The 72,089-nt window shown below is 46.5% G+C and overlaps 2 long non-coding RNA genes across 51 annotated transcripts; both read right to left on the bottom strand.

Moving 5' to 3' along the window:
* Positions 1-30,991: 30,991 nt before the first annotated feature.
* Positions 30,992-33,158, bottom strand: LOC123151425 (uncharacterized). 3 transcript variants are annotated; one of them, XR_006475641.1, is made up of 4 exons: positions 32,539-33,158; positions 31,994-32,323; positions 31,452-31,909; positions 30,992-31,354 (listed from the first exon to the last, which is right to left on the bottom strand). It is a non-coding gene; the product is annotated as an uncharacterized lncRNA (long non-coding RNA). The 3 variants fall into 3 exon arrangements; XR_006475643.1 differs by having other exon boundaries at positions 31,994-32,242; positions 32,539-33,157; XR_006475642.1 differs by having other exon boundaries at positions 31,994-32,242; positions 32,928-33,152.
* A 2,488-nt stretch (positions 33,159-35,646) lies between these two features.
* On the bottom strand, positions 35,647-59,958 carry LOC123149130 (uncharacterized). 48 transcript variants are annotated; one of them, XR_006474400.1, is made up of 17 exons: positions 59,389-59,958; positions 58,979-59,271; positions 57,973-58,391; positions 57,784-57,872; positions 57,541-57,669; positions 57,216-57,391; positions 56,536-56,899; positions 55,850-55,928; positions 55,689-55,758; positions 55,499-55,549; positions 54,312-54,935; positions 37,723-39,336; positions 37,088-37,154; positions 36,912-36,979; positions 36,736-36,803; positions 36,343-36,380; positions 35,647-36,014 (listed from the first exon to the last, which is right to left on the bottom strand). It is a non-coding gene; the product is annotated as an uncharacterized lncRNA (long non-coding RNA). The 48 variants fall into 48 exon arrangements; XR_006474404.1 differs by having other exon boundaries at positions 56,598-56,899; XR_006474383.1 differs by adding an exon at positions 55,097-55,271 and having other exon boundaries at positions 55,689-56,899.
* Between the last annotated feature and the right edge of the window lie 12,131 nt (positions 59,959-72,089).

Raw genomic sequence — 72,089 nt, 5'->3', positions numbered from 1 at the left:
CTAGTAGCACCAGGGTATAAGATACCGGTTCGGTTACTAAGTGTTAGTAACTCGAAATAAAAGTTACGGAATAAACGGAGACTAGCTAAAGGTGAGCTGACGATATGTGTTGGAAGTGTTTCCAAGGTTGATATGATCAAGCATCGCACGCTCCCTTTACCATCGAGATTGGTGTTTGCGTTGAGCATAGACATGATTGGATTATGTCTATCGCAATACGGTTATTCATTTAAGGAGAATAATGGTTACTCTGTTTATTTGAATAATACCTTCAATGGTCTTACACCTGAAATGAATGGTTTAATTGAATCTCGATCGTAGTGATACACATGTTCATGCCAAAAGATATAAGATAGTAATGATAGTACCACCTACTTGTGGCACTGCCACGCAAGTCATATCGGTATAAAACGCATGAAGAAGCTCCATGTTGATGGATCTTTGGGCTCACTTGTTTTTGAAAAGTTTGAGACATGCGAACCATGTCTATTGGTGTATATGCATGAAGAAACTCCATGCAAATGGACCGTTTGGACTCACTTGATTTTGAATCACTTGACACATGCAAATCATACCACATGGGCAAGATGACTGAAAGCCTCGTTTTCAGTAAAATGGAACTAGAAAGCAACTTGTTGGAAGTAATACATTTTGATGTGTGCAGTCCAATGAGTGCTGAGGCATGTAGTGGATATCATTATGTTCTTACTTCACAGATGATTTGAGTAGATGTTGAGTACATTTACTTGATGAATCACGAGTCTGAATTATTGAAAGGTTCAATTAATTTCAGGGTGAAGTTGAAAGATCGTCGTGACAAGAGGATAAAATATCTATGATATGATCATAGAGATGAATATCTGAATTACGAGTTTGGCACAGAATTAAGACATTGTGGAAATTGTTTCACAACTAATACAGCCTGGAACACCATAGTGTGATGGTGTGTCCGAACATCATAACTGCACCCTATTGGATATGATGCATACCATGATGTCTCTTATCGAATTACCACAATAGTTTATGGGTTAGGCATTAGAGACAACCACATTCACTTTAAAAGGGGCACCACGTAATTCCGATGAGATGACACCGTCTGAACTATGGTTTAGGGAAACCTAAGCTGTCATTTCTTAAAAGTTTGGGGCTGCGACGCTTATGTGAAAAAGTTTCAGGCTGATAAGCTCGAACCCAAAGCGGATAAATGCATCTTCATAGTGTTGGAAATATGCCCTAGAGGCAATAATAAATTGATTATTATTATATTTCCTTATTCATGATAATCGTTTATTATCCATGCTAGAATTGTATTGATAGGAAACTCAGATACATGTGTGGATACATAGACAACACCATGTCCCTAGTAAGCCTCTAGTTGACTAGCTCGTTGATCAATAGATGGTTACAGTTTCCTGACCATGGACATTGGATGTCGTTGATAACGGGATCACATCATTAGGAGAATGATGTGATGGACAAGACCCAATCCTAAGCCTAGCACAAGATCATGTAGTTCGTATGCTAAAGCTTTTCTAATGTCAAGTATCATTTCCTTAGACCATGAGATTGTGCAACTCCCGTATACCGTAGGAGTGCTTTGGGTGTGCCAAACGTCATAACGTAACTGGGTGGCTATAAAGGTACACTACAGGTATCTCCGGAAGTGTCTGTTGGGTTGGCACGAATCGAGACTGGGATTTGTCACTCCGTGTAAACGGAGAGGTATCTCTGGGCCCACTCGGTAGGACATCATCATAATGTGCACAATGTGATCAAGGAGTTGATCACGGGATGATGTGTTACGAAACGAGTAAAGAGACTTGTCGGTAACGAGATTGAACAAGGTATCGGGATACCGACAATCGAATCTCGGGCAAGTATCGTACCGCTAGACAAAGGGAATTGTATACGGGATTGATTAAGTCCTTGACATCGTGGTTCATCCGATGAGATCATCGTGGAACATGTGGGAGCCAACATGGGTATCCAGATCCCGCTGTTGGTTATTGACCGGAGAGTCATCTCGGTCATGTCTGCATGTCTCCCGAACCCGTAGGGTCTACACACTTAAGGTACGGTGACGCTAGGGTTATAGAGATATTAGTATGCGGTAACCCGAAAGTTGTTCGGAGTCCCAGATGAGATCTCGGACGTCACGAGGAGTTCCGGAATGGTCCGGAGGTAAAGAATTATATATAGGAAGTGCTATTTCGGCCGTCGGGACAAGTTTCGGGGTCACCGGTATTGTACCAGGACCACCGGAAGGGTCCCGGGGGTCTACCGGGTGGGGCCACCTGCCTCGGGGGGCCACATGGGCTGTAGTGGTGTGTGCCTTGGCCTACATGGGCCAAGGGCACCAGCCCCAAGAGGCCCATGCGCCAAGAGAGCAAGAAAGGAAGAGTCCTAAAGGGGGAAGGCACCTCCTAGGTGCCTTGGGGGGGATGGACTCCTCCCTTGGCCGCACCCTTCCTTGGAGGAAGGGCCAAGGCTGCGCCCCCCCCCCTCTCCCTTGGCCCTATATATAGTGGGGAGAAGGGAGGGTAGCCACACCTAAGCCCTGGCGCCTCCCTCTCCCTCCCATGACACATCTCCCTCCTCCCGCAGCGCTTGGCGAAGCCCTGTTGGAATCCCGCTACTTCCACCACCACGCCGTCGTGCTGCTGGATCTCCATCAACCTCTCCTCCCCCCTTGCTAGATCAAGAAGGAGGATACGTCGCTGCTCTGTACGTGTGTTGAACGCGGAGGTGCCGTCCGTTCGGCGCTAGGATCATCGGTGATTTGGATCACGACGAGTACGACTCCATCAACCCCGTTCTCTTGAACGCTTCCGCAGGCGATCTACAAGGGTATGTAGATCCACTCCTCCCTCGTTGCTAGATGACTCCATAGATAGATCTTGGTGACACGTAGGAAAATTTTGAATTTATGCTACGTTCCCCAACAGTGGCATCATGAGCTAGGTCTATGCGTAGTTTCTATGCACGAGTAGAACACAAAGTAGTTGTGGGCGTTGATTTTGTTCAATATGCTTACCGTTACTAGTCCAATCTTGATTCGGTGGCATTGTGGGATGAAGCGGCCCGGACCAACCTTACACGTACTCTTACGTGAGACTGGTTCCACCGACTGACATGCACTAGTTGCATAAAGGTGGCTAGCGGGTGTCTGTCTCTCCCACTTTAGTCGGATCGGATTCGATGAAAAGGGTCCTTATGAAGGGTAAATAGCAATTGGCATATCACGTTGTGGTTTTTGCGTAGGTAAGAAACGTTCTTGCTAGAAACCCATAGCAGCCACGTAAAACATGCAAACAACAATTAGAGGACGTCTAACTTGTTTTTGCAGGGTATGCTATGTGATGTGATATGGCCAAAAGGATGTGATGAATGATATATGTGATGTATGAGATTGATCATGTTCTTGTAATAGGAATCACGACTTGCATGTCGATGAGTATGACAACCGGCAGGAGCCATAGGAGTTGTCTTAATTTATTTATGACCTGCGTGTCAACATAAACGTCATGTAATTACTTTACTTTATTGCTAACCGTTAGCTATAGTAGTAGAAGTAATAGTTGACGAGACAACTTCATGAAGACACGATGATAGAGATCATGATGATGGAGATCGTGGTGTCATGCCGGTGACAAGATGATCATGGAGCCCCAAGATGGAGATCAAAGGAGCTATATGATATTGGCCATATCATGTCACTATTATTTGATTGCATGTGATGTTTATCATGTTTATACATCTTATTTGCTTAGAACGACGGTAGTAAATAAGATGATCCCTCATTAAAATTTCAAGAATGTGTTCCCCCTAACTGTGCACCGTTGCAAAAGTTCGTCGTTCCGAAGCACCACGTGATGATCGGGTGTGATAGATTCTTACGTTCGAATACAACGGGTGTTGACGAGCCTAGCATGTACAGACATGGCCTCGGAACACATGCAAAACACTTAGGTTGACTTGATGAGCCTAGCATGTACAGACATGGCCTCGGAACACAAGAGACCGAAAGGTCGAGCATGAGTCGTATGGTAGATACGATCAACATGAAGATGTTCACCAATGATGACTAGTCCGTCTCACGTGATGATCGGACACGGCCTAGTTGACTCGGATCATGTAATCACTTAGATGACTAGAGGGATGTCTATCTGAGTGGGAGTTCATAAGATGAACTTAATTATCCTGAACATAGTCAAAAGGTCTTCGCAAATTATGTCGTAGCTCGCGCTTCAGTTCTACTGTTTAGTTATGTTCCTAGAGAAAATTTAGTTGAAAGTTGATAGTAGTAATTATGCGGACTAGGTCCGTAAACTGAGGTTTGTCCTCATTGCTTCATAGACGGCTTATGTCCTTTATGCACCGCTCAGTGTGCTGAACCTCGAACGTTGTCTGTGGATGTTGCGAACATCTGACATACACATTTTGATAACTACGTGATAGTTCAGTTAAACGGCTTAGAGTTGAGGCACCGAAGACATTTTGAAACGTCGCGAAACATATGAGATGTTTTCGAGGGCTGAAATTGGGATTTCAGGCTTGTGCCCATGTCAAGAGGTATAAGACCTCCGACGATTTTCTTAGCCTGCAAACTAAGGGAGAAAAGCTCAATTGTTGAACTTGTGCTCAGATTGTCTGAGTACAACAATCGCTTGAATCGAGTGGGAGTTGATCTTCCAGATGAAATAGTGATGGTTCTCCGAAGTCATTACCACCAAGCTGCTTGAGCTTCGTGATGAACTATAATATATTAGGGACATATATGATGATCCTTGAGATATTCGCGATGTTTGACACCACTAAAGTAGAGATCAAGAAGGAGCATCAATTGTTGATGGTTGGTGAAACCACTAGTTTCAAGAAGGGCAAGGGCACGAAGGGATACTTCATGAAACGGCAATTCAGATGCTGCTCTAGTGAAGAAACCCAAGGTTGAACCCAAACCCAAGACTAAGTGCTTCTGTAATAAAGGGAACAGCCACTAGAGCAGAATTACCCTAGATACTTGGTAGATGAGAAGGCTGGCAAGGTCGATGGAAGTATATTGGATATACATTGTGTTGATGTGTACTTTACTAGTACTCCTGGTAGCACCAGGGTATTAGATACCGGTTCGGTTGCTAAGTGTTAGTAACTCGAAATAAAAGCTACGGTAAACGGAGACTAGCTAAAGGTGAGCTGACGATATGTGTTGGAAGTGTTTCCAATGTTAATATGATCAAGCATCGCACGCTCCCTCTACCATCGAGATTGGTGTTTGTGTTGAGCATAGATATAATTGGATTATGTCTATCGCAATACAGTTATTCATTTAAGGAGAATAATGGTTACTCTGTTTATGTGAATAATACCTTCAATGGTCTTGCACCTAAAATGAATGGTTCATTGAATCTTGATCGTAGTGATACACATGTTCATGCCAAAAGATAGTAATGATAGTACCACCTACTTGTGCACTACCACGTAAGTCATATCGGTATAAAACGCATGACGAAGCTCCATGTTGATGGATCTTTGGGCTCACTCGTTTTTGAAAGGTTTGAGACATGCGAACCATGTCTATTGGTGTATGTGCATGAAGAAACTCCATGCAAATGGACTGTTTGGACTCACTTGATTTTGAATCACTTGAGCCATGCAAATCATACCACATGGGCAAGATGACTGAAAGCCTCGTTTTTCAGTAAAATGGAACTAGAAAGCAACTTGTTGGAAGTAATACATTTTGATGTGTGCAGTCCAATGAGTGCTGAGGCGTGTAGTGGATATTGTTATGTTCTTACTTCACAAATGATTTGAGTAGATATTGAGTATATTTACTTGATGAATCACGAGTCTGAATTATTGAAAGGTTCAAGTAATTTCAAGGTGAAGTTGAAAGATCATCGTGACAAGAGGATAAAATGTCTATGATATGATCATAGAGATGAATATCTGAATTACGAGTTTGGCACAGAATTGAGACATTGTGAAAACTATTTCACAACTAATATAGCCTGGAACACCATAGTGTGATGGTGTGTCCGAACATCATAACTGCACCCTATTGGATATGATGCATACCATGATGTCTCTTATCGAATTACCACGATAGTTTATGGGTTAGGCATTAAAGACAACCACATTCACTTTAAATAGGGCACCACGTAATTCCGATGAGATGACACCGTATAAACTATGGTTTAGAGAAACTTAAGCTGTCATTTCTTAAAAGTTTGGGGCTGCGACGCTTATGTGAAAAAGTTTCAGGCTGATAAGCTCGAACCTAAAGCGGATAAATGCATCTTCATAGGACACCAAAAACAGTTGGGTATACCTCCTGTCTCAGATTCGAAAGCAATAAGGGATTGTTTCTAGAATCGGGTCCTTTCTCGAGGAAAAGTTTCTCTCGAAAGAATTGAGTGGAAGGATGGTGGAGACTTGATGAGGTTATTGAACCGTCTCTTCAACTAGTGTGTGGCAGGGCACAGGAGTTGTTCCTGTGGCACCTACACCAATTGAAGTGGAAGCTTATGATAGTGATCATGAAACTTCAGATCAAGTCACTACCAAACCTCGTGGGATGACAAGGATGCGTACTACTTCAGAGTGGTACGTAATCCTGTCTTGGAAGTCATGTTGCTAGACAACAATGAACCTACGAGCTATGGAGAAGCGATGGTGGGCCTGGATTCCAAAATGGCTCGAGGCCATATAATCCGAGAGAGGATCCACATATGAAAACAAAGTGTAGACTTTGGAAGAGCTACTTGATGGTCGTAAGGCTGTTAGGTACATATGGATTTTTAAAAGGAAGACAGACAATGATGGTAAGTGTCACCATTAAGAAAGCTCGACTTGTCGTTAAGATGTTTTCTGACAAGTTCAAGGAGTTGACTACGATGAGACTTTCTCACTCATAGCGATGCTAAGAGTCTGTTGGAATTATATTAGCAATTACTGCATTATTTGTGAAATCTTGCAGATAGGATGCCAAAAACCATTGTTTCCTCGACAATTTTTTAAGGAAAGGTTGTATGTGATACAACCGGAAGGTTTTGTCAATCCTGAAAGATGCTAACAAGTATGCCAAGCTCCAGCAATCATTCTAAGGACTGGAGTAAGCATCTCGGAGTTGGAATGTATGCTTTGATAAGATGATCAAAGTTTTGGGTATATACAAAGTTTATGAGAAACTTGTATTTCCAAAGAAGTGAGTGGGAGCACTATAGAATTTCTGATGAGTATATGTTGTCGACATATTATAGATCAGAAATGATGTAGAATTTCTGAAAAGCATATAGGGTTATTTGGAAAGTGTTTTTCAATGGAAAGCCTGGATTAAGCTACTTGAACATTGAGCATCAAGATCTATAAGGATAGATCAAAACGCTTAATGGTACTTTCAAATGAGCACATACCTTGACATGATCTTGAAGGTGTTCAAGATGGATCAGTCAAAGAAGGAGTTCTTGCCTGAGTTGTAAGGTATGAAGTTAAGACTTAAAGCTCAACCACGGAAGAATAGAGAGAAAGGACGAAGGTCATCCCCTATGCTTAAGACATAGGCCCTACAGTATGCTATGCTATGTACCGCACCTGAAATGTGCCTTGCCATGAGTCAGTCAAGGGGTACAAGAGTGATCCAAGAATGGATCACAAGACAGCAGTCAAAGTTATCCTTAGTAACTAGTGGACTAAGGAATTTTCTCGGTTATGGAGGTGATAAAGAGTTCGACGTAAAGAGTTACGTCGATGCAAGCTTAACACCTATCCGGATAGCTCTGAGTAGAGATACCGGATACGTATAATGGAGCAACAATTTAGAATAGCTCCAAGTAGAACAGTTATTTGAAATGGCTCCAAATATAGCGTAGTAGCTGCATCTACAAGATGACATAGAGATTTGCGAAGTACATACGGATCTGAAAGATTCAGACCCGTTGACTATAACATCTCTCACAAACATAACATGTTCAAACCCAGAACTCATCGAGTGTTAATCACATGGTAATGTGAACTAGATTATTGATTCTAGTAAACTCTTTGGGTGTTAGTCACATGGGGATGTGACCTTGAGTGTAAGTCACATAGCGATGTGAACTGGATTATTGACTCTAGTGCAAGTGGGAGACTGTTGGAAATATGCCCTAGAGGCAATAATAAATTGGTTATTATTATATTTCCTTATTCATGATAATCGTTTATTATCCATGCTAGAATTGTATTGATAGGAAACTCAGATACATGTGTGGATACATAGACAACACCATGTCCCTAGTAAGCCTCTAGTTGACTAGCTCGTTGATCAATAGATGGTTACGGTTTCCTGACCATGGACATTGGATGTCGTTGATAACGGGATCACATCATTAGGAGAATGATGTGATGGACAAGACCCAATCCTAAGCCTAGCACAAGATCATGTAGTTCGTATGCTAAAGCTTTTCTAATGTGCTGCTGGATCCCGCTACTTCCACCACCACGCCATCGTGCTGCTGGATCTCCATCAACCTCTCCTCCCCCCTTGCTGGATCAAGAAGGAGGAGACGTCGCTGCTCCGTACGTGTGTTGAACGCGGAGGTGTCGTCCGTTCGGTGCTAGGATCATCGGTGATTTGGATCACGACGAGTACGACTCCATCAACCCCGTTCTCTTGAACGCTTCCGCGCGCGATCTACAAGGGTATGTAGATCCACTCCTCCCTCGTTGCTAGATGACTCCGTAGATAGATATTTGTGACGCCCGGTTAATCAAGCTACAGTAACCCTCTGGTAATGATGCCATGTCACCACGATTACTGTTGCTAATCCCGCGTTAGTTCGAAACCGATTCAAATTCAAAGTCAAAATCAAGCAAACAATAAAAGTTTTCAAATATCAAAACTAAAATGTTCATCATGTGGCAATTAATCCCTAACTAGTTTTTGTGGTGGAACCAACCTTTTACAAAGTGTTTAAATGCCCTAAACTATTTAAAAACAGTGGCTAAAATAATAATTTAATTGCTTTTGAAAAATAAAAAAATATATTAAACTAATTTATTTTGGGTCCAACTAGGTTTGGCAGTGGCCTATTTTGATGACACTAATTTAGGTGCTAACTTGGTATTTTAAAGAAACTAAAATAATTAGGAGCTAAAAGAAAACAGAAAAGAAAATAAGAAAAAGAAAAAGAAAACAAAACAAACAAACAAAAAAAAGGGCCTCGTGGCCAACTGGACCTCGGCCCAGCCGGTGACCCAGCTGGTCCCAGCCGCCCGAATGGGCCGGCCCACCCCGCGCCCTAGCCTACTAATCCCCCCCCCCCCACGACCGAAACCCTAACCTACCCCCACCCCCGCTCTCCCCACGACGCCCCCTCCTCTCTCCCGATCTGGATCGGCATTCAGAGGAGGCCGACGCCGCTCGGCGCCGCCCCGCGCCCGGAGCTCGCCGCCCCCCACGCCAGGACGCTGCCACCTCGCCGTCCTCCTCCTCACCGTCGCCTTCCTGTCTCCTCCCCACGCCGAGCCTCCTCGTCCTCCTCCCCGCGTCGCTCCCCGCGCCCCATGGCCCGGTCCCTACTCCCCCGCTGTGAACGCGCGCCCTTCCTCCTCCTCCTCTTTCTCGCGACCTCACTCGCTCACCGTGTCGCTCCGGCGTCGCCGCGCGCACACGTGCTCGCTGCGCGCCTCGGCCCTGCTGCTCGCCTCTGCCCGCCGCTGCACTGCTGCCTGCCGCCGTCCGCAAGCACGCCGCACCCGCCGGCGGCAGCTCGTCCCCGCACGCCTCCTTCCCCTCCCCGTCCTCCGCGCGCGCCCACCCTTGCCGTTTTCGCCATCGCCGCATCGGCCAAGGCCTCAGCCGCAGGCCCCGCGCGCGCTCGTCGCTGTGCGCAGCCACCGCGCCCGCCCGTGCCTACTCCCACCGCTACTCCCGCTGCTGCATGGCTCCGCCGCCCTACGCCACTCCGGCCGGCCGTGCCTCGCCGGCGCCAAACGCCGAGCCCCACCCCGCGGCTGGCCTTGCCCAGTGCCCAGTCGGGCTCACGCTCGCACAGGCGCCCGCTAACCCGCGACGGCCCCCTGGCCCTATGACGAACGGGGCCCCCGCCCAGAAAAAAAAAGAGGATTTAAAAAAAATAAAAAAATAAATAAAATAAACTTAATTAAATAATTAATTAATTAAGTTAATTAATCCTAGTTAATTAATCTAATTAATTTGTTAGTTTAATTAAACAGTAGTTTGATTAGCCTAATCCCTAATTAACTAAAATAGTCAATGACATGGGGGTCCCACCCCTGTTGACCAGTCAAACGTTGACTGGTCAACTAGGTCCCTCTGGCCCACCTGTCAGTCACTGGGTACACTTTTGTGTACACTGTGCTGGGGCGCCTAGCAATTTAGCAATTATTTTCGAATTAAAAATAATTTCAGAAATTAGTAAAATCCATAGAAAATCATATCTTTTAATCCGTAACTCGGATGAAAATACTTTGTACATGAAAGTTGCTCAAAACGACGAGACGAATTCGAATACGCAGCCCGTTCATCCGCCACGCATCCCTAGCATAGCAAACACGCAACTTTCCCCCTCCGGTTCGTCTGTCCGAAAACGCGAAACATCGGGGATAATTTCCCGAATGTTTTCCTCCTTCATCGGTACCACCTCGTACCACGTTAGGCCACACCTAGCATCACGCTTTGTCATGTCATGCTTCGTCATGCATTTGTTTGCATTATATTTATTGTTTCTTCCCCCTCTTCTCTCGCTAGACACCGAGACCGACGCCGCTGCTACCCAGTACGACTACGGTGTTGACGACCACTCTCTCTTGCCAGAGCAACCAGGCAAGCCCCCCCTTTGATCACTAGATATCGCCTACTCTTTTCTCTATACTGCTTGCATTAGAGTTGTGTAGCATGTTACTGCTTTCCGTTATTCCTATCCTGATGCATAGCCTGTCCTTGCTACTACTGTTGTTACCATTACCTGCTATCCTACTGCTTAGTATAGGATGCTAGTGTTCCATCAGTGGCCCTACACTCTTGTCCGTCTGCCATGCTATACTACTGGGCCGTGATCACTTCGGGAGGTGATCACGGGCATATACGATATACTTTACACAGTTACATTACCTGTGATACTGTTCGGAGATGGGGGCTGAAGGGGCAGGTGGCTCCATCCCGGTAGAGGTGGGCCTGGGTTCCCGACGGCCCCCGACTGTTACTTTGAGGCGGAGCGACAGGGCAGGTTGAGACCACCTAGGAGAGGGGTGGGCCTGGCCCTGGTCGGCGTTCGCAGATACTTAACACGTTTAACGAGATCTTGGTATTTGATCTGAGTCTGGCTACTGGCCTATACGCACTAACCATCTACGCGGGGATAGTTATGGGCACTCGACGTCGTGGTATCAGCCGAAGCCTTCGTGACGTCAGCAATGGAGCGGCGCGCGCTGGATTGGACTGGAACGCCTACTAGGCTAGGTCTGCTTCCGGCCGCCCACGCAACGTGCAGGTGTGCTAAGGGCGATGGGCCCAGACCCCTGGGCGCTTAGGTTTAGACCGGTGTGCTGACCTCTCTGTTGGTCTAGGTGGGGCTGTGACGTGTTGATCTTCCGAGGTCGGGCATGACCCAGAAAAGTGTGTCCGGCCAAATGGGATCGAGCGTGTTGGGTTATGTGGTGCACCACTGCAGGGAAGTTAATCTATTCGAATAGCCGTGATCTTCGGTAACAGGACGACTTGGAGTTGTACCTTGACCTTATGACAACTAGAACCGGATACTTAATAAAACACACCCTTCCAAGTGCCAGATACAACCGGTGGTCGCTCTCTCACAGGTCGACGAGGGGAGGATCATCGGTTAGGATTATGCTATGCGATGCTACTTGGAGGACTTCAGTCTACTCTCTTCTATATGTTGCAAGACGGAGGCTGCCAGAAGCGTAGTCTTCGAAAGGACTAGCTATCCCCCTCTTATTCTGGCTTTCTGCAGTTCAGTCCACCGATATGGCCCTTTACACATTTACCCATGCATATGTAGTGTAGCTCCTTGCTTGCGAGTACTTTGGATGAGTACTCACGGTTGCTTTCTCCCTCTTTTCCCCATATCCCTTCTACCTGGTTGTCGCAACCAGATGTTGGAGCCCAGGATCCAGACGCCACCGTCGACGATGACTCTTACTGCACCGGAGGTGCCTACTACTACGTGTTGCCCGCTGACGACGACCAGGAGTAGTTAGGAGGATCCCAGGCAGGAGGCCTACACCTCTTTCGATCTGTATCCCAGTTTGTGCTAGCCTTCTTAAGGCAAACTTGTTTAACTTATGTCTGTACTCAGATATTGTTGCTTCCGCTGACTCGTCTATGATCGAGCTCTTGTATTCGAGCCCTCGAGGCCCCTGGCTTGTAATATGATGCTTGTATGACTTATTTTATTTGTAGAGTTGTGTTGTGATATCTTCCCGTGAGTCCTTGATCTTGATCGTACACATTTGCGTGCATGATTAGTGTATGGTCAAATCGGGGGCGTCACAAGTTGGTATCAGAGCCCACTGCCTGTAGGAATCCCCCTTTCCAACTCCTTGGCCGAAGTCGAGTCTAGTCATTGAAAAACTTTTACTAACATGGTTGTGCGGCTTACGGGCCCACGTCGCCATCTGGGTGGTAATAGGATCTTTTACTCCTCGATCCTTACTCTGGGACTCTGAACTCTCTTCTATTCGGGTTAAATGAATTTTGCTAAATCTAACATTAGGATCTCGTTATCACTTTCACCCGGAGAGCCCCTTATTACTGATGATCGTCTGCTGCACGTGAAGACCCTGAAGATACTCACCGCTGTTAACCCGAGAACTTGTGTTCATCGCGTTTACAATTCCCCTTCCACCGTCAACCCTTATGGATAAATACTTGCAGTTGTTATGCTTACATACACCCCTAGTTGGTCTTGTTATTACAAGATACCCCGAAATACTCGTCGTATTTTCGAGAATCCTTTGAGCTTACTGCCTTGCTGTTCTTTGTCACCTGAATACCCCGACAGATAATTCTCGCACTTATCGAGTATCCGCTTATTCCCAGTTGTTCAGGTGTTTCGCCAAAGACTTCAAAATATCATTCGATCTTCCGAAAATCCCGAGCAGCCTATTGCTCTTGAAATTCTCGCTTGCTTGCATTATGGTTAATCCCATAAGTTTCATAATCTTATTGGCCTCCCTTGTCTTTATCATTTTAAATCTGTTGATTCAATATGTTGAGGATGCTCGCATTCCTCAGTCGAATCCTAGGATTCATCCTTCCGGCTCAGACGTCATTTGGATATGAGCTGGTTCTTGACCAATCAATGCCTTGATCGTTTGTGCTTCCAAGTCTGTTGAACTTATTCATTTTCAATCAGAACGATTGCTTATGATCCCTTGATTTGGAGATCATAAAGTTTCTTTGCATTAAGCTTTGAATTAGTCAGTTGTTTCTATAACCCGATGCCATGGCATTCCTTCTTCCTTTGATTGAGTACCGATACTCACATCAGCCCCGTTGTGGATCGCCATACCCATTGCCGGGTTATTATCCGACAATGTCCTTCACAACCAAAATTATTGTGAGTTCTTTACCTGATACATAATGCCCTTGGTAAATGGTATCATCTGCTTGGCCAACCATGCTCTGCTTTCGAGCTGGTCGTATTTACTATTGAAGCTTGTGTTATATGTTTCCACGATACCCTGACGGGTTGAACCTATGCCTTCCTTTATGTGTGTGAACTCGGAAGTTTTCACGAGTCATACTCATCTGGTATTACACCAGATAAAACTTTCAACACTAATGCCTTTATCAAAGTGAAAAGTGAATGGAAGGTTATATATTGAAGAAGTGGGAGTCGACCTTGAACTTTGTGTTCATGCCCATGGACACGATGTAGATCTTATCATTAAAGTTTTTCTTAAATTAAGTATTCCCTTGGTATAAGTTCATCTTATCTTTGGGATCTGGCCTTTTGCAATCGTGGTTCTGACCATGTTCTCCTTTAAATAACATTTCTCGTGCAAGTTTAAGCATTTGTCTTCTGCAGAGCAATACCCTAGTCCAATCTCTACTTTGATCTGTCGTCGAGCATTACCCCCCTGGTACCTCGAGATTATCATGGAACTGCATACTTATTATGAGTTCTTCATCAAGTGCTAGATTCTCACTGATTCTAATTTTTCACGGGCTCTGAGTTATTAAACACTAAAAGACACCTATAATTGACTCAAGTCCGCACCACGATTAAACAAATCTTGGTAACCTTCATTACTTACAAGTTTGTACCCGATCACGTCCTTCCTACCCTATTTGGCTATATCATTATTGTGATTATTTTAAATGTGCTACCTAGTGCTTATTCCCGGAGCACAACTTTCGATGATGAGCTAAGCTTACGTTGACCTTCCTCATCATACCATTTCGCCTTAAACAACGAGCTTGGTTTCGTTTGTGTCATACCCTTGGTTTCAGTAACCTTTCGCTTCATCATTCCTTTGGCTTGATGTCATCGTCGACCGATTACATCTTCATGAAATCTCTCAACAATTGTGTCATGATCATCATCGGCATTCTAAGCTCTTCCAGGATGTCAATTGAGTTCATGATGAGGAATACCATCTTTGCCCTCGATGATCTGTATTATCATCGCCCACTTTATTGACTTCCCTCCAACACAAACTTGTTCGTGTTGTGTGTTATACCTTGAGATCCTTGCTATCCGGCAATTATTCTTCTTTACCCTGGAGTATTACTATCTTATATGTCAAGAATGTCGTGAGAATTTCACCACCTCTTAAGAATTCGTGCTACAGTGATGCTTCTCGCCATCACCATTCTTTACTTGGTCCCCGTGTTGAGTGAACTCCATTGTGCAAATTTAATATCTCCAGCAACCCTATTGCTTCAGAGTTATTGGATAATGATTCCAATTTGGTGTGTTGGTTGCCCAATCGCCATTCCGACGTTGGTCGTACAACCCAACCCATATTTTGGGTGCACCTTTCAACCAATGTTTAATTATTTATGGTTTCCTCCAGCATACATCATTAAGTCATTTGATCTGACTAATGTTATCTCCTTGTTCACATAATTGTGGAAATCCATCTTTTGGAAATCTCATTGAAATGTCGCTGAGTTGATCAGCCACCTCCTCATTCTCTCCTTGATTTAATGACGAACTCTTGTTTCAGAACTCGCTTCCATAGTTCAATTCCCGAGAATCTTACAATGTCATCTCGGCAATTTGTGTTGCACCTTCTTCTCAGGCATACCGAGTCTGAGTTATTCTGACACCAATCATATCTGAATCTCGGTCAGATATGATGGTTGGGACTTATTTCCAAGAGTTATAACATTGGTCCTTATATATCGGTAAGGTGAGGTCATACCTATCACCCCTGGCCGGAGGACCTATTGTTATAGTTCCCTTTTTTAGCAAGCTTAGCGATTCTTCCCTGAGGAAATCATAAGACTTATGCTATAAGTTCTTCCTGATGGACCCTTTTTGTTTCCAAAGTCTGAACTTGCTTGAAGACCATGTAATGCTATCTCGAAGCATGTTTGTGGTACTCCGATTGTCAACAAGGACATTTGAAGCCAATGCTAAATGTTTCCTGCTAAATTATCCAAACACCGCTGTATGGGTAATGTCATGAAATTTCTCTCCCTTACCTAAAGAGCTTTTCTACGTTATATCCTATCATGGATATCATGCTCTGCTTGTCCTTGGGAAGGATATACCCCTGAAAGATGTGTTTAAACACATTTTTCCTTTCCATTGTTCTGTTTAACCTGAGGATCACATTTTCCTTTCCATTGGTTTGTTTAACCTTTCTTGTGATCTATATGATCTAAACAGTAAGGTTATTCTGCTCATGTAAACACATCGGTGTACGATTCTGTCAGCAAGACCCTGTTACTATTGTTTATGGCATTCCGGTAGCCACCGATGGATGAGAACTTTGCCTATTGGCCTGCCTCGTTCAACGAGCAGGAAAATGGTTCTCTTTGTCCCTCTCCCTTGGTACGGATGTTGTTGCTGACATAAATGATAGGCTATCCTCTGACATACCTTGCTTACATGATCGTGCAAGACGTCACCGCCCTTCCTACTTTTAACCCACATGGTGGGCCCATAAACCACAGTTCCACAGGATCGAAACCTGACTCTCCTGTACATCCCTGCTTCAAAGTTATCCCTTATGCTTGGCTTCGTAGGTAATTCGCGAGCCACCTTCCTACTGCTCTATTCTGATATCAGACGCAATGCTTACTCTCGCCGCTCTGAACCCTTTTCTCACTCTGGTTCAGACTTTGAGCAGCTATCTATCTGCTTGGACCCTCACATTGTACCTTCGTATTGTACTCTCGATGTATTTTATATGTTCAACTCGAGAGATAATCTTATGCTAAATCATGGTTAACCCCAGATTGTTTCCCTCGTAAGCATGCTGTCGTAGCCGAGCTGCCGCTTACCTATTTGTAAGTATGTTGGAATTCCCGAAGAAAAGAATGATGACTTCCTGATGATGACCTGAAGCATGAGGAATGAAGGCGTCGATGTAAAGGATCGACCTCTCCGAGAAGAGCAACCAAGACCGAGAAGACTCGATAGAATTTCGTAGCCACATCTTTCTCGTACTCCTCTCTTAAATCTCGGGACGAGATTTCTTGTAGTGGAGGAGAATTGTGACGCCCGGTTAATCAAGCTACAGTAACCCTCTGGTAATGATGCCATGTCACCACGATTACTGTTGCTAATCCCGCGTTAGTTCGAAACCGATTCAAATTCAAAGTCAAAATCAAGCAAACAATAAAAGTTTTCAAATATCAAAACTAAAATGTTCATCATGTGGCAATTAATCCCTAACTAGTTTTGGTGGTGGAACCAACCTTTTACAAAGTGTTTAAATGCCCTAAACTATTTAAAAACAGTGGCTAAAATAATAATTTAATTGCTTTTGAAAAATAAAAAAAAATATTAAACTAATTTATTTTGGGTCCAACTAGGTTTGGCAGTGGCCTATTTTGATGACACTAATTTAGGTGCTAACTTGGTATTTTAAAGAAACTAAAATAATTAGGAGCTAAAAGAAAACAGAAAAGAAAATAAGAAAAAGAAAAGGAAAACAAAACAAACAAACAAAAAAAGGGCCTCGTGGCCAACTGGACCTCGGCCCAGCCGGTGACCCAGCTGGTCCCAGCCGCCCGAATGGGCCGGCCCACCCCGCGCCCTAGCCTACTAATCCCCCCCCCCACGACCGAAACCCTAACCTACCCCCACCCCCGCTCTCCCCACGACGCCCCCCTCCTCTCTCCCGATCTGGATCGGGATCCAGAGGAGGCCGACGCCGCTCGGCGCCGCCCCGCGCCCGGAGCTCGCCACCCCCCACGCCAGGACACCGCCACCTCGCCGTCCTCCTCCTCACCGTCACCTCCCTGTCTCCTCCCCACGCCGAGCCTCCTCGTCCTCCTCCCCGCGTTGCTCCCCGCGCCCCATGGCCCGGTCCCTACTCCCCCGCTGTGAGCGCGCGCCCTTCCTCCTCCTCCTCTCTCTCGCGACCTCACTCGCTCACCGTGTCGCTCCGGCGTCGCCGCGCGGGCACGTGCTCGCTGCGCGCCTCGGCCCTGCTGCATGCCTCTGCCCGCCGCTGCACTGCTGCCTGCCGCCATCCGCAAGCACGCCGCACCCGCCGGCGGCAGCTCGTCCCCGCACGCCTCCTTCCCCCCCCCCCCGTCCTCCGCGCGCGCTCGCCCTTGCCGTTTTCGCCATCGCCGCATCGGCCAAGACCTCGGTCGCAGGCCCCGCGCGCGCTCGTCGCCGTGCGCAGCCACCGCGCCCGCCCGTGCCTACTCCCGCCGCTACTCCCGCTGCTGCATGGCTCCGCCGCCCTACGCCACTCCGGCCGGCTGTGCCTCGCCGGCGCCAAACGCCGAGCCCCACCCCGCGGCTGGCCTTGCCCAGTGCCCAGTCGGGCTCACGCTCGCACAGGCGCCCGCTAACCCGCAACGGCCCCCTGGCCCTATGACGAACGGGGCCCCCGCCCAGAAAAAAAAGAGGATTTAAAAAAAATTAAAAATTAAAAATAAATAAACTTAAATAAATAATTAATTAATTAAGTTAATTAATCCTAGTTAATTAATCTAATTAATCTGTTAGTTTAATTAAACAGTAGTTTGATTAGCCTAATCCCTAATTAACTAAAATAGTCAATGACATGGGGGTCCCACCCCTGTTGACCAGTCAAACGTTGACTGGTCAACTGGGTCCCTCTGGCCCACCTGTCAGTCACTGGGTACACTTTTGTGTACACTGTGCTGGGTGCGCCTAGCAATTTAGCAATTATTTTCGAATTAAAAATAATTTCAGAAATTAGTAAAATCCATAGAAAATCATATCTTTTAATCCGTAACTCGGATGAAAATACTTTGTACATGAAAGTTGCTCAGAACGACGAGACAAATTCGAATACGCAGCCCGTTCATCCGCCACGCATCCCTAGCATAGCAAACACGCAACTTTCCCCCTCCGGTTCGTTTGTCCGAAAACGCGAAACACCGAGGATAATTTCCCGAATGTTTTCCTCCTTCATCGGTACCACCTCGTACCACGTTAGGGCACACCTAGCATCACACTTTGTCATGTCATGCATCGTCATGCATTTGTTTGCATTATATTTATTGTTTCTTCCCCCTCTTCTCTCGCTAGACACCGAGACCGACGCCGCTGCTACCCAGTACGACTACGGTGTTGACGACCACTCTCTCTTGCCAGAGCAACCAGGCAAGCCCCCCCTTTGATCACCAGATATCGCCTACTCTTTTCTCTATACTGCTTGCATTAGAGTAGTGTAGCATGTTACTGCTTTCCGTTATTCCTATCCTGATGCATAGCCTATCCTTGCTACTACTGTTGTTGCCATTACCTGCTATCCTACTGCTTAGTATAGGATGCTAGTGTTCCATTAGTGGCCCTACACTCTTGTCCGTCCGCCATGCTATACTATTGGGCCGTGATCACTTCGGGAGGTGATCACGGGCATATACGATATACTTTACACAGTTACATTACCTGTGATACTGTTCGGAGATGGGGGCTGAAGGGGCAGGTGGCTCCATCCCGGTAGAGGTGGGCCTGGGTTCCCGACGGCCCCCGACTGTTACTTTGAGGCAGAGCGACAGGGCAGGTTGAGACCACCTAGGAGAGAGGTGGGCCTGGCCCTGGTCGGCGTTCGCAGATACTTAACACGTTTAACGAGATCTTGGTATTTGATCTGAGTCTGGCTACTCGCCTATATACACTAACCATCTACGCGGGGATAGTTATGGGCACTCGACGTCGTGGTATCAGCCGAAGCCTTCGTGACGTCAGCAACGGAGCGGCGCGCGCTGGATTGGACTGGAACGCCTACTAGGCTAGGTCTGCTTCCGGCCGCCCACGCAACGTGCAGGTGTGCTAAGGGCGATGGGCCCAGACCCCTGGGCGCTTAGGTTTAGACCGACGTGCTGACCTCTCTGTTGGTCTAGGTGGGGCTGCGACGTGTTGATCTTCCGAGGCCGGGCATGACCCAGAAAAGTGTGTCCGGCCAAATGGGATCAAGCGTGTTGGGTTATGTGGTGCACCCCTGCAGGGAAGTTAATCTATTCGAATAGCTGTGATCTTCGGTAACAGGACGACTTGGAGTTGTACCTTGACCTTATGACAACTAGAACCGGATACTTAATAAAACACACCCTTCCAAGTGCCAGATACAACCAGTGGTCGCTCTCTCATAGGGCGACGAGGGGAGGATCATCGGTTAGGATTATGCTATGCGATGCTACTTGGAGGACTTCAGTCTACTCTCTTCTATATGTTGCAGGACGGAGGCTGCCAGAAGCGTAGTCTTCGAAAGGACTAGCTATCCCCCTCTTATTCTGGCTTTCTGCAGTTCAGTCCACCGATATGGCCCTTTACACATTTACCCATGCATGTGTAGTGTAGCTCCTTGCTTGCGAGTACTTTGGATGAGTACTCACGGTTGCTTTCTCCCTCTTTTCCCCATATCCCTTCTACCTGGTTGTCGCAACCAGATGTTGGAGCCCAGGATCGAGACGCCACCGTCGACGATGACTCTTACTGCACCGGAGGTGCCTACTACTACGTGCTGCCCGCTAACGACGACCAGGAGTAGTTAGGAGGATCCCAGGCAGGAGGCCTACACCTCTTTCGATCTGTATCCCAGTTTGTGCTAGCCTTCTTAAGGCAAACTTGTTTAACTTATGTCTGTACTCAGATATTGTTGCTTCCGCTGACTCGTCTATGATCGAGCTCTTGTATTCGAGCCCTCGAGGCCCCTGGCTTGTAATATGATGCTTGTATGACTTATTTTATTTGTAGAGTTGTGTTGTGATATCTTCCCGTGAGTCCTTAATCTTGATCGTACACATTTGCGTGCATGATTAGTGTACGGTCAAATCGGGGGCGTCACAATATTGGTGACACGTAGGAAAATTTTGAATTTATGCTACGTTCCCCAACACATAGGACACCCAAAAAACAGTTGGGTATACCTCCTGTCTCAGATCCGAAAGCAATAAGGGATTGTTTCTGGAATCGGGTCCTTTTTCGAGGAAAAGTTTCTCTCGAAAGAATTGAGTGGGAGGGTGGTGGAGACTTGATGAGGTTATTGAACCGTCTCTTCAACTAGTGTGTGGCAGGGCACAGGAAGTTGTTCCTGTGGCACCTACACCAATTGAAGTGGAAGCTTATGATAGTTATCATGAAACTTCAGATCAAGTCACTACCAAACCTCGTGGGATGACAAGGATGCGTACTACTTCAGAGTGGTACGTAATCCTATCTTGGAAGTCATGTTGCTAGACAACAATGAACCTACAAGCTATGGAGAAGCGATGGTGGGCCCAGATTCCGATAAATGGCTCGAGGCCATAAAATCCGAGAGAGGATCCATGTATGAAAACAGAGTGAAGACTTTGGAAGAACTACTTGATGGTCGTAAGGCTGTTAGGTACATATGGATTTTAAAAGGAAGAAGGACAATGATGGTAAGTATCACCATTAAGAAAGCTCGACTTGTCGTTAAGATGTTTTCCGACAAGTTCAAGGAGTTGACTACGATGAGACTTTCTCACTCGTAGCGATGCTAAGAGTCTATTGGAATTATATTAGCGATTACTGCATTATTTATAAAATCTTGCAGATAGGATGTCAAAAAACATTGTTTCCTCGACGATTTTCTTGAGGAAAGGTTGTATGTGATACAACCGGAAGGTTTTGTCAATCTTGAAAGATGCTAATAAGTATGCAAAGCTCCAGCAATCCTTCTAAGGACTGGAGTAAGCATCTCGGAGTTGGAATGTATGCTTTGATGAGATGATCAAAGATTTTGGGTGTATACAAAGTTTATGAGAAACTTGTATTTCCAAAGAAGTGAGTGGGAGCACTATGGAATTTCTGATAAGTATATGTTGACATATTGTTGATCAGAAATGACGTAGAATTTCTGGAAAGCATATAGGGTTATTTGGAAAGTGTTTTTCGATGGAAAGCCTGGATCAAGCTACTTGAACATTGAGCATCAAGATCTATAAGGATAGATCAAAACGCTTAATGGTACTTTCAAATGAGCACATACCTTGACATGATCTTGAAGGTGTTCAAGATGGATCAGTCAAAGAAGGAGTTCTTGCCTGAGTTGTAAGGTATGAAGTTAAGACTTAAAGCTCGACCACGGCAGAATAGAGAGAAAGGACGAAGGTCGTCCCCTATGCTTTAGTCATAGGCTCTATACGGTATGCCATGCTGAGTACCGCACCTGATGTGTGCCTTGCCACATATCTGGCAAGAGGGTACAAAGGTAATCTAGGAGTAGATCACCAGATAGCGGTCTAAATTATCCTTAGAGGAATAAGGATATGTTTCTCGGTTATGGAGGTGATAAAGAGTTCGACGTAAAGAGTTACGTCGATGCAAGCTTAACACCTATCCGGATAGCTTTGAGTAGAGATACCGGATACGTATAATGGAGCAACAATTTAGAATAGCTCCATGTAGAACAGTTATTTGAAACGGCTCTAAATATAGCGTAGTAGCTGCATCTACAAGATGACATAGAGATTTGTGAAGTACATACGGATCTGAAAGATTCAGACCCGTTGACTATAACATCTCTCACAAGCATAACATGATCAAACCCAGAACTCATCGAGTGTTAATCACATGGTAATGTGAACTAGATTATTGACTCTAGTAAACTCTTTGGATGTTGGTCACATGGCGATGTGACCTGTGAGTGTTAATCACATGACGATGTGAACTAGATTATTGACTCTAGTGCAAGTGGGAGACTGTTGGAAATATGCCCTAGAGGCAATAATAAATTAGTTATTATTATATTTCCTTGTTCATGATAATCGTTTATTATCCATGCTAGAATTGTATTGATAGGAAACTCAGATACATGTGTGGATACATAGACAACACCATGTCCCTAGTAAGCCTCTAGTTGACTAGCTCGTTGATCAATAGATGGTTACGGTTTCCTGACCATGGACATTGGATGTGGTTGATAACGGGATCACATCATTAGGAGAATGATGTGACGGACAAGACCCAATCCTAAGCCTAGCACAAGATCATGTAGTTCGTATGCTAAAGCTTTTCTAATATCAAGTATCATTTCATTAGACCATGAGATTGTGCAACTCCCGGATACCGTAGGAGTGCTTTGGGTGTGCCAAACATCACAACGTAACTGGGTGGCTATAAAGGTACACTACAGGTATCTCCGAAAGTGTCTGTTGGGTTGGCACGAATCGAGACTGTGATTTGTCACTCCGTGTAAACAGAAAGGTATCTCTGGGCCCACTCGGTAGGACATCATCATAATGTGCACAATGTGATCAAGGAGTTGATCACGGGATGATGTGTTACGAAACGAGTAAAGAGACTTGCCGGTAACGAGATTGAACAAGGTATCGGGATACTGACGATCGAATCTCGGGCAAGTATCGTACCGCTAGACAAAGGAAATTGTATACGGGATTGATTGAATCCTCGACATCATGGTTCATCCGATGAGATCATCGTGGAACATGTGGGAGCCAACATGGGTATCCAGATCCCGCTGTTGGTTATTGACCGGAGAACATCTCGGTCATGTCTGCATGTCTCCCAAACCCGTAGGGTCTACACACTTAAGGTTCGGTGACGCTAGGGTTATAGAGATATTAGTATGTGGTAACCCGAAAGTTGTTTGGAGTCCCGGATGAGATCCCGGACGTCACGAGGAGTTCCGGAATGGTCCGGAGGTAAAGAATTATATATAGGAAGTGCTATTTCGGCCATCGGGACAAGTTTCGGGGTCACCGGTATTGTACCGGGACCACCGGAAGGGTCCCGGGGGTCCACCGGGTGGGGCCACCTGCCCCGGGGGGGCCACATGGGCTGTAGGGGGTGCGCCTTGGCCTATATGGGCCAAGGGCACCAGCCCAAGAGGCTCATGCGCCAAGAGAAGAGGAAAAGGAAGAGTCCTAAAGGGGGAAGGCACCTCCGAGGTGCCTTGGGGAGGAGGGACTCCTCCCTTGGCCGCACCCTTCCTTGGAGGAAGGGACAAAGGCTGCGCGCCCCCTCTCCCTTGGCCCTATATATAGTGGGGGGAAGGGAGGGCAGCACCACCCTGAGCCCTGGCGCCTCCCTCTCCCTCCCATGACACATCTCCTCCTCCCGCAGCGCTTGGCGAAGCCCTGTTGGAATCTCGCTACTTCCACCACCACGCCATCGTGCTGCTGGATCTCCATCAACCTCTCCTTCCCCCTTGCTGGATCAAGAAGGAAGAGACATCGCTGCTCCGTACGTGTGTTGAACGCGGAGGTGCCGTCCGTTCGGCGCTAGGATCATCGGTGATTTGGATCACGACGAGTACGACTCCATCAACCCCGTTCTTTTGAACGCTTCCATGCGCGATCTACAAGGGTATGTAGATCCACTCCTCCCTCGTTGCTAGATGACTCCATAGATAGATCTTGGTGACACGTAGGAAAATTTTGAATTTATGCTACGTTCCCCAACAGTAGCGTGGGGTATAAGACCCGCTACAGCTAATTAGCAGTAGCGCTGTTTGCAATGCACGCTACAGCTAACCATGTATAGCAATAGCGTGTGTCAACACGCACTACTGCTACAAGTTAGCTGTGGCGTCGTATCAGTAGCGCGGGCACCCGCGCTACTGATACACCCAAAACCCGCGCTGCTGCTAGGCTTTTCCCTAGTAGTGGGAGAGGACGACGAGACCCCGCCGCAGCTTGGAAACTACAAGGGTTGGGTGCTGCTATGGCCAAAGAATCTTCTTCGTCTGGAGCCGGCCGAGAGCACACCAATAACCACACATCAGCAAGCAGGTATGAACATCACCACCTCGCCTACGCAATTACCAGCGGCTGTAGTTACGGGTGAGAGCGGCGGACTACGCGAGGAAGCGGGCCCAATAGTGGCTGATGTAATCGCCCCCATAGAACAAAGAATGGATGATGAGATGGACGAGGATGACCCTTTAGGTTCCTCAATACGGGCGCCTATGACGATGACTTAGAAATGATGAGTCATTCATATGACGACTCGGGCTATCAGCATGCTGATGAGGAGATGGATGATCTGCCCAAGCAGGAACGTCCTAGCAGGGTTGATTGCAAGAAGTCTCTCTTCATGCAATCCTCACAGCACACGCCTGAAGATGCCACCTCAACACAGGCTCAACTAGCCAAGAGTCTTACAGTGCTTAGCCCGACAACACTAGAGCGAGGGTTAAGGAAGGGTATGGAAGGTCAGCCCAAGAAAAAGGAGAGGAGGAGACTGGCAAAGAAAGGCTCTACTGCCTACAAACAAGCCAGAGCACATAGCAGTCAGACAGCGGGTTTTGAAGAGTGTGTACCCATCAAAGGTGAGGTCATGTTCCATGTCACGGGCGAGCTGATGCTACCGACGAAACCGCTGGAGGAAATATCAGGGCATCTCAGGAGACTGCACGACCATGTGTTGTCGACTGAGAAAATCCTACTAGCCTCGAAGGATCCAGGATATCCGACATACACGGCTCGTGTGCCTGAGGGGAAGTGCTACCTCGACACCCGGCCCGCGGAGGTGTTCTCCCTGCGGTTTGAGCATATCTTCGAGATGTTTCTGACAAGGCGGATCAATTTTACAATCGTCCGCCTTTTTGTGCTACATATGAGCTCCGTCATGAAGAGAGAAGTCTCGCAAATCTGTATGGCGGATCCATACTACATGCACGAGTCCTTCTTGATTATATCCGCAAGTGGGTAGAATCTTAAGGAGAAGCGGATTATAAACTTAGAGATGACTTCTTTCGCATCCAGAGGGACATTGTGACGATCATTACGAAAGAAGTCGTCGAAGAGAAGTGGATGTTCCACCACGGCCCTATATCGTGAGCTGACTTCCGAACTCGCATAGGAATGCAACGTCAGGACCTCGGGCCATTAAAGAAGCTAGGGTGCATCCTCGATGATACAGAAGGATGGAAGTTCTAGTGATTTACAATGTCGATGATGCTGATATGTGTTGGTTGAACTTGTATATTTTCTGTAGCAATGAAACTTTGTGATGTCCACGGTCCCTGCCGAACTTGTGTAATGCTACTTCGTTAGTTTGGGTACGATGACCTGTGTACCTCTAGTTAATTAGTTTGCGTATGATGAAACTGCGTTGATTATTTATGTTTACTATATGTTGCATCTAGTTGCTAACCCTTTTTTCGTGTTGCTCAAGTATATTTTGTTGCATATGATTGTACATTCTCTTGATGAAGATGCATCTCTAACAGGTACCTAGATTCTTGATGGCGAAGAAGCAGTGCTATGTCGTGTACAAAGGGAAGGTTCGGGAGTGTACGACAAGTGGCCCGAGTGTCGGGCGCAAGTGGAACGGGTGTCGGGCGCCGGCCTTAAAGTCTTCAAAAGCATATAAGAAGCAAAAGCTAGTTACTTGAGGTTCACGCTAGCGCAAAAGAGGACTCATAACCGCCGCCTCATGTACTGCATAGTTCTGCTCTCACTCATAGTGATAGCTCTTCTTATGTATATCATTGTTCAGATGGATGATGATGTAGTTGCAAGTATTCGAGACTTGTATCGCTATTTTTGAGATGATGATGAGAGAGCACTTTGTGTTGGATGATGATTATGATGATGACATGATTTGATCAGACTATTTGTATGTGTATGTTATGATTACATTTGTATGTGTATGATATGCTAGAGATTATTGTGTAAAGCCTGTACAAATACAAAACAAATATGTAGAAAAAAATCAGAATCTAATAAAACTAGCAGTAGCGAGGGAAATAAAATTAGCAGCAGCCCGCACTTAGCAGTAGCGCGGCTTACTGTAAAGCCTACAGCTATTATCAGCGGCGTGTTCTGATAAAGCTCGCTACTGTGTACCCATGTATAGCAGTAGCGCGGGTCAATACGCACTACTGCTACAAGTTAGTTGTAGCGTCGTATTAGTAGCATGGGTCCCCGCACTACTGATACACCTAAGGCCCGTGCTACTGATAGGCTTTTTCCTAGTAGTGATGGTGATTGCTCGCGATTTTCCAATGTGATTGAGTCGGGTATTTCGATGTCCCGGTCATTATGTGCACTATGAGCTGAGTTGGTGAAGGTTTCCCGTCCACTGGGTGTATACTACCCATTAGGTGTATGTCAACATGAAGATGACTTGCATTTACTGATTCACAGACCTTGATATCCTTGCTTGTGCGAAGCTGGATCTTGATGTACTTCTGCCATACATCTCCCCCTGTTGCTTTGAACGGGGAGTGGAGTGGATTTCGCTGGTACCTCCACTCTTTCAGGTGTACTTTTATAGGATTGTAGGATTGTGTGACGCCTTTATAGTCAGTAAATGAATCTGGTAGGTTATTTGCAACGTGTTGCAAATCTTCTGAACGCATGGTTCAGATCTTTGAGTATGTGGATTTGAGGCAGAAATGTGTTGAACATTCCACTAATTTCCTTGCATTCTTTATGGTACTTGAAATCTCCCCCTAATGCTTGGAAATGTTCCTCATTGAATCAGCATACTGGCCTTGAATAACTCCCCATGCGAGGGGCTTGAGGCATTGACGGAAATACAGTTATCATGCAATGAGCTTAATTCTTTGGATATAGGATTCTACCAAACCATTTTGAGTCTAGACATTAGGACAAATTGCTAAACTTCAATCCAAGGGCCATACAGAAGGCACTCAAGGAGAATTCTACAATGTTGTCCATTCGATTTGCTTGAAATCGATATCGGGATAATGAGCCAATGGTTTCATGTGGAAAAACCACGGTTGGGACCATCATGTAGATGTGTCTTTTAGAACCATGGAACACCTGAATAGTCTAGTCAATGGATGGGAAGAGCCACTTACCTCAACTTGATGCATTCAAGGAGTTTGAGTGGTTCAGTGTAGACTTTAAGGTGCGTGAGCCTTAAAATTAGCTTCCCTGTGTCACATGTAGTGCACACAAAATCCAAATATTGTTAGAATTTAGCATCATAATAATCATAAACCAACGGAATTTCTGATAGTTTCAGTTTCAAGCCAATGTCTGGATGACCAAGGCGAGTATGCCAAGTTTGTCATGTACAAGACACTCTAGAAAACTATCTCGTACGCAACATGTGCTACGGGTTGTGTCGTATGTGTAGTACAATCCAAATGATACATAGAGAATGTGCTTGTCATATTCGTTGCATATGGTAAAGAGAAGTTATTTCTCTTGTTGTCATCATAAGTTTCATTAGAGAAACTATTTTGACGAATACTTGTATAGTTTAGTAGGGTACAAATTAAACCGGGAAGCAATAAAGCATCCTTAAGTTACTCGAGTACCCACAGGGATAGTAAATATGACTTGAGTTGAGCCAACAAATACCTCATCGTGTCTAGTGATTTTAAAATATCTCCATTTCTCCCAACGAGAGTGGAAACATTTTACTTCCCTGATATAGAGTTCGTGGTGCATATGTCCACAAGGCACAAATCATCTTTCATCAGATTGACCCCCGTCGAAATCTATATATATACATGAAGATTCTCAATATGAAAATCACTCAGATATATAGAATACATACAAATGTATTTGTACCAAAGTGCTCATACAATATATTGTGTTATGTTCTTATTAGGACATCGTAAATGGACATAAATTATGTTGTCCACTCAGGAGATTGAGAGACCAGTCATAGTCTCGAAACATGTCGGTTGAGGCATATTCAACCATCACGTTCTCCATGTCCAATGGGTCCCGTCACCGATGCTAATGTCAGGTTGAAGGTTGAAGTGAGCTTCAAACCTTTGCCCTGGAGGTCCTTGCTACCTCTTGAGCATGCGTTGGTTTTCCCTTGAAGAGGAAAGGGTGATGCAGCAAAGTAGCGTAAGTATTTCCCTCAGTTTTGAGAATCAAGGTATCAATCCAGTAGGAGACCACACGCTTAATCGCCTCGTACCTACACAAACAATCAAGAACCTTACAACCGACGCGATAAAGGGGTTGTCAATCCCTTCTCGGCCACTTGCAAAAGTGAGATCTAATAAAGATAGTAAAGTAAATATTTTTGGTATTTTTGTTGTATAGATTGGAAAGTAAAGATTGTAAAATAAAGTAAGACGGAAATAGTAAAGTATAGGAAAATAATATGATGGAAGATAGACCCGGGGGCCATAGGTTTCACTAGTGGCTTCTCTCAAGATAGCATAATCTACGGTAGGTGAACAAATTACTGTCTAGAAAAGCGCATAGTTATGACGATATCTAGGCATGATCATGTATATAGGCATCACGTCCGTGACAAGTAGACCGAAATGATTTTGTATCTACTACTATTACTCCACACATCGACCGCTATCCATCATCCATCTGAAGTATTAAGTTCATAAGAACAGAGTAACGCATTAGGCAAGATGACATGATGTAGAGGGATAAACTTAAGCAATATGATATAAACCCCATCTTTTTATCCTCGATGGCAACAATACAATACGTGCCTTGCTGCCTCTGTTGTCACTGGGAAAGGACACCACAAGACTGAACCCAAAGCTAAGCACTTCTCCCATTGCAAGAAAGATCAATCTAGTAGGCCAAACCAAACTGATAATTCGAAGAGACTTGCAAAGATAATTAAATCATGCATAAAAGAATTCAGAGGAGAATCAAATATTATTCATAGATAATCTGATCATAAACCCACAATTCATCGGATCTCGACAAACACACCGCAAAAAGAATTACATTGAATAGATCTCCAAGAAGATCGAGGAGAACATTGTATTGAGATCCAAAGAGAGAGAAGAAGCCATCTAGCTAATAACTATGGATCCGAAGGTCTGTGGTAAACTACTCACACATCATCGAAGAGACCTTGGAGTTAATGTAGAAGCCCTCCATGATCGATTCCCCCTCCGGCGGAGCACCGGAAAAGGCCCCAAGATGGGATCTCACGGGTATAGAAGGTTGCGGCGATGAAAATAGGGTTTCGTGGTGCTCTTGGATGTATAGGAGAAGAAGTATGTCGGTGGAGCAACGAGGGGCCCACAAGGGTGGGGGGGCGCCTACCCCCCCTGGGCGCGCCCTCGTACCTCGTGGCCGCCTCGTGGCTTTCTTGGCCTCCACTCCAAGTCTCCTGGATCACGTTTGTTCCAAAAATAACTCTCCCAAAAATTTCATTTCGTTTGGATTCCGTTTGATATTAATTTTCTGCGAAACACTGAAATAGGCAAAAAACAGCAATTTGCACTGGGCCTTGGGTTAATAGGTTAATCCCAAAAATAATATAAAAGTGTATAATAAAGCTCATTAAACATCCAAAACAGATAATATAATAGCATGAAACAATTAAAAATTATAGATACGTTGAAGACGTATCAGTCCTCCGTGTCCCAGGGTTTGCTAATAGAGAATAATCATATGCTAAGATCTGGATCGATATAATGCCTTATGATGTATAAGACAACATATTTTTCTTCTGTTAGCGGTGTGATCCCGACCCACAAGACGTAAGAGCGATCATGATGTCCATGGCCCACACGTAGGGCATTAGTGGCCATTGAGGGCGAATGTCGGAATATTCAAATCTGAGCCCAGGCTCAGCTGCTCTCGATATCACATCCGTCAACACGCATGGGGATGTGCTCCTTTAGATGTATTCGCAGCTGTATTCAGACAGTATCGATGTAAAACATAACGTGGGCCTCAGTCGCATTGAAAGCGGTACGCCTTGTCACCTCTCGGCCGGAACAGGCCCTGGCGCACGGCCCGTTTAGTTTTCTGTGCCATCCCGAGCCGTCGGGCTTACACGGAAAGCAGGCATAATAACGGCCACCAACCCAGCTGGCCTTATCCTATGCCACTCCCTCCCGATCTTGCCGCCCTTTTCTTTCGATCCCTCGCCATGTCCGCATCAACACCGTTTCCGTCGGTGCTTGCTGAACAACATCAATTAGCATATTCTCTGAGAGTTGTTAGTGCATGCTGGGTGCATTACAAAGCGTGCAATTGCAAATGGCGTCGGAAATGTTTGCACAAGTTTGCTTGTAATGGTTTGACCTTACAATTCGAAATTTATAAGTCTCATACTGCTGCTGGAGCAAGTGTCACGTGAGTACAACTCTCCTGCAGCAGGAAAGTTTTCAATGCGAAAATGTTTCCTCGCATAAACTCTACTGTTAGATTTTGCTGTACTACAACAACTCTCATACTGCTGTTGAAGTGTCACGTGAGTGCAACCCAAAGAAACTGATTCAGGAATTTGTAGCTCATTAGATAGGGCGTCAGACATGTATTCGGGCCTAGATTTGTGATTACATGAAGTGCTGACTGGTTTGTCTAAATAGCAAGTAGATGAATACAAGGAGAAGCAAACAAATGTGGCGATGTGGCCAAAGAGTTTAGGCTGTCGCAAACATTCGTACAGAGTACACTGAAGGATGATTGTAAAACAGTGATTGTTCCTTGCATGAATCTAAAAAACAAGCTACGAAGTGAGCAAAAAGCAATATACTAGGCTCAAATGTTCGATACAACATCTTAAAATGATGGTCAGTGGAGATCGTAGTAATGCCTAAGATGGTACATTAGGTAAGGCGCATGGGACAATCTGCTAGAGGAAGTTCGCTTCCAGGACATGTTTTCAGGCAGAAGAGGGTTTCATACGAAGTAAGAGTCACCAGGTGCTAGGACTGCCCACAATGCCTCGCGTGCCAACGTCGAGGTGTTTCCTTGTAACTTCAGACACTCGTGGAGGGCTTGCCTCTTAAGTTTGTTCATCATATTGTACTGTGTATGAAAAATATTTGCAGACTATAAGGATAATGAAGTTAGAGCTAAGTCGGTGAACACATCTTCACAAAAATAAATTGATAGGATGGTTCACCTTCATCAAGGGAAGTTTCAGTTTTATGCTGTCGTAATGTCGTGCAATGTGCAAGCTGCATGCCCTGGTATCCTCCATGCAGTATATATGTATCACAAAAAAGTTTTTTATTTCGTTTGAAAGTGCACTTCAGATAGTTTTACGTGATCATTCAAGAGACAACAGATATTAACTTCCCAAAAGTGTAGGCAGCAACAGCAGGGCAGTGGGTAGTCCAGTGGCCGTACGTCATGAGTTGGCCATCTGACTTGACCAAGGTTGGAGGTAATTACCATATGCGAAGAAGTGCACACCAGTCAAAGACAGCACTATGTATGTTATCACGTTCCAATGGTGGATCACAGACAGTGAGACACTTACCACACAACACAGGATCGAAAACTCCTCTCCTAGTTCTTCCTTTCAGGTCTTGCTCGAACATCACCGCGGCAAATGGATTGACGTGCCTAAACCATTTCCTGGCGAAAAAAGAAAACACATCTCGTCAGTTAAGCTATCCAAAACTTCCATGCACTTAGTCTCACATCAGTTACAAGACTTACTTCGAAAGTTTCCTCAGAACAACCCAGCATGTTGTCGTAGAACCAAAGAACATCCCGAAGCGATGGCTCGTCATGGTTTAGTCAGATGGAATGAGGGAACTTCTCTCCCCACTCACTCTTCACCGCCGGATCACCTGTCGGATTCCTAGCACCACTCGCCTTAGTCTACTCCCTTCCTCTGGAAATGACCCTCTATGAAATTCTGCACTTCTGTACCACCGTGAGCCCCTGTTCCACCATAATCAACACCTGCATTTACCATCATGTCAGTATACCGACAACTGAAGGCCGACAGCACTTCTGTCTGGTGGTGCACTGCCCAGCCGCAACCTGAAAAGACCATGATTCAATTTCAGTTTCCAAATTCAGTGAACATTCTAGTACCACACAACATCTATTTGCGGAGTTAAAATCATACACCACACAGCTTGACGTTAATATTTCATCAATTGTACATTCAGCCGAGCGTATGCCTCCCAGGTTAAACAGAAGAAACGTAGCATTTGCTCCTTCCAACTGACAAGCAGGGTAATCTCAAAAATCACCTTTTCGTCCACCCAGTGCTTCGGGGTTCTCCCTCCCATTGGATTGTGCAGAAGAAGTCGTAGAAGCGTTGTTTTTGCCAGGAATTCCCCTCCCGGCCTCACGGGGCCGCGGTTACCTTCATGCCGCGCGCAGCCTGACCCAACATTGGAATCAGCCGGCATAGCCGGATTGCATCACGGGGCGGCAGCAGCTTGGGGGAGACCGGATCTTGATGTTCCAGGATGTCCGCAAGCTCCTCCCTAGGAGGAAACGTGCGAGTCGAAGCATAGTCACCGCTCACCGGCGGTGGTGGTGAGCTGTGGGCGGTCACCAAAATCGTGGACCGAAAATCCGGGCCCCCAAGGCAAACAAGCAATCGAAAGACGAACACCGGGAAAGGAAAACTCACCGGTCAACGGGATCCGTCGGAACTCCAGCCCGTCGGCCGACATTGCCGCGCCGCCGCAGAAAGCACGGGACCCAGGGTTCTCGTGTCGCCATGGCTCAGGTTTTCGGAACGACCTGGACTACCGTCGTGGACCACAGCTCAGATGACTCCACGCGTTCTGGTCGACGGCTCGTGAACGCCCCCTGTGACGGAGAGACCCCGGCGCTACGAAGATGGCCCACTCTTGCGCACTGTTGCGGGCCGTATACCACGAGTATCCTTAGTATTCTTCGGCCCTGCTCGTCAGGCCTATTTTTTACCATCCCAATGCAGCAACCAGCGGCAGAGATTTCGGGAGCATCTAAGCCCGGGCACCAAATCGCCCTGTCCGGCGAATGTCTCACATTCTCTAGCCACCGGGAGTTAATTGCTCAAAACCATCAGATTTATGGCTAGCGTACTCCCAAACTACCGTTTTTATCAAAAATCACAAAAAACCACCAACTCTGTGGCAAGTGAGTAACGAATCGCACTGATTCGAAATTGAGTGTGTCTAACAAAAAAACTGACGGGTGGGACCCGTCTGTCCTGGCTGATGTGGCAAAGACTAGTCCTAGTCAATGTTTGACCTGCTGAGGTGGATTGGGGTCCCACCTGTCAGCCACATCTCTTATCTCCACTCTCTCCCCTCCTCCTTATGGATACGACGGGAGCCCAGCGCCGCCGCACCAGGGCCGGGGCAGAGAGAAACCCCCGCGCGCGCCTACCTCCCCTCCTCTCGCGTCCTGCGTCGGTCGTCGCCGGTGGCGCCACGCCCCTGCCTCCCCCGCGCCTCACAGGAGCCGCGACCTATATCCCCAGGGCCCCAACCTTCCCGCTTCTCCTGGATCCGGCGGAGCCCAGCGCCACCACTTTGAGACGGGGAGCCGCGCTCGTCATTGGGCCTGAGCAAGGAAGCGGGGCCAGCTCCTCCTAGCCTCGACGCCGGCAGAGGGAGCTACGGGCCCAACCCCGCTACGACAGCCACCACCGCTATCCACGCGTCGCCGTCCTTCCTCGCTGATGGCACCACGCCCTGCCTCCCCTGCTTCAGCCGGATCCGGCGGCATCCCAACACCGGCACGCTAAGGCCGGGCGAACTCCTCCTGGCCTCGACGCCTCGCCCTGCTATTGCAGCCACAGCCGCTGGCCACGGCCAGAGGCGAGCTCCTCCCCCTCATTGCCACAGAAAACCTCTCGTCTCCCCGTCTTCCTAGCGAGCGCCAAGCTCAGATGCACAAGAGCCACTGGAGCCAGAGGCGGGGAAGGTGTGCTGCTCGCCATGGCAACACTGGTGGCGGCGGCGCACCAAAAAACCCAAGGCGCATTGGCTCTTCTCCGCGAGGGCGTGCTAGTGAGAGGGGACCGGCTCGCCGCACACAGAGGTGGGGGCGGAGCTCGTCGGGGTAGGGCGGACTGAGGGGCAGCATCGCCGAAGAAGAGCCGGGCAGACGGAGTAGGTGGTGTGCGTGCACGCGAGATGCTCGACGAAATGCTAGAGACGGACGAGAGAGAGAAAGAGAGACAGAGCGCGTGTTAGACTAGTCACTTGTCCACGTGTTTATTCTTTGCCAAGTCAGCCTGACAGGTGGGCCAGGAATGTCAGTTTTCCACTTAGTTGCTGCTAGCAGCTCGTTTAGTTCATTTTGTTATTCACTTGCCACAGAGTTGGTGGTTTTTTGTGATTTTTGGCAAAAGTGGTGGTTTCGAAGTACCCTAGCCACAAATCTGATGATTTTGAGCAATTAACTCAGCCACCGGAGATAATTAATTTACTATCAGTAAATTAAAGACCATCATGGTTGATGATGTAATGAACTTTATAAAATTAATGATATTTCAAGAAGTTAGCTTCAAACCATTAGTGTGAACTTCAAATGGTTAAGCATGACACTTTATAGATACTCCCCAAAATAAATTTTGGGGTCCATCTCTCAGCACTAGAGAGTATAATTTGATGAAATCAGTAGATACTCATATTTCTAGTACGCTATGTCATAACTTAATAAAATGTATAAGAGAACACATCGTTTAGCAATCATAATGTTAAATATGACAAAATGTGGGCTTAAACAATAGTGGTGATAATCTGCAAAGCAGTTGATTTGCACACTACCATTGAATTTTGCCTTTTTATTTGCGAACCCCATACCTCACTGGGAAGGCGTTGCGCGCTGGGCATCGGCGCGGTCGCGCGTTAAACAACCGTTGGCGGCCTTGCGCCGAGGCTGAGCCGCCTCGTTTCCGACGGAATCGCTCCGCCGGAAGCATGCTGATAACTTGTTGAGAGAGAGATATGTAATCAAGCGAGACCATCCAACAAATGATCGAATCATTCTTTATTGCTGATGAATGAACACTTATGTACAGTGGGAACAGTCGCCTCCAAGGGATGCGAGAGACGTCGTCGTTCCAAGAACCGCCGTGGCAGTAGGTGAAAGTGTGCAACCGCACATGTGAGAAGGAACAGGGATTATTCCCTAATAACCGCGATGATTATTTATTTTTAACAGGTACAGTATCACTCATTATATACCAGAACACCATAGTGCCCATGACGAGCCGACACCGGTCAAGCAAAGCTGATCACACCGCAACCTGGGTGAAGGCAACGGCTGGCTGCACGTCAACAGTCGGCTTGTGCGAAGTCTGCTCGCGCGACTTGGGACGGCTGTGACAATTTCCAACACTAAGTTGGACGTCACAAAAGTAGATTTCATGAAATTTCCATTGCTGTTATTGAACTACAAAATGCAAGTGGCATATCAATAAAACTAATGACGAGGTAGCATACCACCCCACATGTTTCACCGAAAACAATGTAATACAGCAATGTGCTCAAGCTGACAATAAGCTGTTCAAGCGGTAGCAGTAAGAACCTAAACAATATTTGTCCAGTAACATCATAATATTCACAACGATTTCACAAGTATGATTCTGCAGCAGCATCTACACGGCGGCATTCCATACGACCAGCATCTACACAGCGGCATTCCATACGAGCAGCTTCTACACGGTGGCATTCCATACGAGCAGCATCTACACGGTGGCATTCCATACAAGCAGCATCTGCACAAAAAACAAATGTAGAATGTAATTTTACAATTAAGAGAAATGATAGATGATAATGAGGAGTAAACATGAGAAAATTCTTGAAAACAGAAGGCAATGTAACAGATTCCTCTCACAACAGAGAATTGAACAGTAATGAAGAGTTAAACATGAGAAAAAATACAATGAGAACGACATATTTCACCGTTAACATTCTAATTCAGCCTGAACCGTTACTAAACAATATGCATCACACTATAGTGAAACACAAAAGCCAGGTGACAGAAAGAGGAAAAAGAGTTGTATTAGTTCAAACAGTCAAAAGCAGTTGATGTCAAAAGTTTACCAGCAAGACTTCTGAGCAATATTCTGTAGTAGCAGCGTCTACACACAAAGAACCAGATATTAGACAATAATTTTGAAATGAAGAGTAAAGGAGACAAGATAATAACCAAGAGCAAACATGAGAAGATCTAGAAAATAAGTTTCCATGTACTCCCTTAGTCCAGAAATACTTGTCAGAGAAATGTATAAAAATGGATGAATCTAGAACTAAAATTCATCTAGATACATCAACTTCTCCAATAATTATTTCCGGGAGTAGGGAGTAATATATTTCACTCCATACAAAGAATTGGAGATCAATGAAGAGGTGCAGGATGGAAAATTTAGACAATGAGGGTCATCATTAACATCATAATTCAAATGGTACCAAAAGCAGTTAATGTGAAAAGATTACCAGTAACAAAGATACTAACTAGAAATACTTTGGATTATCATTCTTTAACAGCATTCGAGGAAGAGGACCTACAGACAAAGAAACAGATATTAGACAGTAGTTTTGAAATGAAGAGTAAAGGAGCAAAGAGAAAACATAAGAAGATTCTAGAAAATAAGTTTATGTGAAAAGATTACCAGCAACAAAGATAGCAACTAGAAAGACTTTGGATTATCATTCTTTAACAGCATTCGAGGAAGAGGACCTACAGACAAAGAAACAGATATTAGATAGTAGTTTTAAAATGAAGAGTAAAGGAGCAAAGAGAAAGCACAAGAAGATTCTAGAAAATAAGTTTATGTGAAAAGATTACCAGTAACAAAGATGGTAACTAGAAATACTTTGGATTATCATTCTTTAACAGCATTCAAGAAGAGAACCTACAGACAAAGAAACAGATATTAGACAGTAGTTTTGAAATGAAGAGTAAAGAAGAGATAATAACAAAGAGCAAACATGAGAAGATTCCAGAAAAAAGGTTCCCATGTACTCCCTCGGTCCAGAAGAAATGGATAAAAATGGATGTATCTATAACTATAATACATCTAGATACATCCATTTCTCCAAGAAGTATTTCCGGACAGAGGGACTAACATATTTCAGTCCATACAGAGAATTGAAGAGCAAAAAAATTAGACAATGCGAGTCGCAGTATTTTGAAATGAAGAGTAAAGGAGACAAGATAAAAATGAAGAGCAAACATGAGAAGATTCTAGAAATAAAAGCCAATGTAGCATATTTCACTCCGAACAGAGACTTAAACATGAGAAAGTAGTGAACATCATAATACAGCTTGAACATAACAAGATGGTAACAATATGAGGAAGCTACTGAAGCTGTAGCAGTTGAAACACATCAAACCTTACAAGTTCATTTACAAGCAGTTCATGTCAAAAGTTCAATCAAAACAAGCATTAATTACAATAAGATTAGGACTTGGAAGTTTACCATCAATTTAACCTCGGAAGATCATCAAAAACATTGGGACGCGGAGGGCAGTACCACCCCGCCGCCAAGATTTCAGCAATTTTGTCGTCAACACACAGTACAGTCTTAACGAGAATCTTATTGATTTTGTCTGTCTCTTTACCAGAGTAGCCATCAAGATATTTATAGAGCCCTGAAATATCAAACTAAACCATTAATATAGTGTTAACAAAATTTTCTAGAGAGAGCAGAAGAAACAAGGCACAGATTATAATAATATACACAAAACAACTAAGATCAATGCCTAGCTACTAATTTGTATAATAAATCTGTAACTCACAGCTAATTTACAGGACAAGTTAGTTTGTTAAGTGTTAATCATTACTCTAAAACTTCAATGACATTGCGCTATCTACCAATTTATCAAGCAACCATACCTTCCTGCTCCACAAAAGGACATATATAACACCACTCACAATTAGATCAAACAAGTGCAGGTAATAATTGTAAAGGACATTCCAATTTAGGAATATGTAGATGATTGCATTAGACGGTGAAAACTCTAGAAAATAAAAGCCCATGTACCTTAAGTTAACACTTCATATGTATACAGTGATGCATACAGATTTAACATGAGATCTCTATAACAGACATTACAACAGTTAATTCTTACCTCTGCCGCATCTGGGGCGTGCGATGGAAGAGGGAACGGTTGGTGCGTGGTCGCCTGGTGCTCTTTGGATGCGAGCTTTTTTTTTTAGAAATCTTTGGATGCGAGCTATGACCGGTTGCTGGGGTTGGGCGGCCGAAGCACGACGGCCCTTGTCGACCTGGCCCAACCCGGCCCGAACCCAATCACTAGTTCTCACCAATCCCGATGCAATGAGAGTACTAGTAGACTGTCCGTGCGTTACCACGGGCCAACGAATAAATTTGTAAACAATGCTCAAGTTACCCTCCCCAAACGAACACATTGCACGCAATGTTCAACCAAAACACAAATGCAAGTATCTTCTCTCTGTTCCAACAAATGCCATGCACCCCATCTAGCCTCTCTTTTCTGTTGAACTTCTCCCTAGCACTCTTTGTCCATACATCAACCATACTCTCAATCTACTGCCCCTTGATTCTTTATGTGGCTTCTATGTCATTGTTTTGTTGTCTCGCTCTACTACATATGTTAAAAATATGGCATATACAAGGCTCCTTACCTTAGTAGAAATAGTAAGAAAATGTGGCATATGAACATGAAAACATTCTTTCCACCACGAGTTCATTCACAAACTAATAATGTTTCGTTTATCTTTGGGCTCTGCTTCCATCTCCGCCTAAGATGCATATCTCCGTCACTTTATCTCACTAATACATTTTTTTCCTACGGACCTCAAACATACATACAAGAATCACACTACAAGGTTGTGTCATTGTCATTCCATCTCTTCTTTCACTTCGACACTTTTGGTCATTGCAACACCAGCGTGCGCCGTCTTCACACTGCTCTAAATCTGCCCATATTTTCATCCGGCTCCAAATACGCCCATTTTTTCTCTAAGTCAGTCATGTCGTATGAAATTTGTACTTTCAGCCTCATAGTTTCATTGTTTGGAATGAGGAGGGATTTCATAGTTCACTTCTCTGAAAGAGAACACAACACATATTGATACAGATTAGTGATGAACAAAAAATTGCTTCCATAGATGTAAATTACTTCTGTACAAAAATATATTTTGTTTCAAATGTTGACACTCCTTGCTTTTTTTTATAGAAAGACACTCCTTGCTTTTGGAAGGTTTTTTCACTTCCTTTTTTTGGATGGTCGTCTACATTTATTAGTTCTCGACTTGAACATGAATTGACTGGTGTTTTGAAATTTTAATGATTTACCGTGAAGTTGTGATGCTGCGGCCGTCACGCGTGACGGTATGGGGTGTTTGTGGCGGTGGTGGGTTCTGAGTGACTTGGTGATGGTGTCGCGGCAAGAGGACTGAGCAAACAGAGACCTGCACGTGCAGCGGCGTGGGAACTGAAGCCATAAAAGAATTTGTAAACTGCAGTAAGTAGAGTAGTAGACAAATTACCATCGGTCTTGTTATGCAAGCATGAGATGATGGATTTTGCATAGATCGTGCGTTGTCTGAAGCTAACTCTTCAAATATAAACTATATACTTGCACATGAACCTGCTTGTTCTGGTCCTCAGGTTAATAGAAATCTAAGAAGTGGTCAGCGGCAATCGACAATTCTGAGCGAATAACCTACAGTTACTTTTAGGTGGACATCAGAATTTTAACATTGATGATTTGGTCCATACGAGTAAAAATAGGTGGTAGTGTATCACATTCATACCTTGATGCTCTTGTAACTAAGATACATAGATAGGTAAGTCTGTAAGGCGTACCTCAAGCCTGTATCACATTCGGACCTCCATGGACGACCTCGAGGGATGGCGGCCCACCGGTGCGGCTGCGGATCTGGGCGCCGCCTCCCCTTGCCGCCGGATCCCTTCCATTCCCTTCCCTCCCTTGGGAGAGGGAGAGAAGGTGAGGGGGAGGGGGAGGCCGCCGGCGGTGTCGCCATGGCTGGGCAGGGCTCCTCGCGCCTGCCTGCTAGGTCGCCGTGGCATCGGGTGGGCTAGGGTTTCGCCCGAGATGCTAGAGGGACGGGTTGACAGAGAGGGCGGGGTAGAGGAAGGTCGCTGGCGTGGATGGGGAGAGGAGGCCGCCGGCGAGGCATGTTGTAACGCCCGGATGATCTTGCTACAGTAATCCCATGCTAATCATGGTACGTCATCCCGATTACTGTTGCTATCCTCGCAATAATTCGAAACCGTTCAAATTCAAAATTTAAATTGATGAAAACAATAAAAGTTTTAAAAATTTAAAATAAAAATGTTCGGTGGTTGCCAAATATTACAAAGATAATTATGGTGTAAGATTCACAATTTTATAAAATGCCTAAGTGTTTATAAATAAATAAAAACAGAAAAGAAAATAAATAAAAAGAAAACAGAAAACAATAAAAAAAAAGGAGAAGAGAAACCCCCCCGGGCTTCGGCCCAGCTGACCACAGGCCCCACTGGGCCACCCACCAGGCCCCGGCCCCCCCCCCCACTCTCTCCTTATCCCCCCCCCCACCGGTGAGACCCCGAAACCCTAGCCCACTCCCGATCCCCACTCTCCCCTCACTCCCCCGATCTGGATCGAGATCGGGGCGACCACGCCACCGCCCCGGGTCGCCGTCGCCTTTCCGCCCCCCCTGCGCCCCTCGCCGCCGTCCGAACCCCCCCTCCACACCGTCGCCCCCCCCCCCCCCGCGCGGGGCCGCCGCCGCGGGATCGTCCCCGACCTCCCCCGCCTCACCGGACCCCTCTCCCCGACGCCGGCGGCCGCCTCCCCAACTCCCTCCTCGCCGGTCGCCTCCAACCTCCACCGCGCCCGCCTCCTAGACCCTACGCGCCCCCCCCCACAGTGAGCTTTCCCCCCCTTCGCTTCCCCGACCCCCCTGGGATCGATCCCATCTCCCCCCCCCCCCCCGCGCGCTCGGTCGCCGTGGCCGGAGCCCGCTCCGGTGCCGCGCTTGCCGCGCTCCGGCTCGCGCCGGCTCACCGCGCCCGCGTCCCCCCTCCTCTTCCCCCTCGTTCCCCACCGCACCCGCCGTGGCCGCGTTTTGGTCATCGGACCACACCGCCTCGCCCGCTCGTTGCCGGGCTCCGGCACCCCGGACCCCTCTACCCCCTGCGGCCATCGGCCTGCGCCCGCGTGCGCGCTCGACGCGCCGGGCCCGCGCCTCGGCCGCGCTCACAGCGGCGCCCCTGCCGAGGCCGCTCCTTCCTCCGTCCGCCCCTGTTCCGTGCGCCGTCGCACTCCCCGTCCTTCGCCCGGTTGGCGCCCGGCGAGCCCCGCCGTGGTCACCAGCCCCCCTGCTCCGGCGATCTGCCGGCTCCGCCCGCCCCGGTGGTGCGCCCGAAAGAGCGGGTGCTGGGCACCGTTGCGCCCGCGCCCGTTCGGGCAACAACCGCGCGTCCATGCGCCCGAAAAACCGCAAGGCCCCCTGGGGCCAATGACGTGGGGGCCCCACGCCCAGAACGCTTAAAAAATAATAATAAATAAATAAATAATAAAATAAATAAAACAATAAATATAAATAATTAAATTAAAATGATTTAATAAAATTATTAATTAATTAATTAATTAATTAAGTTAATTAATCTGGTTTAATTAAATTAATTAACTAGTTAAGTTTAATTAAACTGTAATTAGATTAACCTAAACCCTAATTAACCTAAATAGAGAATGACAGGTGGGTCCCACTGGACCCACATGTCAGGGTTGACTCAGTCAACCCCTGTTGACTGCTGACGTCAGCATGACATCATGCTGACGTCATAAATACATTTTTTCGAATTAATTAAATAAATAATTAAATTCCAAAATTGTTAAAATCTTTTAAAAATCATATCTTTTAATCCGTAACTCGGATTAAAATATTTTCAACATGAAAGTTGCTCAGAACGACGAGACGAACCCGGATACGCAGCCCGTTCGTCCACCACACACCCCTAACATATCAAACACGCAACTTTCCCCCTCTGGTTCATCTGTCCGAAAACGCGAAACACCGGGAATACTTTCCCGGATGTTTCCCCCCTTAACCAGTACCACCTCATACCGCGTTAGGGCACGCCTAGCATCGCTTCTTGACATGTCATGCATCGATATGCATCTGTTTACTTGGTATTCATTGTTTCTTCCCCCTCTTCTCTCCGGTAGACTACGAGACCGACGCTGCTGCTGCCCAGTTCGACTACGGAGTTGACGACCCCTCTCTCTTGCCAGAGCAACCAGGCAAGCCCCCCCCCCTTGATCACCAGATATCGCCTACTCTTCTCTACACTGCTTGCATTAGAGTAGTTTAGCATGTTACTGCTTTCCGTTAATCCTATTCTGATGCATAGCCTGGCATTGTCGCTACATCTGTTGATACCTTACCTGCCATCCTAAATGCTTAGTATAGGATGCTAGTTTATCATCATTGGCCCTACATTCTTGTCAGTCTGCCTTGCTATACTATCGGGCCGTGATCACTTGGGAGGTGATCACGGGTATATACTACATACATACATACTATACAGATGGTGACTAAAGTCGGGTCAGCTCATTGAGTACCCGCAGGTGATTCTGACGAGGGGGCTGAAAGGACAGGTGGCTCCATCCCGGTAGAGGTGGGCCTGGGTTCCCGACGGCCCTCGACTGTTACTTTGTGGCGGAGCGACAGGGCAGGTTGAGACCACCTAGGAGACAGGTGGGCCTGGCCCTGTTCGGCGTTCGCGGATACTTAACACGCTTAACGAGATCTTGGTATTTGATCTGAGTCGGCTACGAGCCTATACGCACTAACCATCTACGTGGGAGTAGTTATGGGTATCCCGACGTCGTGGTATCAGCCGAAGCACTTCAGACGTCAGTGACGGAGCGGCGCGCGCCGAATTGGACTGGAACGCCACTAGGCTAGGTCTGCTTTCGGCCGCCCACGCAACGTGCAGGTGTGCTCAGGGCGATGGGCCCAGACCCCTGCGCGCTTAGGTTTAGACCGGCGTGCTGGCCTCTCTGTTTTGCCTAGGTGGGGCTGCGACGTGTTGATCTTCCGCGGCCGGGCATGACCCAGGAAAGTGTGTCCGGCCAAATGGGATCAAGCGTGTTGGGTTATGTGGTGCACCCCTGCAGGGAAGTTAATCTATTTGAATAGCCGTGATCTTCGGTAACAGGACGACTTGGAGTTGTACCTTGACCTTATGACAACTAGAACCGGATACTTAATAAAACACACCCTTCCAAGTGCCAGATACAACCGGTGGTCGCTCTACCTCAGGGATATGAGGAGGGGATCGCCGGGTAGGATTATGCTATGAGATGTTACTTGGAGATGCTACTTGGAGGACTTCGACCTACCCTCTTCTGCCTGTTGCAAGACGAAGGTGACCAGAAGCGTAGTCTTCGATAAGACTAGCTATCCCCCTCTTATTCTGGCATTCTGCAGTTCAGTCCACTGATATGGCCTCCTTACACATATACCCATGCATATGTAGTGTAGTTCCTTGCTTGCGAGTACTTTGGATGAGTACTCACGGTTGCTTTCTCCCCCCTTTTTCCCCTTTTCCTTCCTTTCTGGTTGTCGCAACCAGATGCTGGAGTCCAGGAGCCAGACGCCACCGTCGACGATGACCCCTACTACACCGGAGGTGCCTACTACTACGTGCTGCCCGCTGACGACGACCTGGAGTAGTTAGGAGGATCCCAGGCAGGAGGCCTGCGCCTCTTTCGATCTGTATCCCAGTTTGTGTTAGCCTTCTTAAGGCAAACTTGTTTAACTTATGTCTGTACTCAGATATTGTTGCTTCCGCTGACTCGTCTATGATCGAGCACTTGTATTCGAGCCCTCGAGGCCCCTGGCTTGTATTATGATGCTTGTATGACTTATTTTATTTGTAGAGTTGTGTTGTGATATCTTCCCGTGAGTCCCTGATCTTGATCGTACACATTTGCGTGCATGATTAGTGTACGATTGAATCGGGGGCGTCACAAGTTGGTATCAGAGCCAGGTTTCGATCCTGGGACCTGTGGGTTATGGGCCCACGTCGCCATTGGGTGGTACTAGGATCTTTTACTCCTCGACCTTTACTCTGGGACTCTGAACTCTTTTCTACTCGGGTTAAACGAATTTACTAACTCTGACATTAGGATCCCGTTACCACACTCACCCCAAAGTTGGATAAGCCATAGTTATTCTGTAGGATAGCATTTTGAATAGTGCCCATGTTGTCATTTGACTCCATTGCAACATCTTTGTTTTCAGATGGAACCCGCGAGGCAGGTCGTGCGCCACACTGCGGCCATTGGTGCCTCAGGATCACCTGCTGTGCTAGCTGATATGATGACCTATCTGGGTTATCGCTGGCACCCTGAGTACACCGTCTACGAGGAGTACCAGGACTTTAACCAGGAGCAGTACCGTGCCATCGTCCACCTCTACACTCGGGAGTATGAGTCCACTACCGTGCTGCACACCGCTCATGGTGTTGGAGTGACCATCGAGATGGCAGTCCACGATGCGGCTCATGCTGCTCTGACACGTCTTCGTGGAGAGTACCAGGCATTGGACACTTCCCCTTTCAGGCACATTCCTATCGCATCTGACGTTGGTGCGGAGGGATACTACACTGCCGCCTACTCCACCGTCACCCGAGAGCCTTTCCACCATCAGCGCCTGGTCCTGCATGCTGATGGGCTGGACCGAGCTAACAGAGCTCTTCGCCACGAGTTGTACACCACTCGTCAGCACCTTTATAGGGCTCTGACGCGGTTGCACCCCTTTGTCCGGTCTGGACAGCTGCCGCGTTCTGCGATCTACCCAGCCAGGACCGTAATGCCCCACGGTGTCGGATGGCCAGAGGTGGGAGGCTACTCTCCCGCACTTGGTCCTCTTCTGCCACCTGAGCGTCGGGTTCTACACCAGAGTATCCGCGGCCCCCAGGCCACTGACGTGGAGGACTATCCGTTGCCTCACTACCAGCTGTCAGGTTACAGCTACCTTCACAGTACCTCCTGGGACTGATGTAGTCTTGTTCATTAGTCTTAGATGCACTCGCGAGCCTGCGTGCCGCCTATGATGACTTAGTCTATGTACGGAACTCTGTGTACTGAACTCTATGTCCGACCCCTTTTGTAAGTTATGCCGACTATCTATGTGGTATCTGTCGTGCTCCTTTCATTATGCATGTTTCATCATGAATGACTCTTGTCTATGCAAATTTCTCAATACTGAACTACCCCTGTTATATATTAGCAGGATGGTTAGACCAGCTGGTCGTGGTCGTGGTGGCAACTTCCCACCACCGCCTGAGTACATGGCTGGTATGATCCAACAACTTGAGATGAATCGCCAGTTCATGGAAAACATGATGGCTCAGTTTCCTCGCCCCAATATGAACCAGCATCCAAACACAACAACTCTGCAGGATTTCATACGCCTCAACCCAAGTGTGTACCGCAGCTCAACCCAGCCGCTGGATGCTGATGACTGGCTCCGTGACATCACCTATGAGATGGAGTCTGCTGATGTAGCCCCTGCCAGCTATGTCACTTTTGCTTCCTTCTTCCTGAAGGGACCCGCAGCTCAATGGTGGGACAGCCACAGGCGTACTCTGCCAGTTGGGACAATCATCTCCTGGCCAGACTTTCAGGCTGCCTTCCGTGCCCGCTTCATTCCTCAGGGAATCATGGACAAGAAGAAGCGTGAGTTTCGAAACCTCACCCAAGGCAACAAGACTGTTGAAGCTTATCAGCGAGAGTTTCTGGATTTATCCCGCTATGCTGAAGAAGACATTGCAACTGATGCTCGCAGACAGGAGAAGTTCCGTGAAGGCCTTCAAGATGACATCAAGCTCGCACTTCTAGTGCATGACTTTGCCGATTTCGCCGCCTTGGTGAACAAGGCCATCAATGTTGAGACTGGTCTTCAAGAACACCATAGCTCTCAAAGGCGCAACCGTGACACGGGCTCATCTTCGGGCCCGCCCTCGCAGAAGCGTAAGATATGGATCCCGAACAGCATGTACCGTCCAAATGCACCAGCCCTAAGGCAGTCTTACGCTGCACCTCGTCTGCCTACTGCTCCAACTAGGCTGCCAAGGCTTCCAGCTCCGCCACCCCAAGCTCCTGTTCCCACTCCCAATAATGGCCTGTGCTACAAGTGTGGTCAACCAGGTCACCTTGCCAGGAACTGCTATCAGAATCAAAAACAGAATCAACTGGCCCTTCCAGCTACTGGCCGTGGAAACAACCAGGCCCACAACAACATTGCCAAGTCTTATGGCCGTGTTCATGCCAACCACATTGATCTGAATGAAGCTCAAGACCAGCCTGCTACTGTGATGGGTACACTCCTCGTAAATTCAGTACCAGCATCCGTTTTATTTGATACAGGTGCATCGCATTCATTCATGTCAGAAGAATTTGCATACAAGCACGATGTTAAATTTGAGCAGATGAACACTTCGGTAGTGGTAAAAAACCCCGCGGGACAATGTCAGACCTCCATGGTTGGCATTGACGTCCCTGTGGAAATCGAAGGGTTGGAGTTTCGTGCCTCGCCCATTATACTGAAATCGTCTAACATCGACCTCATTCTGGGAATGGATTGGTTAAAGGCGCATACTGCTTCTATCGTTTGCGCCACTAAGACCGTCCATCTGCTACACCCTTCTGATGAAATAATTAGCTATGATGCTCATCTGGTTCGGAATGCCGAGGCCAGACTTTATGCCTTAAACGCCTTGAACGTTACACCACTCAAAGGCATTGAAAACATTCCCGTCGTGCGTGAATTCCTAGACGTCTTTCCTGAAGAACTCCCAGGGATTCCCCCTGCTAGAGCTGTCGAATTCGTCATCGACTTGAAACCGGGCACCACTCCTATCGCCAAGCGACCCTATAAGATGCCGCCGCATGAACTCCTTGAGCTTAAGGAGGAAATCGATAAATCTCTTCAAAGTGGTTTCATTCGCCCAAGTTGCTCTCCTTGGGGAGCACCTTCTCTCTTTGTCAAGAAGAAAGATGGGACAAACCGATTGGTCCAAGACTGCCGTCCTATAAATCAAGCTACCATTCAGAATAAGTATCCTCTTCCTCGGATCAATGATCTGTATGATCAATTGGCTGGATCATCAGTGTTCTCTAAACTCGACTTGAGGTTGGGTTACCACCAGATCCGTGTTCGTGAGGAAGATATCCCCAAGACCGCATTCGTGACTCGTTATGGTTCATACGAGTACACCGTCATGTCTTTCGGCTTAACCAATGCTCCAGCCACCTTCTCTCGCCTGATGAACTATATATTCATGGATTACCTCGACAAGTTCGTCGTGGTTTATCTGGATGATATTCTGGTATTTTCCAAGAACGAAGAGGAACATGCTGAACATCTTCGCCTCGTGCTGGAAAAGCTACGAGAGCATCAACTTTATGCCAAGTTCTCCAAATGTGAATTCTGGCTTCCCGAAGTAACCTATCTCGGGCATGTCATCTCTAAGGATGGTATTGCCGTCAACCCTGAACGAGTTCAGGCTATTCTCGATTGGACTCCTCCGAAGAACGTTAAGCAAGTCAGAAGTTTTCTCGGTCTCGCCAGCTACTGCCGTCGATTCGTCGAGAACTTCTCCAAGATTGCCAGGCCTCTGACTAACCTATTGCATAAGGGCGTCAAGTTCCAATGGACAGATAAATGTCAGGAAAGTTTCCAGGCACTCAAGGACAAGTTGACTTCTGCCCCAGTACTAGCTCCTCCTGATACTAAGAAGGACTTCGTCATTTACTGCGACGCTTCCCGTCAAGGACTAGGCTGTGTCCTAATGCAAGAGCGCAAAGTGGTTGCTTATGCCTCTCGGCAATTGCGCCCTCACGAAGAGAACTACCCAGTTCACGACCTCGAACTTGCTGCTGTCATTCATGCGCTAAAACAGTGGCGACATTACCTACTCGGTAATCGTTGCGAGATCTTCACTGACCACCAAAGTCTGAAGTATCTGTTTACTCAGCCAGACCTGAACCTCCGTCAGCAGAGATGGATGGAGACTGTTGCAGACTTTGATTTGGGTATTTCCTATACCCCAGGCAAGGCTAATGTAATGGCTGATGCCTTGAGCCGCAAGTCTTACTGCAACCACCTCCAGGTTCACAAAGTTCAGCCCTCACTCGTTGAAGAATTCAGAAAGCTGAACCTCCATATTGTTCCTCCGGGTGCACTCGCTCCCCCTCCTCCGGAGTTCCGCAAGATGAATCTCCGTGTTGTTTCCCAGGGTTCCCTCTATACCCTGGCTGTTGAACCCGATCTCGTGGGCACCATAAAGACCATGCAGGGATTTGACTCTGAAGTCTACAAGATTAAGCAAGACCTCAAAGAAGGAAGTCCCTCATCCTTCACTATTGCTGATGATGGCGCCTTGTACTTCAAAGGCCGCCTAGTGGTGCCGTGTAAGAAGGAAAACCTGAATATGACCCAGGAGGTTATGAAAGAAGCTCATGATACGCCTCTATGTATCCATCCTGGTAGTACGAAGATGTATCAAGACATTCGTCAGAGATTCTGGTGGTCTAACATGAAGCAAGACATTGCTCGTTATGTTGCCGAATGTGACGTTTGCCGTCGTATCAAAGCAGAACATCAAAGGCCTGCTGGAACTCTGCAACCTATATCTATTCCTGAATGGAAATGGGACCATGTCGAGATGGACTTCGTTACTGGATTTCCCAAATCGCAAAAGGGTAATGATGCTATTCTTGTCGTCATTGACCGACTTTCTAAGGTTGCACATTTTCTGGCGGTCAAAGAAACGATCACTGCTAGTCAGCTTGCAACTCTCTACATGTCCAGAATTGTTTCGCTCCACGGTATTCCACTGGTTATCAGTTCAGACCGTGGCAGTTTATTCACTTCAAGATTCTGGGCAAGTTTCCAAGAAGCTATGGGCACTCATCTGTCTTTCAGCACTGCTTTTCATCCTCAGTCACAAGGGCAAGTTGAACGTGTCAATCAAGTTCTCGAAGACATGCTTCAAGCTTGTGTTATTTCCTTCGGCAAGAAATGGGAGGAATCTCTTCCGTATGCTGAGTTCTCTTATAATAATAGCTATCAAGCTAGTCTGAAGATGGCCCCCTTCGAAGTGTTATATGGACGAAAGTGCCGGACCCCTCTGAACTGGTCAGAAACTGGGGAACGTCCACTCTTCGGTCCGGATATTATCCAACATGCCGAAGAACAAGTCCGCATTATTCGCGAGAATCTCAAGACTGCTCAGTCCCGCCAAAAGAGTAATTATGACCGTCATCATAAAGACATGGTCTATCAACCTGGCGAAAAGGCCTATCTTCGAGTTACACCAATGAAGGGTGCTCACCGCTTCGGGATCAAGGGCAAGCTAGCTCCTCGCTATATTGGCCCATTCACTATTCTCGAGAGGCGTGGAAAGGTGGCATATCAACTGGAGCTTCCGTCGAACCTTTCTCAGGTTCACGATGTGTTCCATGTGTCACAACTCCGCCGTTGCTTCAAGGACCCAATCCGAGCTGTGGATCATGAAGTGCTCGAATTGCAACAGGACCTCTCCTATAAAGAGCATCCGGTCCGCATTCTCGACCAAGCTGAACGCCGCACACGCCAGAAGGCGATCAAGTTCCTCAAGGTCCAGTGGTCGAATCACTCTGAAGACGAAGCCACCTGGGAACGCGAGGATCGCCTGCGTGATGAATACCCCGCATTGTTTCTTTCTACCTCCTAAAATCTCGGGACGAGATTTCTTGTAGTGGAGGAGATTTGTAACGCCCGGATGATCTTGCTACAGTAATCCCATGCTAATCATGGTACGTCATCCCGATTACTGTTGCTATCCTCGCAATAATTCGAAACCGTTCAAATTCAAAATTTAAATTGATGAAAACAATAAAAGTTTTAAAAATTTAAAATAAAAATGTTCGGTGGTTGCCAAATATTACAAAGATAATTATGGTGTAAGGTTCACAATTTTATAAAATGCCTAAGTGTTTATAAATAAATAAAAACAGAAAAGAAAATAAATAAAAAGAAAACAGAAAACAATAAAAAAAAAGGAGAAGAGAAACCCCCCTGGGCTTCGGCCCAGCTGACCACAGGCCCCACTGGGCCACCCACCAGGCCCCGGCCCCCCCCCACTCTCTCCTTATCCCCCCCCCACCGGTGAGACCCCGAAACCCTAGCCCACTCCCGATCCCCACTCTCCCCTCACTCCCCCGATCTGGATCGAGATCGGGGCGACCACGCCACCGCCCCGGGTCGCCGTCGCCTTTCCGCCCCCCCCCCTGCGCCCCTCGCCGCCGTCCGAACCCCCCCTCCACACCGTCGCCCCCCCCCCCGCGCGGGGCACCCGCCGCCGCGGGATCGTCCCCGACCTCCCCCGCCTCACCGGACCCCTCTCCCCGACGCCGGCGGCCGCCTCCCCGACTCCCTCCTCGCCGGTCGCCTCCAACCTCCACTGCGCCCGCCTCCTAGACCCTACGCGCCCCCCCCCCCACCGTGAGCTTTCCCCCCCTTCGCTTCCCCGACCCCCCTGGGATCGATCCCATCTCCCCCCCCCCCCGCGCGCTCGGTCGCCGTGGCCGGAGCCCGCTCCGGTGCCGCGCTTGCCGCGCTCCGGCTCGCGCCGGCTCACCGCGCCCGCGTCCCCCCTCCTCTTCCCCCTCGTTCCCCACCGCACCCGCCGTGGCCGCGTTTTGGTCATCGGACCACACCGCCTCGCCCGCTCGTTGCCGGGCTCCGGCACCCCGGACCCCTCTACCCCCTGCGGCCATCGGCCTGCGCCCGCGTGCGCGCTCGACGCGCCGGGCCCGCGCCTCGGCCGCGCTCACAGCGGCGCCCCTGCCGAGGCCGCTCCTTCCTCCGTCCGCCCCTGTTCCGTGCGCCGTCGCACTCCCCGTCCTTCGCCCGGTTGGCGCCCGGCGAGCCCCGCCGTGGTCACCAACCCCCCTGCTCCGGCGATCTGCCGGCTCCGCCCGCCCCGGTGGTGCGCCCGAAAGAGCGGGTGCTGGGCACCGTTGCGCCCGCGCCCGTTCGGGCAACAACCGCGCGTCCATGCGCCCGAAAAACCGCAAGGCCCCCTGGGGCCAATGACGTGGGGGCCCCACGCCCAGAACGCTTAAAAAAAAATAAATAAAAATAAAAAAATAAATAAATAAATAATAAAATAAATAAAACAATAAATATAAATAATTAAATTAAAATGATTTAATAAAATTATTAATTAATTAATTAATTAATTAAGTTAATTAATCTGGTTTAATTAAATTAATTAACTAGTTAAGTTTAATTAAACTGTAATTAGATTAACCTAAACCCTAATTAACCTAAATAGAGAATGACAGGTGGGTCCCACTGGACCCACATGTCAGGGTTGACTCAGTCAACCCCTGTTGACTGCTGACGTCAGCATGACATCATGCTGACGTCATAAATACATTTTTTCGAATTAATTAAATAAATAATTAAATTCCAAAATTGTTAAAATCTTTTAAAAATCATATCTTTTAATCCGTAACTCGGATTAAAATATTTTCAACATGAAAGTTGCTCAGAACGACGAGACGAACCCGGATACGCAGCCCGTTCGTCCACCACACACCCCTAACATATCAAACACGCAACTTTCCCCCTCTGGTTCATCTGTCCGAAAACGCGAAACACCGGGAATACTTTCCCGGATGTTTCCCCCCTTAACCAGTACCACCTCATACCGCGTTAGGGCACGCCTAGCATCGCTTCTTGACATGTCATGCATCGATATGCATCTGTTTACTTGGTATTCATTGTTTCTTCCCCCTCTTCTCTCCGGTAGACTACGAGACCGACGCTGCTGCTGCCCAGTTCGACTACGGAGTTGACGACCCCTCTCTCTTGCCAGAGCAACCAGGCAAGCCCCCCCTTTTGATCACCAGATATCGCCTATTCTCCTCTATACTGCTTGCATTAGAGTAGTGTAGCATGTTACTGCTTTCTGTTATACCTATTCTGATGCATAGCCTGACATTGATGCTACACCTGTTGATACCTTACCTGCAATCCTAAATACTTAGTATAGGATGCTAGTTTATCATTGTTGGCCCTACCTTCGTGTCAGTCTGCCTTGCTATAATATTGGGCCGTGATCACTCGGGAGGTGATCACGGGTATATACTATACATACATACATACTATACAGATGGTGACTAAAGTCGGGTCAGCTCGAAGAGTACCCGCGAGTGATTCACGGATTGGGGGCTGAAAGGACCTTTGTCCCGACGGCCCTCTGTGTGGATCTTTGTGGCGGAGCGACAGGACAGGTTGAGACCGCCTAGGAGAGAGGTGGGCCTGGCCCTGTTCGGCGTTCGCAGACACTTAACACGCTTAACGAGATCTTGGTATTTGATCTGAGTCTGGCTACGAGCCTATACGCACTAACCATCTACGTGGGAGTAGTTATGGGTATCCCGACGTCGTGGTATCAGCCGAAGCACTTCAGACGTCAGCGACGGAGCGGCGCGCGCCGGGTTGGACTGCGTTAACGCAACTTCCTTTGTAATGGAGGTTGCTAGGTCTGCTCACCGGCCGCGTACGCAACGTGCAGGTGTGCTCAGGGCGATGGGCCCAGACCCCTGCGCGCTTAGGTTTAGACCGGCGTGCTGGCCTCTCTGTTGAGCCTAGGTGGGCTGCGACGTGTTGATCTTCCGAGGCCGGGCATGACCCAGGAAAGTGTGTCCGGCCAAATGGGATCGAGCGTGTTGGGCTATGTGGTGCACCCCTGCAGGGAAGTTAATCTATTCGAATAGCCGTGATCTTCGGTAACAGGACGACTTGGAGTTGTACCTTGACCTTATGACAACTAGAACCGGATACTTAATAAAACACACCCTTCCAAGTGCCAGATACAACCGGTGGTCGCTCTACCTCAGGGATATGAGGAGGGGATCGCCGGGTAGGATTATGCTATGAGATGTTATTGGGAGATGCTACTTGGAGGACTTCAATCTACTCTCTTATACTTGATGCAAGACGAAGGTGACCAGAAGCGTAGTCTTCGACAGGACTAGCTATCCCCCTCTTATTCTGACATTCTGCAGTTCAGTCCACTGATATGGCCTCCTTACACATATACCCATGCATATGTAGTGTAGTTCCTTGCTTGCGAGTACTTTGGATGAGTACTCACGGTTGCTTTCTCCCCCCCTTTTCCCCCTTTCCTTTCTTTCTGGTTGTCGCAACCAGATGCTGGAGCCCAGGAGCCAGACGCCACCGTCGACGACGACCCCTACTACACCGGAGGTGCCTACTACTACGTGCTGCCCGCTGACGACGACCTGGAGTAGTTAGAAGGATCCCAGGCAGGAGGCCTGCGCCTCTTTCGATCTGTATCCCAGTTTGTGCTAGCCTTCTTAAGGCAAACTTGTTTAACTTATGTCTGTACTCAGATATTGTTGCTTCCGCTGACTCGTCTATGATCGAGCACTTGTATTCGAGCCCTCGAGGCCCCTGGCTTGTATTATGATGCTTGTATGACTTATTTTATTTGTAGAGTTGTGTTGTGATATCTTCCCGTGAGTCCCTGATCTTGATCGTACACATTTGCGTGCATGATTAGTGTACGATTAAATCGGGGGCGTCACACATGTCACCGGGGAAGATGGGATCGGCGGCGGCGGCGGTGTTCAGTCCCTAGGAAACAGATCGAGAGAGGAGTCATGGAGGCCTCATTCCTCTGATTTCGTTTTGTGGGACAGGGCTCAGTTGGTTTTGGTTGGTTTTTTTGGAACCGTAAGGTGGGAGGGAGAACGAAAAAAACATGGTAGATAGGACGAAAATTAACCGACGAAGACTACCAACTGAGACATTAACAAAGGCCTTTTAATTTTTCGGTTATGCATTTTTGCATTTGTGCTCAAAATCAATGTCTTCTCATGCTAGACCCTGTATTATATTTCCCCTTGTCGTTTCCAGGTTCACACAAAACTCTTCACAAAAATAGGTAAAGATATCCATCTGTCGAACCAACATCACCTTGATTCAGAAGAGATCAATTGTCTCCTTACGAACGAGTCGTTTTTTCTCCCCATCAGAAGTGTGCTTCATTTCACTCATACCACCACTTCCGGTACTGTGCACCAACTTGCATAAACTTCCAGTACTGAAATAGTACTATTCAGCTATCTTACCATGCGACTTCAATAATCAGTAACAATTTCCAATCGAAGTTCCCAGTTTAAAAAGTAGAGTGGTCTACTTCATCATGCTCTCGCTGGGTGGATTTCCTCTTCCATTATATAAACTTTATTTATCATGCACTCTTTCTGATAGATTTGGTTGCATAAGTCTAAAATAGCATCAGATTAAATCAAACAGCATTATACATAACAAGCTGCAGTTCTACACAATCTGCTTACCTCTATAGGTGCGCGATATCCCGGACGTCATACTGGCCACCCTTAGATGGAGCCACCTCGTCATCGACCGCTCCTGCATCCCTCACCCTATCAAATCCAGTTGCGGCATACTCGGAACCGCTCCTGCATCCCTCAATCTGTCAAATCCAGTTGCGGCATACTCGGAATTCAAGAACGCCCGCACGGCGTTAGTGAAATAGATTAGCAGATTCTCGCCAAACATAGCGCCTTCCAGTAGTCCCTGTGGTCATTACGAAGGATCAACGTCCCTGCCCCTATTCCACTTCCAATATGATGCATCCAAATCATGTTTATAATAATTCCTCGCAGGTTTCAGTTGCATAATCAACAATTTGATTAGGCGAACCAATTAATGAACCAGAGAAGGATTTTTATTGTTACCTTTGGCTTTAAGTCATATATGTTTCTGCGGTGCTGTTTTTTCTTTAGGCAGCTTCCAAAACAAGTGATAATGTTTTTTTTGGGCCTGCTTCGGAAATGGGTTTGGCCATCTGTTCGACAGGTTTTACATCCAACCATAGGAGTGTATTCACCATCTCCATTGGCATGAACGTAACTTATGAATCAGAAAAGATAGAAAACAAACTTTAATGGTAAAGATAAAACGAAGGAAAAAACAATCCAAGTAATTAGATTAGTATAAAGAAATACATTCGAGTTATTTCATCAATTCAATAAGCACATTAGTAGGACATTATAATCATGGTCGCTTTCTTTTTTATGCTATAGATACACATACAGGAAATTTTGCAACAATAAACAACAAGATGATTTTTAGCTCACCTTCTCGTTCTATGGTCGCTTTATCGTGAGATCATCGAAAGTGAAATTAGCCTACAAAAATGACATTACATGAACACACGACAAAAACACAAGTTGAACACATCGGCTTTTGAGATCATTGGCAGATGCCATTAGGTTGAGAAATATGATGTTATGAACAAGGCATGAAGTGAATTGTGTGTTGGCCCACATTTGCAGGAGTAAGCTGGCTCAAGGATGAGTTTTTGCCTTTAGTAAACAGGGAGTTGTTCATGTAGAAGCTGTAGGAATAAACTTTAGCATTAGTTACTGAATAGCAAACAAAATTGTGTAATGTACTGCAAACTTTCGCGCGCCGCCTCGCTGCCACACCTTCCCCTCGACCTCCGCCCACTGCTGTTGCTGGCCGCCGCCTGGCCATCCCTCTAAGCCCCGCCGCACCAATGGAGAACTTGAAAAACAATTTCCCGTTAAGACATGAAATGCCTCAGAAATGATTAAAAGACATGCTACCCATCTTTATAGCAAGTTTTCACCTAGACCATCATTTTAAGTTTTTAACATGGTCACACTAAGTATTTTGTTCATCTGACACCATTATGGTAATCACCATGCAAATTATCTCTAACAAAATAAGATGAGCTGCTACATGCACTTGCATGCGACCCATCATGATATTAACATGACTTTTCACATGGCATATGATGCCTGATATATATTAAACATTAGAATGCCACCAGCATACTAAATTCCAGAAGTTACATACAGCTGATTTCTCTTTTTTTTTCTCAAGATAACATTCTTCTAAAGATCCAAGAAAAGTACACAACTATCAAGAACCATGATCAATGTATGATCTCACACAGTGCTTACCTAGGAAATGCAAAGGTCAGATAGCAAAGAAACAGAAACTAAGAGTCTTAGGCTGGTATCATGAACTATTTTCACTTATATCAAGACATCAAACATATATGTATGTATATGATTTCCATTTAGGAAGGACATTGAGAACCCAGGCACCCGCCCATTTGCTGCCAAAATATATGCATGGCACATACCAAAACTCAGGTGCCGAAATATGATGGTGTAACAGCTGACCAAATCTTGGTAATCTTAATACCTTCAGGAAAAAACCATCTATTGGGTTTCCTCGAGGACCCCTAGCAACATCTGTAGCCATCTATTGAGTTTCCTCGAGGACCCCTAGCAAGAATCAGTGCATGATTGTTGGCCACTAAGAAATTAGGTACGCAACATTCAAGTAGAGACTGAAAAGTATCAAAACACCCAGCAGAAGACATGCAACCTTCACCTGCGAGGGCACCTTGCGTGCTAGCTAGACTTACTTCAGAAAAGGTAATGGTTTCAAGAATCGAGTGAATGAATCGTCCAAGGCTGAGAGCATTCTTTTTGCTGCGGCATCTGAAATAAAATGTGGGACAAGAAAATTTGATAAGATGGCATAAGAACTGTAAAAACACGACATCTCTCAGTTCTGTACGGATTGATGCTTTATACTATATCTAAGTGGTTCATTGTGTTTCTAACAGAATTCAGATTCAACCAAAGCAAATACAATACATATAACTGCATTTGATCCAATTATCAAATTCAATCGTATTTTCTAAAATATGAAGACTTGCAAAAGTGTGAGCCGTTGAGGCAGCTGATAAACTATATGATTCATTATTGGAAAATTTTAGTGAGTTCTTGTATGAATCACTGTGATTCTACCTACCTTTCTATTAGTAATGTAATTTCCACGATCCGTTGAACTCACACCTCATGTAGACATTAGGGTCGAGGAACGTGTAGAAACGAAATCCCACAACAACAATACAATCATGTGCCTTTTTAATTCCTACAACAACTATCCAATTTGCAAGAGAATAGTTTCTCCTCAGCACACAACTCCTGCATAATAAGAGAAACATATTTATCAATCTTGAAGTCGATGACCCGCAGCAAATTAGTGGCAGCAGTGTCAATGAGCTTCGGTCAAGGAATATATTTCTATATACTTGAAGCAAAGAAAATAGATAAATTCAGTATAAGGAGTTTACCTATCACCTCATTAATTCCTCAACTTCTTTGGCGCTAAATGCACATGTTTTAGCCAACAAGTGTTGTGAGGTGAATGTGTTGAGATCAACAAGTTTTAGTGCCATAGATAACCGTTAATGGCCAACAGTCTGGTGCAAAAACAACCAACAAAATTTTCAGATCATACTTTTATATAGAAATTACTAAGTGGACTATTACTATGTACTACAGTGTATTGTGAACAAGTGTTCAGATCATTTTACCTTTAAGGCTGATGTAATCTGCTCTAATCTGTTGTACACTCTGATAGTTTTGAATATACTTCAGGTAAGCGTAAGCCCGCCGTAGTTCTCTATCAAGCAAAAAACAGTGTATTGGCAATGGAATATTAAGAAAACTGTAAAGTAAAACACGCGACACTGAAGAAATCAATCTTTAAGAAAAAATAGTACCTTAGTCAACACAGCTATCACTGAAAAGTAGTTCCCAAGTATAAGTGATGGCCAAACCTCATTTATTTCCAACGGGCCATCGTATTGACAAGTAGCGGAAATATAAATCAAGTCGCTGCTGACTCTGTATGGAGAAAATATCAGATATAGCCTGCACATATGGATTTGGAGTGTCCCATATTAAGTGCAAGTGCCATTTTCTGAAGGACACTTTGCAGAATAGAAGATTTCAATACTATGGGAATATTGTATTGCATAACTGGTCATTTAATTATTCGGAAATCCATAATTCTAGAAGCACAACAGATCAACATTTCGTATGAGGATTTGACATGTATAGTCTTCACACCCTTTCCCTGAGTACAGATGACACCAAAACCTCCGTTACTTGTTAAGCACCTCAAAGGAGTTGACTGAACCTGCAAACGAAATAGTATTAATCATGTATGAATTTTACAGTATACTTCTATATTACCACAGGGAGGTAAAAGTGCAGTTTTTTATTTAGTTATGTACGAATTTAGCAAAGCTTACAGCTGATCCAGTTCAATCAAGTTGCCATTTGCAACTAAAGTATAGAGGCTATAGAAAATACATCTGTAGCATGTAATTCTCAGGAAGTGCTTAAAGATGCAATATCAAAATTTAATCTAATGAGTGTGCTGATCTTTGAACATGAAAAGGACAAGAATAGAAGGCCATGACATGCATATTTATCTACATGAAACTGCTATTGCATAGATATATATGAAACAACAACTTCATACCAATGAACTAAAAGAGAAATCTCTTCAAATAGGCTGTGGACAACGTGAGTAAATATAGTCCATTATATCTACTAAAATCCCAATGGAGGGAATGTCTGGTGAGCTTGCTGACAGATATAGGCAACATGAATAAATATGGTCCATTGTATCTAGGATCCTAAATCTTTTTTTAGTTGGCCAACACAAACAATATGAAAAATCAACAGAAAAAATGCAAATAGAGAAAAAAAGGTGCAAACCTTACACGGTGAATGGATTGTGTACCCAGCGACCCAGCCACAAACATCGACGCAGATGAACCTCGTCCAAAGTCTTGTACATTGTTCTAAAAAAGTCTTGTACATTATCCGACAGTACCATCATGATTGGAACACCCATGCATCAATGAAACGCCAGCCGGCGAGCCTCCTATCCCCCGCTGAGTCGACTGCATCATCACCATGATCCAGCATGGAACCGCTGTGCCCGTTGCATTCATTATACCCGTAGCCACGCACGGGATCTTAACAGATGTATGTACCATGGTTAATGGCTGTATCAACATGCAAATTCACATAATGAAGGCGGATGGAAACATGTGTCTGCGTGCAAGTACCTAGCGCCGCTCTGACTGGGATTAATGGTTGTATCAACATGCAAATTCACATACCTAGCTCTCTCTGACTGGGGTTTGAACCGCCTTGCCCTGGGGACTGGGGTACGAACCGCCCTGGCCTGGGGATTGGCGCAGACCTCCAGGTCCGGAATGAAGGTGGCGGCGACACCTCTCGGACCTCGACGGCGGCGACTACGGACCTCGGCGGCGGGGATTGTGGACCACGACGGCGGCGACCTAGAGCACCGCAATGAAGGCGTCGGTGGCTCCCGTAGGGCCTCAGCGGCGTCGAAGAGATCCGCAATGGCGGCTGGGGCGTGGTTCCCCTCAACACAGCGAATAGATCGAGGGGAGCATTATTCTCATCGGCGTTTGAGGCGGGCTCGTTCGTCCGATGGAGGGCGGCGGCTTCGATGTGCGGGGCGACGGCGAAGGGATGGATCGGCGGCGGAGGGATGGAACGGCGGGCGGCGAAGGGACGAACTGGCGGTGGCGAAGGGATGGATCTGGGGCGAGGGGATGGAGGGTGGCGTCTCACGACCTGCTGTGCGAGTCGTGGGGCGCTCGAGGGCAGGAGGCCTCACTCGTACGCACAATCGATCCTGTGGCCGGGACCTCGTTCCTCTGATTTCGTTTCGTGGGACGGGGCTCAGTTGGTTTTGATTGGTTTTTTTGGAACCGTGAGGTGGGATCGAGGATGAAAAAAAAAACGTTTTTAAGGGTGCGTTTGGTTACAAGGGTGGTCATGAATGGGTTGGGATCGTTTAAAAAATAGACATGTTTGGTTATAAAGCACATGAATGGTTCAAGTCAAAAAAAGAGAATATGCCTTGAAGATGCTGAACCGTTCCACCCAACCAAATCGGTCGAATCAAATGGCCACGCTTTGCATGCATGACTATGTGAGCATGACTGTTGGTCCCGTCTTAAATAATTAGCTCATCTTTTATATTCAGCCAAACGCATAAATTGAATGGTTCAATCCCAAATAAATTGGACGGTCCCAACCCATTCATATGACACCTTCAACCAAACGCATCCTAATAGAACGAAAATTGACCGACGGACACTACCAACTGCTTCATTAGGAGTAGAGATGAGGGTTAGGGGTGAATTCGAAACAATGTGTTATGGACAAATATAGGTCCCGTTCGGTGTGCAGGAATTTTCATGGGTCTGATTTCCTTGGAGAAAATAACCTGTGATGCGTTCGGTTCAAAGGAACGTCCTCACTCATTCTACAGGAAAGTTCACATATCCTATACACTTTTTACTACAGGAACAAAAAAAAAGCTACTCTAACCCAATGTTTGGGCGGAAGCCCGATGCAAGGTGTGAGTTGGCCGATTTAAAAAAATCCTTACATGTGAGTGTCAAGCTATCTGCTAAGCAACATGCATGTATGGGTGAATAAAAAACTATTTTTATATAATTGGAGGCAAGTGCATGCACTGGCTTTTATCCACCGGTTCCTTCGGTTTTACTAGTTCACGTCGAACTCATCAAAAATTTGCATCCCTGTGTCGAACATTTCTAGGTTTTTCGTAGACAGGCAAAGCACATTCCTGTAAAGTTTTCAATTCCTTTGCTTTCTACTCTTCCACTCCAAATGGACCCATAAAATGTAAGTGTCCCCTCAAACACAAGCAAATCAATGTCGCGTAAAAAAATGAACTACTCAATGCTCTTATATTTCTTTACGGAGTAATAACCATGTGATATACTATTAACTATCGGAGCACTATACATTTGATTCGACATTTAACTTTGTGTGCCTTCCATTAATCTTGTTTGTGAGGAGGCTCTATGACATGTATCCTGTACAAATGAGTTATCCTCGTTATAGGATTGATCTCAATATGCAGCCTATCCATGTCATCACACATGTCACCTCAACGGTTCCATTGCATATCCGAACAACCATGTACCACTGAGACAAAGTGGCAGGTTTGGGTCCCTTCCTTCCATCCACTGTCATGTTGTTCATCATCCATATACCCGTTTTTATTGGGATGAAGCCCGGTTCTGTTTCAGTTATGCACATGTGTCATTCTGCCTTCAAATCTACTTACAAATCATCATTCTGCCTTTTCAACTACCATATGTGCTCTTGCTAACATGAAACGCCAGCGGACAACCATCACGTAGAAGCGCACTGACGCCTATAGACTAGAAGAATAGGTGGGAGACAATCAGACATGCAAACGTAGCAGAGGCGGGGCGTCATGCGACGACGACATCGACCATAGACTGAACTCTCCGCCTAGGGTAGCAAAGGTATGACAACAAAAAATCAATCAATCTCTTTGACTTGTTTCCTAAAGCTCAAACTATAAAATCATAAATTACATTAGTTGTGGCCTGATTTTTGATGACTTGGTTTATCTACCCCGGCCATATAGATGGTGAGGTGTAATTCCAATTTGCAAAGCAATTTGTGAAACATAGATTGATTCATTTTTACTGAAAAATCATGCACCCATGGTTGGGTGTTACTACAATGTTGAACAAGAATGCCACTACTGAGGGGACATAATCAAAGCGGAGTTGCGCGCTGTCATTGTGGCGATCACTGTGGACGTGGATCCGAAGGGTCTGAATTACCCTAGATGCCTTTGTTCCTACAAACCTCCAATGTTCCAAAGAACCTTTTAATCCTAATTCAACTTTGTTGCATGCAGGGAGGTAGCTCATGAAGTTTTTCAAAGTTTAAGTGTTCCATGCAACATTTTTACCCTAATTTGGTTTCACTGCATACACCCCTAATCAACACTTTTGGGATGAAACTAAGCTTCACCAAATGGAAAAACATGGATGGTTGCGCACGAGACAAGACAAAATAAAAAGAATTATATCTACCTGGTTTCTAAATAGGAGCTCCCCACTACCTGATTTTTCTTTCATGCAACCTACCCACATCATCAATTTATAGGGAGCCATCCGCCTCATCAAATTTGCCACCTCAGCAAAAGAATTCCACTAAACAAATTGTGTGATTTAATTCAGCTTCTCCATAATATCTCTGCGCAGCTTATCATTTATTTCTCTAAAAAAATCAGCGGCCAAGGCAGCGCCTATCCTCTCCTAATTAATTCCTCCTCCAATTAATTTGGTCGACCCACGGGTTTCATTCTCCCTCTTCATCTTCTCTACACTGACTTGATTCTCCCAGGTAGTAGCTGATGGCATCAATGCTCCATACATTTCTGTTTCGGCATGGCTTCTAGCCTCCCACAATAATTTACTCCTCATGTCCTTCAATATTTCTAGGGTTCTTCCCCAACCGTGTGGTATGGTGCTCCGTGGCTAGGTACACCATCGCATGCCTCTGCAAACCATCTTGTATTACTTTCATGGCAGATTCTCCCCAATTATCTTTTTCATGTTAACTTTGTTCTTTTTCAATGTTCAATCAGAATTTTCAACGATGTTTCACTTCAAGTTGAGCATAAGTTTGGACTGACAACCTAATTAGTTTTTGGTCATTTGTTTGGATATAGAAGTTGTGAAAATTTGTACGTGTAATTTTGTACTATTAAAGTTATGTGGGTTATTTTGCCTTACATGCTTCCCTCCAATATGGTAGCATGTTCTTATATAGATTCCTCACATGTTCAATGCATATAGATTTTGGCTGATGTTAAACTTTCTCGGCAAATTGCATACGTTCCCCTTATGGTGAAAGTTATGCCCCCCTTGCTAGACTTGAAGCCATTAGTTTGTTATATGCTAATCACCATAACACCACTCTTTATCAAATGGATGTTAAGAGGGTATTCTTGAATGGTGAGATTGAGGAGGAAGTTTATTTATAACAAACTCTCGGCTTTGTTAACCCTGACAAAGCTAATCATGTCTATAAAATTCATAAAACTTTACATGGTCTGAAGCAAGCAGCTAGCGCTTGGCAGAAATCCTTCAAATGGTTTAACATGATCATTTGTAGACAATTGGGGAAATAATCCTTCAAATAGTTCTCTTAAATTTTAGGCTGCGGTTGGTCTGTGCGTCAACCTCTGTAATTGGTCTCTGCGCCAATTACTGTCGTCTTCGTCCCTTTGGTGGTAAATCCTGTAGGTTCAGATGGCTGGTGTAGTTACTGCTTGTAAGTGCATCAAGTGCCCTTAGTGGTTTTGGAGTATTGAAGACAAATAGGTTGAGGAACTAATGTGATTGTGAGTATACACAAGAAACAGAGTCCCTGAAGATTCAGTTTAACACGTGGAAGTCGACCCCTAAAAATGGATTTCTTCAAGTGAAGAATTTGGTGATGAAATAGGTACGGTCTTTGAAGAAATTGACGTGAATACTTTGAAGCTTGAAGACTTCGTTTTCGTAGGTTTTTTTCTTCTTATTTGAGTCACAGAAAAAACTGTACTATTAAAGGGGTATAGGTGAAACATATTCACATTTCCAAAGTGATGCTCAAACTTACTCAAACATATACATACACGGGCCGCTTCGAGTGAAGCCTTTGGAAATCTCCGGATTAGCTGACGAATTTGGTCAGGCTGAGGAGTTAGGAGTTCGCCAGTGCGATCTGCCTACCGTGAGAAAGTTGAGTGCCCCGATGAATTTGAGAGTTCAAATTCTAACCATTGCTCGCCACGGGCCTGCTGTCGGGTGATAATCCACAAGTATATATAGGGGATCGCAACAGTTTTCGAGGTTTGAGTATTCAACCCAAATTTATTGATTCGACACAAGGGGGCCAAAGAATATTCTCGAGTATTAGCAGTTGAGTTGTCAATTCAACCACACCTGGAAAACTTAATATCTGCAGCAAATTATTTAGTAGCAAAGTAGTATGGAAGTAACGATAACGGTGGCAAAGGTAACAGTAGCAGTTTTGTAGTAATTGTAACAGTGGCAACGGTAAAGTAACTAAGCAAAGATCAATATGTGAAAAGCTCGTAGGCATTGGATCAGTGATGGATAATTATGTCGGATGCGATTCCTCATGCAACAGTTATAACATAGGGTGACATAGAACTAGCTGCAGTTCATCAATGTAATGTAGGCATGTATTCCGAATATAGTCATACATGCTTATGGAAAAGAACTTGCATGGCATCTTTTGTCCTACCCTCCCGTGGCAGCGGGGTCCTATTGGAAACTAAGGGATATTAAGGCCTCCTTTTAATAGAGTATCGGACCAAAGCATTAACACTTAGTGAATACATAAACTCCTCAAACTACGGTCTTCACCGGGAGTGGTCCCGATTATTGCCACTTCGGGGTTGCCGGATCATAACACATAGTAGGTGACTAATGACTTGCAAGCTAGGATCAAGAACTCACATATATTCATGAAAACATAATAGGTTCAGATCTGAACTCATGGCACTCGGGCCCTAGTGACAAGCATTAAGCATAGCAAAGTCATAGCAACATCAATCTCAGAACATAGTGGATACTAGGGATCAAACCCTAACAAAACTAACTCGATTACATGATAAATCTCATCCAACCCATCACTGTCCAGCAAGCCTACGATGGAATTACTCACGCACGGCGGTGAGCATCATGAAATTGGTGATGGAGGATGGTTGATGATGACGACGGCGACGGATTCCCCTCTCTGAAGACCCGAACGGACTCTAGACCAGCCCTCCTGAGAGAGTTTAGGGCTTGGCGGTGGCTCTATATCGTAAAACGCGATGAATCATTCTCTCTGGGTTTTTTCTCCCCGAACGTGAAATATGGAGTTGGAGTTGAGGTCGGTGGAGCCTTAGGGGCCCACAAGACAGGGGGGCGCGCCCAGGGGGGTACGCGCCCCCCACCCTCGTGGGCAGGGTGTGGGCCCCCTGGTCTTGATTCTTTCGCCATTATTTTTTATATATTCCAAAAATATTCTCCTTGAAGTTTCAGTTCATTTCGAGAACTTTTATTTCTGCACAAAAATAACACCATGGCAATTCTGCTGAAAACAACATCAGTCCGGGTTAGTTCCATTCAAATCATGCAAGTTATAGTCCAAAACAAGAGCAAAAGTGTTTGGAAAAGTAGATACGTTGGAGACTGATACGTCTCCAACGTATCTATAATTTATGAAGTATTCATGCTATTATATTATCCATCTAGGATGTTTTATATGCATTTATATGCTATTTTATATGATTTTTGGGACTAACCTATTAACCTAGAGCCCAGTGCCAATTTCTGTTTTTTCCTTGTTTTTGAGCTTTACAGAAAAGGAATACCAAACGGAGTCCAATTGACGTGCCAATTTTTGATGATTTTTTCTGGACCAAAAGAAGCCCCCGGAGTAAAAGAGTTGGGCTAGGAGAGTCTCGGGCTACCCACGAGGGTGGGGGCGCGCCCACCCCCTGGGTGTGGGCCCCTGCCTCGTGGACAACCCGGAGACCCCCTGATGTGAGACCTATGCCAAAAAATCCTATAAATACTGAAACCTCCAGAGAACAGAATAGATCAGGAGTTCCACCGCCGCAAGCCTTTATAGCCACCAAAAACCAATCGGGACCCTGTTCCGGCACCCTGCCGGAGGGGGGATCCCTCACCGGTGGCCATCTTCATCATCCCGGCGCTCTCCATGACGAGGAGGGAGTAGTTCACCCTCGGGGCTGAGGGTATGTACCAGTAGCTATGTGTTTGATCTTTCTCTCTCTCTCTCTCGTGTTCTTGATTTGGCACGATCTTGATGTATCGCGAGCTTTGCTATTATAGTTGGATCTTATGATGTTTCTCCCCCTCTACTCTCTTGTAATAGATTGAGTTTTCCCTTTGAAGTTATCTTATCGGATTGAGTCTTTAAGGATTTGAGAACACTTGATGTATGTCTTGCATGTGCTTATCTGTGGTGACAATGGGATATCATGTGATCTACTTGATGTATGTTTTGGTGATCAACTTGCGGGTTCAGTGACCTTGTGAACTTATGCATAGGGGTTGGCACACGTTTTCGTCTTGACTCTCCGATAGAAACTTTGGGGCACTCTTTGAAGTTCTTTGTGTTGGTTGAATAGATGATTCTGAGATTGTGTGATGCATATCATATAATCATACCCACGGATACTCGTGGTGACATTGGAGTATCTAGGTGACATTAGGGTTTTGGTTGATTTGAGTCTTAAAGTGTTATTCTAGTATGAACTCTATGATAGATCGAATGGAAATAATAGCTTCATGTTATTTTACTACGGACTCTTGAATAGATCGATCAAAAAGAATAACTTTGAGGTGGTTTCGTACCCTACCATAATCTCTTCGTTTGTTCTCCGCTATTAGTGACTTTGGAGTGACTCTTTGTTGCATGTTGAGGGATAGTTATATTATCCAATTATGTTATTATTGTTGAGAGAACTTAGACTAGTGAAAGTATGAACCCTAGGCCTTGTTTCCTAGCATTGCAATACCGTTTGTGCTCACTTTTATCATTAGTTACCATGGTGTTTTTATATTTTCATATTACAAAAACCTATATCTACCATCCATATTGCACTTGTATCACCATCTCTTCGCCGAACTAGTGCACCTATACAATTTACCATTGTATTGGGTGTGTTGGGGACACAAGAGACTCTTTGTTATTTGGTTGCAGGGTTGTTTGAGAGAGACCATCTTCAACCTACGCCTCCCATGGATTGATAAACCTTAGGTCATCTGTCGTGGTTCTAACTCTGACAGTGATGTAGGGGGGTATGTATGGAGAGGCTAGATCTTAGCTATGGAGGAGTTGTAAGCACACGAGGATTACGAGTTCAGGCCCTTCTCGGAGGAAGTAACAGCCCTACGTCTCGGTGCTCGGAGGCGGTCGACTGAATTATGTGTGTATGAATAACAGGGGTGCCAACCCTTGATACTGAGGAGGGGGGTGGCTTATATAGAGTTCGCCAGGCCCCTCCAGCCCTCAGTAATGCAAGGTTTAAAGTACATTAAGACTGGGGGTTACTGGTAACGCCCCTAATAAAGTGCTATGATGACCATAAAAGCTACTCAATGACCGACCGTTTGCGTGCAGGGTGACTTTAGATCTCCTGGCAGTCGAGTGGTTGGAATTTGGTCGAGTGATTGCTTCGTGGTCGAGTGTCTTGAATCTGTCGAGTGGGATACCTCCAAGTCGATTGAAAGGTGACTTCTTCTAGGGATGTCCTTGGGCAGGGTACTTAGGACAGGTCCATGCCCCTATCCTAGGTACATAGCTTCATCATTAGCCCCCGAATGGATCGAGGTTCGAGTGGGGAAGGAGTTGGGGATCTTTCCGACTGGTTCTTCATGTTATATGAACGTCTTGTTTTGGATCAATTGTCACGGATGACGTCGTCAACTTCTTTCAGTCGCCTTGATCCATTCTTGGCCTCTTGTCGAGTGAATTTCTTTACTTGTGAAGTTCCGAGTGACGGTGTGAAAGGGATCTTCTGTTTGACGAGTTGTTCTGCGGCCCGCGGATTTTGCGGGATTTGAATTTCGGGAAGCGCGCGGGACGGGGGCGGCCGCAGTAATCGGATGGGATAGGACGGAAGCTCCTCGATCCCCGCGCCACCTTTTTCGCCACGTACCGCGCGCGCGCCTGTTGCGGGATTTGACGGGATTGCCTGGGCCTACCAGTCAGCCACTCGGAAGCGACCTCTTATAAGCTGCCGGCTCGGGACCCCCGAACAGTGCGCCTTCACTTTTCCCCCTTCCTTCACAAGATCCTCCGCCACCTCCGCTCCCACCTTGGTGCCGTAGGTCTGTTCGAGCTTCGCCGGCGACGATGGTGAAGGAGAAGACGTCGGCTCTGGAGCGCGCGAAGAAGGCGGCGGTGCAGGGGAAGGGGAAGAAGTCCGCTCGGGGCGGATCTTCCTCGAGGACTGCTCTGCCCAAGGATTGGATCCAGGGCGACTGGATGCCGTCGGTGATTCGGCAGGATGATCTCGATGATCTGGTCGAGGGGGGATTCATTCCCCACGAATCTGCGCGCCTCCCGGGGAAAGAAGTCGAACCCCAGCCTCTTGATGGTGAGTGCGTCCTCCTCGCCACCCATATCGATCGTGGATTCTCTCTGCCTCCTCATCCTTTTTTCCGGAGCTTCTTGAACTTCTTCGGAGCGCAGCTCCATCACTTTACTCCCAATTCTATTGTGTATCTTGCTGCTTTCGTTTCCTTGTGTGAAAACTTCTTGGGTTGCCGCCCCCATTGGGGACTCTTCAAGCACATCTTCACTTGCCGCTCTCAGTCGGTCAAGAAGGCCAAGTCGAGTGACGAACGGACGCAGGTGATCCAGCTGTGCGGGGGCCTGGCGATCCAGATGAGGGGAAAAAGTTCCTTTCCGTCTATCACTTTTCCCGAGTCAGTCCGTGGGTGGCAGTCGACTTGGTTTTACTGTAAAGACCAGGTGACCCCAGGACAGTCGACTGGGCTTCCCCCTTTTTCTCTGAATCGAGCACAAAAACCTGCCTCTCTGAAAGTGACGCCGGAGGAAAAGGCGCAAGTCAAGGTGCTGGTCGGTCGAGTGGTTCAGCTTGTCCGCGAGGGTGTGACTGGCATGGACTTGTTGGAAGTCTTCCTTCGGAGGCGCATCCAACCGCTTCAGGCTCGTGACCACCCGATGTGGCTGTACTCGGGTCTCGAAGACACCACTCGGATTCACCCAGAGGAGGTCACTGACGAGATGTTGGAAGGGTGGCTGTCGAGTATCACAGGGAACAAGGACAACCCCCGAGGAGCCAGGAGGATTCCTCCACTCGACCAAACATACGAAGTGGACAAGGTCTGACCTTGCGTTTCCGACTGTGATCTTGCTTTCTTTATTTGTTCTTTTTGGATCAGTCGATTGACTTTTGTCTCGTTTGTTGTCCTCTAGGCCACTACTGAGATGTACTCGACACCCAATGGAGCACAGGAGCAGGCCGAGGAAGGAGAGGCGAGTGGAGGCGAAAGTGGAGACGAGGGAGAAGAGTGGGAATCTGACGGCGAAGGAGAGGGGGATGACGACGACGACTCCAGTGAAGAGGAGGAGGAAGAAGTCGAACCTCCCCGCTCGGAACGGCGATCCAAGCTTACACACGACCCTGCGCGGGAACGTGGTAAGGCGACTGTCCCTGTTGGGCAGTCGTCGAAGCGCCCTCGGACCTCATCTCCAGCGCCGACAGAAAAAGCTCCCAAGCACCCACGCGCGACGCCGTCCAAGCCGCCCAAGGCTCTGCCCAAGATGAAGATGACTGTCCCCACCATTTCTGGGTAATAGTAGAATTTGTTTTCCTTTGTCGAACGTGACGGACTCTTGGTCGACTCATTGAATAAGCTGACTGACTTTCGAAATTTGCAGTGCTGCCACCTCGGAGATCTCCGCCAAGGACGATGATCAAGAGATGGAAGACGCTGTTACCTCCAACCCCGGTACGATTACTGATGCTCTGCTTTTAGTCGACTGACGATTTCTTATAATTCCGGTCGATTGGATTTTTCTTGTAGCTCCTCCTCATGTCATTGACCTCCCTGATGATGACGACGAAGTGCCGCTGAGGGCGCGAAGGAACAGGAGGGCGCCGGCTGGCAAGACCCCACAAACTACTCCGGCGCCTGAGGCCGCAGTCCGGGAGGGTGGTGATACCACTCGGGTTTCTGTGACCTTCGCTGAACCTCTGACGAGTGTCCGGCCTTCGACGTCGACTGCAAATCCGCCTTCGCTTTTTGCCACACACCACGTCCCTGAGGACCAAGTGGGTGCCGCTAAAGAGGCTATACGCCAGGCGGGGATCATGATGGAGCAAGTGAAGGTGGTTCGGGAAGCCAGCCAAGCAGCTTATGACGCGAGCTCAGCTCTTCAGAGCAACGTCCAGGTCAGTCGATTCACCGCTTGTTCTGTTAGGATATGCTATCTGAAGAATCTCTTTTCCGAAGATCTTTATATCTGTACGCCCACTGGGTGTGTCTATTAATCTTTTTGACGAGTGGGGGCACGCTAAGTGCACCCACTGGGTGTAGTCCCCGAGACTACGGTGGACTGCTGGCAGTCGACTGTAGTCTTTATATTGTGTTGCTTTAGCTGAACTTCTTCACTCGGTCTGGTCAGGCCATGTCGAATGGAACTGTACACGGTCGGCTGCGGGCAGTCGATTTTTTTTGGTCGAACCAGTGGGGGCACGCTGAGTGCACCCACTGGGTGTAGTCCCCGAGACTACTGTCGAATGTTTTTGATTCGGCTGTAGTCTTAGAAACGCCATCATTGTCTCTTGGTTACTCGGAAGCAACTTATCTTGGATGTCTGTCGACTGATTTTTTGCAGAAATCCTGCGAACTTGTGGCTCGCTACACTGAGTTGGAGAACAAACAGATCCAGCTGAACCTTGACTTGAAGCTTGCTCAGGAGAACTTGCAGAAGGCGAGGGACGAAGCAAAAGGTATGGCTGGTGAGCTTTTGTCGACTGTCCTTTCTTTCTGGCCGTCCTCGATGTTGATCTCACTTGCTGTTTCGCAGACAAAATGGAGGAGGCTCTGAAGAAGAAGGATCAAGACCTTGCCGAAGCGCAGAAGGAGGCCCTGAACAAAACGAAGCTTGCTGAAGAAAAACTGGCTTCAGTCGGTACCTTGAAAAGGAAAACTCCAGGATGAAAACTGCTCTCGACACGGCTAATCGAGAGGCCAGCCGTCTGAAGAATGGCAATATAGCTCTGAATGACAAGGCAAGTGAACTGGCGGGGAAGAGGAACGATCTGGAGGCTTATGTCGGTGGACTCGCCAAGAAGCTGTTCGTCATGCTCGAGGGTAATTACTCCGGCCCGACTGACTTGCAGTTACCAAATCTGCGTAGAGCCACTGACTTATCCTTGAATTGTGTTTACAGAATTTTGCCAGAACTTCGAAGAGGAGACCAGTCGAGTGGAGACAGACTTGGACCCCATCAATTCTCCAGTGAAGGACGAGGCTGCTATGAACGTGCTCCAACTGGAATCTCGTGTTCTCGACGTTGTTGACTATCTTGCTCGGTTGAAGGTTGCGATGTCACGGATCGACACGTTGCTCTGGCCTAGGACGACGCTTCAGAATGACCTCGAGTCCCTGATGACTCGACTGAATGAAGTCCCAGGTCGAGTGGCGGAATGGAAGAAATCTTCTTCTAGATGTGGCGCTGACATTGCTCTGTCTCTGGTCCGCGTCCACTGCAAGGAGGCGCGAGAAGAAAAGCTGGCCGCCATCCAAGTTGCCAATACCAGGAAGCACAACTTTCAAGACTTCATGGACCACTCGCATTGCAGACGGGATCGACTTGGACGAGTTCGTTGCCCCTTCCAGTCCTCCGCATGAGGAATAAAAACTTTTATGCTTCACTTTAAATTTGCCTCGGAATGCCGAGTGGATTTTGTAACAGCTAGAGGCTCGAGTACTTTGATCTGCGGTCTAGAACCTTTGGATCTTATCTGAACTTGATTTATCGTTGAATATCTTCATGAATTATCTGTCGAGTGGAACTTGTTCTTCACTCAAAATAACTTTGTATTTGTGGTGCAACTCTGAAGGAGAAGGTAGCAGTCGATTTGCACCTCATCATCCTTGCGGATTGGGATGTGTTCCGTACTTAGGCGAGCACTGGGCTGCAGCTAAGCCTCCGAGTGGAAGGTCTGCTCTCCACTCGGTAGGATTTTAAAAACTTAGGCGAGTATTGGACTGCAGCTAAGCCCCCGAGTGGGAGGTCTGCTCTCCACTCAATAGGATTTTTTCAAACTTAGGCGAGTACTGGACTGCAGCTAAGCCCCCGAGTGGGAGGTCTGCTCTCCACTCGGTAGGATTTTTTCAAACTTAGGCGAGTACTG

Source organism: Triticum aestivum, chromosome 7A, assembly GCF_018294505.1.
Source record: "Triticum aestivum cultivar Chinese Spring chromosome 7A, IWGSC CS RefSeq v2.1, whole genome shotgun sequence".
NCBI lineage: Eukaryota > Viridiplantae > Streptophyta > Magnoliopsida > Poales > Poaceae > Triticum > Triticum aestivum.
This window is presented reverse-complemented; position numbering and strand designations above follow the sequence as displayed.